At 47.8% G+C, this 71732-nt stretch overlaps 3 protein-coding genes and 1 pseudogene across 4 annotated transcripts; 3 read left to right on the forward strand and 1 right to left on the reverse strand.

The window, feature by feature from the left end:
* Positions 1–33567: 33567 nt before the first annotated feature.
* Positions 33568–36619, forward strand: LOC123443544. 2 transcript variants are annotated; one of them, XR_006630711.1, is made up of 3 exons: positions 33568–34454; positions 35193–35255; positions 36580–36619. XR_006630711.1 is itself a non-coding variant. In XM_045119960.1 (1 exon), the coding sequence occupies exon 1, from the start codon at positions 33678–33680 to the stop codon at positions 34290–34292; it is 615 nt and encodes a 204-aa protein (XP_044975895.1). In that variant the 5' UTR covers positions 33568–33677; the 3' UTR covers positions 34293–34847. The 2 variants fall into 2 exon arrangements, 1 of the variants encoding a protein (XP_044975895.1); XM_045119960.1 differs by lacking the exons at positions 35193–35255; positions 36580–36619 and having other exon boundaries at positions 33568–34847.
* Positions 36620–41248: 4629 nt separating this feature from the next.
* On the forward strand, positions 41249–41864 carry LOC123443545 (annotated as a pseudogene).
* A 9467-nt stretch (positions 41865–51331) lies between these two features.
* Positions 51332–56388, reverse strand: LOC123443546 (coatomer subunit beta-2). Its single transcript, XM_045119962.1, has 4 exons — positions 54172–56388; positions 52644–53153; positions 51971–52056; positions 51332–51875 (listed from the first exon to the last, which is right to left on the reverse strand). The coding sequence occupies exons 1-4, from the start codon at positions 56221–56223 to the stop codon at positions 51671–51673; spliced, it is 2853 nt and encodes a 950-aa protein (XP_044975897.1). The 5' UTR covers positions 56224–56388; the 3' UTR covers positions 51332–51670.
* Positions 56389–57046: 658 nt separating this feature from the next.
* Positions 57047–66822, forward strand: LOC123439815 (protein MAIN-LIKE 2-like). The gene is made up of 3 exons (XM_045116478.1): positions 57047–57175; positions 57257–57561; positions 66501–66822. Exons 1-3 carry the CDS (start codon positions 57047–57049, stop codon positions 66820–66822), a joined length of 756 nt encoding a protein of 251 aa, XP_044972413.1.
* Positions 66823–71732: the final 4910 nt, after the last annotated feature.

Consider the following 71732-nt stretch of genomic DNA (forward strand, 5'->3'; position numbering starts at 1 on the left):
GCTTTTGACGAAATGTTGGAACCTCACTTTCGACGTTGCTATCGGCGTTGTTGCACCTCCTCAATCCAATGGAACTTTTCACTGTCGTCCGATTCCCTGTGGCTATGCTGTTGTGATGGTGGATGAAGTAAAGGAGGAATTTGAGCAACTCGAGCTTGACCACCCTACAGGTGAAGATGAGAATAAGATGGTTCATGCTTTGAGGAGTACATGTCTATGTGTCGGTGTTTACTCATAACATATGCCATGGGTAGGCTAAATATGGTGGGAACCGAAGTGACATTGGTGGGCGCTGGGGACGAGGTTGGTACTAGCATGGAACGCACGATGTACCCAGGTTCAGGGCTCTCCATAGAGATAACACCCCTAGTCCTGTCGGAGTTTATAATGCAAAGAGGTTACAATGTGCTCCTGGAACTGTTCTACGGAGGAGGAAGAAGGAGCAGTCGGCTCGCGTCTACCTCTCATGTATGAGTGTGTGTGTGAAGGATTGACTGACCTCCTGCATGGAGGGGGGTCGGGGGGTTTTATAGGCGAACCCACCGACCTACAATAAGGATAAAAGTACATGAGTAGGGCCCGGCTGGCAGCCTCGCCGGTTGGCCAAGGGGACCATGGGGGTCTTATCTTGTCGCTAGAGGGGCCCGCCGGCTGCGAGGTCCCATCTGGCTATGAGACCCGCCGGCTAGCCAGTAAGGCTCTCGCGTAAGGCCGACGCAGGACACATGTGGTATGTCCGGCATCGTCATGCGAGATTCGTCATGGGGTGCGAGTACGACCGTCTCCACTATTCCCACGCCGAGTGTAGTAATGGAGTGTGAGTTTGACGGGCCGACACTGTGCAGGATGATGGATCGGAGCCGGAGTAGGTTAGTGGCATGGCCGCCGACGTTGTACCTCCCGTGCGCTCCAATCCAGTACCTTGGCTAACGCGTAGCCACCTTTAACCGTAGGGTCTCGTTATGACCTACGGCCTGATGTGACTTGAGCTCCCTAGCCGGCTAGTCGCTTGACTAGCCGGCCTGGGAATGGTCGTCTCGCCTCTAGCCGGCCTGCGCGGCTTAATCGGACAGAGGGAGGTAGCCATCTTGCTCCTAGCTGGCAGGAGCTTCCTAGCCGGCCAGAGAGATTCGACCGTCTCGCCCCTAGCCGGTAGGAGCTTCCTAGCCGGCCAGGGGGATTGGGCTTCGTAGAATGAGTTGTATTGTTCCTTCAAGGTAGAAGGCAAAGGAGTAGGCTCAATGAGCCTACCCCGGGGTTATCCCCCCATCAGTAGTTCCCGGAGCAGGGGAGGCTCGAGGCCTCAGAGCAGAAGGCCTCGCCGGCTTGAGTTGTTTGTTGTTGATCTTCCTTTGCCACCGCCTGCAGCAAGAGACGCCTCGGCTTCGTTGTAAGTTGTGCAGATTGCGCCACGTGCCAGGCCCTGGCCTGTCGTGATGATGATTTTCTCAGATGACGGGGCTGGGCCTGAGCCTTGGGTCTCGCCACGACGCCCCCTCAGCCCCCGCGCGGAGGGTCCTTTGCGGATTTACTCCGCGCCGGTTGGGTTTTGGGAGTCGTTAATGTGCCCGTAATAATCGGGGGAGGTGGGCCCTGTGCGCACCGGATCCCCTCCCCACCATCCATCGTGGGCGTTTAAATGGGGTGCGGGGGTACCGAGGAGGCCATTCGCCACCTTCTCGCCCCGCACTTGCGCCCCTTCCTTCCTTGAGCCCAGAGAAAGAAAGAGCTTTGCTTCATCTTCGCCGTTGCGCAGACCGTCGCCGCCGAACACCTCGAGCTTTCGCCGTCCACCGTCATGTCGAGCAGCGCCCCCCAAGAGGACACAGCACAATGGTGGTTGGCTCGGCAGCGTCATCTGCGACGGCCATATTGAGGCACTCCGCCAACGCCGCATGTTGCCTCCCGCATCTGTTGTGGCGGCGCAGGTGCCAGGAGCTGAAAACTCCCCAACGCCGAGGGAGGGAGAGGTACTCGTGTTCGATGTACACTTCTACCACGGCTTCGGGCTCCCGGCGAGCAACTTCTTCGCCAACTACCTCATCTTCTTCGGCTTGCAGCCGCACCATCTGGTGCTAAACGCCATTCTTCAACTTGCTTCGTACGTCATCCTGTGCGAGGGCTTTCTGGGCATTGAGCCTCGCCTCAACCTCTGGCAAAAGTTGTTCTTCTTCAAGCAGCATTCCATAAAATGGACAAGGCCGAGGAGGAGAAGCTCAAGGGCCCCCGCCTGATGACCCCATGCGGCGCGGCACTGGTGCATCAGTGGACGTCGTGCGGCTCCCCCTGATACCGCTCGAGGACTCCATCAAACTGTGGCAGAGGGGATTCTTCTATGTGAAGAATGTCGACCCCTCCCACGATGGCCTCAACTTGCCGCCCTTCATCTTCGCTCCTCCGATGGCGAGGAGGAACTGGAAGGCTTCGTATCCAAAGCCGATCGCCGAGGTAGAGCAGATATGTACCTACCTCGAGACCATGAAGACTCGCGGCCTCCTAGGCCACGACCTGCTCACCACCATGATGACTCGTCAGATCCTGCCTCTGCAGAGGCGGCCCCATCTGATCTGTCACATGGGTGGCCGGCATGATCCCTACCGGCTCTCCACCAAGAACTTCCGAGCCAGCACAGTGGCTCAGAATGTGAACCTGATCTCCTCCGCCAATATGGACGAAGGTGGAGATTGGGAATGGGGGTGACCCCTTATGACCAAGCCCATCCGGCCCCAGTGGTAAGTACCTTCCCAAATCTTGCTTTGTTTTTCTTTGAACTTTTTGTTCTCTCTTTTGAGCTGGCTCCAACTCCCTTGCTTAGCTGTTCGAGAGCCTGCAAGTGCTCAACCCGCCTGCTGCCAACGTGGATACGTCGGACCCCTCGGAAATTGAGGACGAGGGGGTGATAGAGCCGTGAGCCTTCGTCCCCGATGGTTCGGAGGAAGCGCTCGAGTCGGAGGGCTCCGAGCCGCCTGGTGAGCACCTAAAGCCCTCCCTTCTTGACTGGATGGATGATGACGAGACGCCACCCACTCCGCCTGATGCAGCCTTCGGGGACGATCCAGGGGATCTAGAGGAAGTCACCAGCCCTCCCCTGACACGGGGCCGCCGCAAGGCTCGTGAGATGGTAGTGCCTGGCGAGACGGCCAGGAACAAGGTAAAGGGGGCAGCCACGTGCAAGCCGGCCCCCAAGCATGCCGCAACGGGACCTCCAGCCAGAGGTCGAGGAGGCGGCGCCAAGAAGCAATGCGCCGGCGCCGGCAGGAAGCGGGTGCCCGTCATGGCGGGGTAAGAGTCCTTTGTTGTCTCTTTTTGATTTGTTGCGTGAGGATAGATTCCTCAAATAGTACTTGGCAACGAGGCAGAAGACGTGGAGGAAGAAACCGCCTCCGCCGCTGAGCGGGCCGGCTGGGCAGCTACCGACGCTGCCAAGAAGGCATTGGACGACGAGTCCGCCCTTCGTTGGGAGACGATGGCAAACAAGATGGTCGCGGGCCAATTCAAGCCCAGCCGGACCGAGAAGACACCCGCCAAGGAGAAACGGTCGAAGACCAAGCACGAGCGCGCCCACGGGGCCGAACCAGCCAAGGCCGTCGACCTGGCTGCCTCCACGCCAGTGGACCTCCAAGTGATCCCCGACACACTGGAAGCAGGTGTAGACGGCACGTCGGAGATGACCATGGAGGCGCCAAAGGTGACCATGGATGCGTCGGAGACGGCTGATCCACCCCGGCTGCGGAGACGGTGCCGGCCAGGACGTCAAGGGAGCCGGCCACCAACCCACCACCTAGAGACGACCCCATCGTCGTGGCCAGCCGCCACCCAGCCGTCCCATGAGGACTTGGCGCGTGGCCAATGCTGAGCGTCCAGCGTTGCCTCCAGGCACCGAGCTCAGCGGCGTCCCGGTGATGGTGGCCTTGTTTGCCAGCAGTCGTGACAAGGTGAAGCAGGCGGCCCTGTTGGCCAAGTGCGACCTGGAACGCCTTGAAGAATGGACCAGGGTGAGTCTTCTATCTTATGCCTTGGTTTGGCTTTTTTCTTTTTCTGCTCTTGAATCAGTGGGGGCGCGCCGGCGCACCCACTGGGTGTAGCCCCCGAGAATTGGGCCGGCCAAGCATTGGCTGGGCCGAATCTCCTTGTGCTATGCTCATCTTTTCTTTTTAGTGGGGGCGCGCTAGCGCACCCACTAGGTGTACCCCCCGAGAATCGGGCCGGCTAAAAGTTAGACGGGCCGAATCTTACTTCTTGCTTTCTTTGACTTGCTCGTAGGAGCTTCATCATGCCCAAGTGCAGGTGTACAACATGCTGCGGGCCCAGACCCAGGCGGTTGATGGACAAGTCGTTGATCTTCAGGGCCGGCTGGACGTTGGCATCTCGGAGCGAGACGCCTTGCGCGAGGCAGACCAGCAGCTCCAGCATCAGTTGACTCTTCTCCAGATAGAGAAGAGGGATCGCGAGGCGGCCCTTAAGGCCGAACAGGGGTAGTTGCGCGCCACCCTTCAGGAGAAGGACACCTCCCATGCTGCCGACAAGGAGCACCTTAAGACGGCTCATCTCGAGGAGATGAAGCTCAAGGACGCTAGCTTGAAGGAGACGGAGGATGCCCAGATCCAAAGGCAGGCGCAGCTGTCTAAGACGATTGAGGCGGCCGAGGCCCTCCGAAACGAGCTCTCCCGCGTGACTCGAGAGAGCATGGTGCGGGAGCGCTAGGCCTTGGAGGAAGCTCGCGAGACCGAGATCCATTTCAACCGTAAGCCTTTCTTTATCTTGTCTTGATCTTCCTTTTTTGTTGGTGACCTTCTCTCTTATTCCTCTTCGCACCACTTCCCATACCCCAGGAATCTTTCCTGGGACATGGGAAGAGGCTGAAACGGCTGTAGAGACCAGCCGCGAGGAGCGCCGCGTTGCTGGTGAGGAGGTGGATACCGATGCCAGCTGGTCTATGGAGGAGATTGTCGTTGACATCAGGGCCCGTCTGCTCGTCCTGGTAGACTCCCTGGAGCGGCTCCAGAGCGCAAGCTCATCGACGATAAAGGCGTTGTGGCCCGAGGCCATGGAGCCGGCGTCAATGAGCCGGATGTCCCGCTGGCTTGAAGCCGGCAGCGCCCGCCTCGACGCCTGGCGCGCCTCAGCCGCGCGCGCTGGTGCGTACCTGGCGCTTCGCTTGCCCAAGTCCTGGTATCGAAACCTGGACTTGGGCAAGCTCACCGCGCAGCGCGCCGGCTCGGAGGGGGAGCTGCAGGCTCTGGAGGACCAGCTGCAGATGAGAGCCGGTGGAATTGCTTATTTCGCTGCCTGGGACGAGCTCAAATTGGAGCGGGATGAAGATGGCAGCGTGGTCCCAGAGGACTTGCACCATCTTCAGCCTTATGACGTCGATGGCAGCTCAGTCGAGGCGGCCCTTGAGGAGGAGGCTGCCGACTCCAGCAGCGAGGCTTATGCGGACTCGACCGCGAAGGACGGAGCCGGAGGCTCTCATGGTGGAGACGGCGGATCTGCCTCGATCGTAGCCGGCGATGGTGAAGCCACCACTTCAGGAGCGGCAGCCGGGGCCGCAGACGGAGCCTTCGCCCCTTAGCTGGTCCTTTTTGTTTTTTCGTTGTCTGCATTGTATCGTCAGTCCAACAGTTCCACCCACTGGGGGTGTTTATTGTAATGAACTTCGGCCGTGGGCCTTTTGAATGCTTTCGAATGTAACATATGTTATGTCATTCTGCATTGAATTAGTAAACACCATGCTTGCTGACTCGTATTTTCATCTTTTGATTCCTGTTTGACTTCTTTTTCTCCAACCCCTTTATTCTCTCTAACATCCGCCTCGCCAGCCCGACAGACGGAGCCGGTCTGTGACTGGGACGAGGCTTCTGCCTTTGAGAATATCAGACTTAGATTTTTCGAAGCCATCAAGACTTTAAGATTCAAAAACGAGCCAGCAGAGGCCGGCTAGAATAATAAGATGGAAATATGATCAAACCAACCCGACCCGGCAACCCTTTTTGTAGTTGAAATTTTCATGCAACCAGCCTTCCCTGCCACCGCCTCGTTAGTCGGACAGCCGGGAGCCGGTCTGTAGTTGTTCCGAGACGGCAAGGGTTCGACCCGGCATACACTATACGCTCATCTACAAGTAAGGAAATTGTTTGGGCCAGCTAGCGAGCCCCCGAGCCCGTGGAGCCGGACCAGGAGACTCACAACTGAGTGAAAGACTCTTGCCATGAATCCAAAAGAGGCGTGTCACAAGCATCGGCTTGGAACACCCCTTGCATTCATTGAAGATCCCGTAAAGGGAGGAAGATACATACGTACATGTTCTTTTCTTTTTTCTCTTTTGCATTCTAGCAATAGAACGGGCGAAGCAATGTCGCGTTCCCTGGACGCTCCGTCTCCTGGCCGGAGTCGTCTCTCTTGCGCTTCCTTGGCTTCTGGGCATCAATCAGGTAGTATGGATTGTTATGAAGTGCCTGGCTGATGATGAAAGGTCCCTCCCACGATGAAGAGAGCTTGTGCTGGCCGGCTATTCGCTCGATTCTTCTAAGTACCAAGTCCCCCTCCCTGAAGGAGAGAGGCTTGATCTTCTTGCTGTGGTAGTACCTCAGCTTCTGCTGGTATATGGCCGTCCGGCTCAAGGCTAGATCCCGTGCCTCCTCGAGTACATCCACGTTGTCTTATCTTGCCTACTTTGCTTCTGTCTCTATGTATAAGGTGACCGAGGCGAGTCAAACTCCACATCCTTGGGGATGATTGCCTCGGACCCGTATACCAGAAAGAATGGTGTGAAGCTGGTTGACCGGTTCGGCATGGTGCGGAGGCTCCACAACACAGCCGGCAGCTCTTCAATCCAGCAGCCGGCTGACCTCACGAGTGGCGCCACAAGCATTGGCTTGATGCCGGCCAGGATCAGGACGTTGGCCCTCTCCACCTGACCATTGGATTGCGGGTGCGCCACCGAAGCCAAGTCAAGCCGGATGCCTCCCTTGGAGTAGTAGAGTGCCAAAGCACCCTTGGCGAAGTTGGTGTAGTTGCCGGTGATGATGTTGTGGGGGACGCCATAGCGTTCAGCGGTGTCCTTGATGAACCTGGTGGACATGGGGCCGTCAAGCTTCTTTATGGGCCTAGCCTCGATCCACTTGGTGAATTTATAAACAGACACCAAGAGGTGTGTCATGCCGCCTCGAGCGGTCTTGAATGGACCCACCATATCCAGCTCCCAGACGGCAAACGGACATGCCAGGAGGATGGTTTTGAGAGCTGAAGCTGACATGTGGTTGTGCGTGCTGAAGCATTGACAGCCTTCACATTTGTTGACCATGTCCACGGCCTCCTCGAGGGTCGTGGGCCAGTAGAATCTATGGCGGAACGCCTTGGGCACCAGGGTTCTCGAGGAGGCATGATGCCCACACTCACCTTGGTATATGTCTCTGAGGATCTCTTACCCCTTTTCTGACTCGACGCAGCGCTGGAATACACTAGTCACGCTACGTCGAACCAGCTCACGATTGATGATGGCGTAGGCTGCTGATCGACGCTGAATCTGCCTTGCCTCCGCCTCATCTTGAGGAAGTTCGTCGCGCAGAAGGAAGGCCAAGATGGGTTGAGCCCACGACGGAGCCGACACAAGGGTTGGCTCCGTCTCGACCTGAGTATTGGGGGCTTCTGCAACCCCCGCGCTTGTTGAAGCAGTCGCAGGCTCGAGACTTTTTGTCTCTGTTGCCGTTGTGGCAACCGGCACGCCGTCTACCTCCATGACGGCCACCCACTGGGTGTCGAGCCGACAGGATTCGAGGCTTGGCATAGCCGGTATTGTTGTTGTAGCCGGCGAAGCAGTCGTAGCCGGCACAGCAGTTGGAGTCGGCAGAGCCAGTGTAGCCGGCACAGTAGTTGTAGCCGGCGAAACTGGCATAGCCAATGTCATTGGTACTGAGGGGTTTGTCAGCACAAAAATCAATGCCTATTCCGGAGATGGCTTGATGGAGTGCTTGTGCAACTGCTCGAGGGAGACGCCGCTGGAATCGCGTGCCTTGTAGAGCCGATCTTGGCTAAGGTACCAGCCGCCTCGTTGTCCACCCTGGGAACATGATGAAAGTCACAGCTCTCGAAAGGGCCGCTGAGTTGTTGGATGAGGAAGCGATAGCTCGCCATGTTGGCGTCCCTGACGTCCCATTCGCCAGAGACTTGTTGCACCACGAGATCTGAGTCGCCGAAGAAGAGGATCCACCAGATGCCAATCTCTCTGGCAAGCCAGAGGCCATGAGCGAGCGCTTCGTACTCGGCGACATTGTTGGAGGCGGCGAAGTGTATCTGGAGAGCATACTTGAGCTGGTCTCCTTTCGGTGATGCCAAAACGATGCCGGCTCCCAGACCAGTTCGCATCTTCGAGCCGTCGAAGTGCATCCGCCAATGAGTGGAGTCGGGAGGTGATGGCATGAATTGGGTTTCGGCCCAATCGACGAGGAAGTCAGCCACCACCTGGGACTTGATGGCAGTGCGTGGCTCGTAGTGGATGTCATGGTCAGCCATGGAGATGGACCACTTGGCAATCCGGCCATTAGCATCACAGTTGTCCATGATTTCTGAAAGTGGAGCAGTGCTCACCACAGTGATGGCATGCTCTTGGAAGTATTGCTTCAACTTCTTTAAGTCAAGGTAAACACCATAACACATTTTTTGTAGTGGGGGTAGTTTGGCTTGGAGGCGGACAAGACCTCGCTGAGGTAATAGATAGGGCGTTGCACTAACACTACCTTGCCCTCCTCCTTGCGTTCTACTACGAAGACCACACTAACCACGCGAGTGGTCGCTGCAATGTATATGAGAATGGGTTCCCTTTCAGCCGGCGCCGCCAAGATTGGCAGGCTTGAGATTACGCGCTTGAGGTCACGGAAGGCTTCATCTGCCTAGTCGTTTCACTCTAAATTGGTTGTTTTCTTCATCAGCTGATAGAGTGGAAGCGCCATCTCGCAGAGCCGGCTGACGAACCGGCTAAGGGACGCCAGGCAGCCGACGAACTTCTGGACGTCAAGGATTTGAGACGGCTTCACCATCTGCTCGATGGTTCCGATCTTCTCAGGGTTCCCTTCGATGCCACGAGCGGGCATGAAGAACCCCAAGAGCTTGCCGCCTCGAACCCTGAAGATGCATTTCTCCGGGTTGAGCCGGATCTTGTACTCGTGCAGATTGGCGAACGTCTCCCGCAAGTCGTCAAGGAGACTGAAGTGCTTCTTGGTCTTGACGATGATGTCATCCACATAGACGTGGATGTTTCTGCCAATCTATGGCAGGAGGCACTGCTGCATGCAGCGCTGAAATGTGGCACCAACATTCTTCAGACCGAACATCATGGTAGTGTAGCAGTAGGCCCCGAAGGGCGTGATGAAGGAGGTCTTCAGGCGATCAGCTGGATCAAGCTTGATTTGATGGTAGCCTGAATAGGCATCCAGAAAGGACAGCAGTTCGCAGCCGGTTGTGGAGTCCATCACTTGATCTATCCTGGGCAGAGCAAAAGGGTCTTTCGGGCACGCCTTATTCAGGCTCGTGTAGTCGATACACATTTGCCATGTGTTGTTCTTCTTCAGCACCAGGACTGGATTGGCTAACCAGTCCGGGTGGAAAACCTCCATTATGAAGCTGGCTACGAGCAGCCGGGCGATCTCTTCTCCAATTGTGCGCCGCTTCGCCGGTTGTTTCACCGGCTTTGCATCCGGTCGCAGATGAAGTTTGTGCTCGGCGTACTTCCTCGGAACCCCTGGCATGTCTTTTAGATACCATGCAAAGATGTCCCGATTCTCACAGAGGAAGTCAACAAGCTCGCCTTCCTATTTGGGGATGAGGTTAACCCCGATGGTTACGCACTTCTTGGGGTTTGCAGGGTCGAGTGGCACCTTCTTGGTTTCTTTGGTGGCTTGAATGATCCTTCGACGGTCGACTGGGCTGGTGGAGTAGGGATCGCCGGCTACTCGGTAGCCTGAGCCACGACCCGGTCGATCTTTCGTTTCTCCTCAACAATCACCATGGCGTCGGCCAGACGCATGCTGTCTTGTGCACACTCGAGCGACTTCTTGTAGTCGCCAGCAACAGTGATGATGCCCTTTGGACCCAGCATCTTCATCTTGAGGTAGGCGTAGTGGGGGATAGCCATGAATTTGGCGAGAGCCGGTGTGCCCAACAACGCGTGATACGGGCTATTGAGATCCACCACCTCGAACCATATTGGCTCTCTACGGAAGTGCGCCTTGTCACCGAAAAGGACGTCCAGCTGGATTTTGCCGATCGGCGAGCAGGACTGTCCCGGCACAATGTCGTGGAAGACAGTGCTGCTCGGCTGGAGGTCCTTCTCCTTTAGCCCAAGCTTGAGAATGGGTGTCGAGGTAGAGGATGTTGATGTTGTTGCCACCGTCGACGAACACCCGGGAGAACCGGCAGGTGAGCCTCTTGGAGGCGAAAGTGGGGTCGAGGACGAGTGTGTATGAGCCACGATTTCGCATCACCGCAGGATGGTCAACCCGGCTCAATGTAGTTGGCTTTTCAGACCAATGCATGAATTGGAGAACCGGGGGGACCGTGGCGTTCACCTCACGCCGGCGTTCTCGCTGGCCGTGCTTGTCGTCACCCTCGCTGGTAAAGACGACATAAGCTCTGTCTTGATGGGGGTAGTCATCGTTGAGACGACCGACGTTGGTGAGACGGCGGTGGTGGAGCCGGAGCCGTCCCAGGAGACGGAGCACGAGGTGCCGCAACTGCACCTGGGGGAGGCGGCAGGCCCTCTCCTCGCGACAGTCGCTGTGCAAAGCTGCACTCTAGAAGGGAATGGGTAGCGGGCTTCACCCCAGTGTGCATCTTGTATGGCGCATCGAGCATTTGCTCGAAGGTGAGATTGGGCTGATAGTCGTTCTTGCCGGTCCACTGTCGTTGAGAGCCGGCTTGAGTAGTCGGCGCGTCTTACTCCACGCTAGCCACCTGCTTGCTATTGGAGCGTGAATCAAGTTGATCCGCCTTGTGCTTGTTGTTCTGGCCGCCTCGGTTATCGCCAGCCGGCTTGGGAATAGTCAGCGTGGGGACAATCTTGTCCGAAGCAGTGACCTTGACGCGCATCGCAGAGTCGGCGCGTGTCGTACTTGTCCTCCTTGGCCATGAGCACCGCGAGAGAGGTGGGATCGAAGCACATGAGCTTGTGCTTGAAGAGAGTGTCGTCCCGACAGCCATCAATGAAGTATTGAATGGCTTGTACCTCAGCTCGGTACAACGCATGACATAGTCGCGAAGGGGTTCGTCGCGCCTCTAGACGCACATGGCCAGCTCGCGAGGCCGGCCAGGGCGCTTATAGGCGCCAGTGGACCTTGAGGTGATCCCCGACACACCGGAAGCTGGTGCAGATGGCGCGCCGGAGGTGACCATGGATGCGCCGGAGACGGCTGATCCACCCCCGACTGTGGAGGCGGTGCCGGCCGGGACATCAATGGAGCCGGACACCAACCCACCACCTGGAGACGGCACCATCGTCGTGGCAAGCCGCCGCCCAGCTGCCCAGGAGCCGGCCCCATCGCTCGGAGCCGGCCCATGAGGATTGGCGCGTAGCCAATGCTGAGCACGCAGCGTTGCCTCCAGGTACCGAGCTCAGTAGCGTCTCGGAGCTGGTGGCCTTGTTTGCCAACAGCTGTGACAAGTTGAAGCAGGCGGCCCTGGTGGCGATGTGCGACTTGGAACGCCTTGAAGAGCGGACCAGGGTGAGTCTTCTATCTTCTGCCTTGGTTTGGCTTTTTTCTTTTTTAGCTCTTCAATCAGTGGGGGGGCGCCAGCGCACCCACTGGGTGTAGCCCCCGAGAATTGGGCCGGCCAAGAATTGGCCGGGCCAAATCTCCTTGTGCTATGCTCATGTTTGCTTTTTAGTGGGGGCGCGCTAGCGCACCCACTAGGTGTAGCCCCCGAGAATCGGACCGGCTAAAAGTTAGTCGGGCCGAATCTTACTTCTTGCATTCTTTGTCTTGCTCGTAGGAGCTTCATGATGCCCAAGTGCACGCGTACAACATGTTGCGGGCCCAGACCCAAGCGGCTGATGGCCAAGTCATTGATCTTCAGGGCCGGCTGGACGCTGCCGTCTCGGAGCGAGACGCCTTGCGCGAGGCAGACCAGCAGCTCCAGCAGCAGCTGAGTCTTCTCCATACGGAGAAGAGGGATCGCAAGGCGGCCCTTCAGGCCGAACTGGGGCAGCTGCAGGCCACCCTTCAGGAGAAGGACACCTCCCACGCTACCGACAAGGAGCACCTTAAGACGGCTCATCTCGAGGAGATGAAGCTCAAGGACGCTGCCTTGAAGGAGAAGGAGGATGCCCTGATCCAAAGGCATGCGTAGCTGCCTAAGGTGATGGAGGCGGCCGAGGCCCTCCGAGATGAGCTCTCCCGCGTGACTCGATAGAGCACGGTGCGGGAGCGCGAGGCCTTGGAGGAAGCTCGCGAGACCGACATCCATTTCAACCGTAAGCCTTTCTTTATCTTGTCTTGATCTTCCTTTTTTGTTGGTTACCTCCTCTCTTATTCCTCTTCGCACCACTTCCCATACCCCAGGAATCTTTCCTAGGACACGGGAAGCGGCTGAAACGGCTTTGGAGACTAGCCGCGAGGAGCGCCGCGCTGCTGGTCAGAGGTGGATGCCGACGCCGGCTAGTCTGTGGAGGAGATTGTCGTTGGCATCAGGGCCCGCCTTCTCGTCCTGGCCAACTCCCTGGAGAGGCTCCAGAGTGCAAGCTCGTCGATGATAAGGGCAATCTGGCCCGAGGCCGTGGAGCCGGCGTCAATGAGCTGGATGTCCCGCTGGCTTGAAGCCGGCAGCGCCCGCCTCGACGCCTGGCACGCCTCAGTCGCGCGCGTTGGTGCGTACCTCACGCTTCGCTTGGCCAAGTCGTGGTATCGTAACCTGGACTTGGGCAAGCTCGCCGCGCAGACCGCCGGCTTGGAGGGGGAGCTGCAGGCCCTGGAGGACCAGCTGGAAATGAGGGCCAACGGCATTGCTTCTTTCGCCGCCTGGGACGAGCTCAACTTGGAGCGGGATGAAGATGGCAACGTGGTCCCTGAGGACTTGCACCATCTTCAGCCTTATGACGCCGATGGCAGCTCAGCCGAGGCGGCCCTTGAGGAGGAGGCTGCTGACTCCAGCAGCGAGGCTTATGTGGACTCGACCGCGAAGGACGGAGCCGGAGCCTCTCGTGGTGGAGACGGTGCATCCGCCACGGGCGTAGCCGGCGATGGTGAAGCCACCACTTCAGGAGCTGCAGCCAGGGCCAGAGACGGAGCCGCTGCGCCTTAGCTGGTTCTTTTTTTTTTTTTGTCTGCATTGTATCGTCAGTCCAACAGTTCCACCCACTCGGGGTGTTTATTGTAATGAACTTCGGCTGTGGGCCTTTTGAATGCTTTCAAATGTAACATATGTTATGTCATTCTGCATTGAATTCGTAAACACCATGCTTGCTAACTCGTATTTTCATCTTTTGATTCCTATTTAAATTCTTTTTCTCCAACCCCTTTATTCTCTCTAACATCCACCTCGCCAGCCCGACAGCCGGGAGCCGGTTCGTGACTGGGATGAGACTTTTGCCTTTGAGAATATCAGACTTAGATTTTTCGAAGCCATCAAGACTTTAAGATTCAAAAACAAGCCAGCAGAAGCCGGCTAGAATAATAAGATCGAAAGATGATCAAACCAACCCGAGCCGGCAACCCTTTTTGTAGTTGAACTTTTCATGCAACCAGCCTTCCCTACCAACGCCTCGTTAGCCGGACAGCCGGGAGCCGGTCTGTAGCTGTTGTGAGACGGCAAGGTTTCGGTCCGGCGTACACTATACGCTCATCTACAACTAAGGAAATTGTTCAAGCCGGCTAGCGAGCCCCCGAGCCCGTGGAGCCGGACTAGGAGACTCACAACTGAGTGAAAGACTCTTGCCATGAATCCAAAAGAGGCGTGTGCCAAGCATCGGCTTGGAACACCCCTTGCATTCATTGAAGATCCCGAAAATGGAGGAAGATACATACGTACATGATCTTTTCTTTTTCCTCTTTTGCATTCTAGCAATAGAACACGCGAAGCAATGCCGTGTTCCATGGACGCTCCCTCTCCTGCCCGGAGTCGTCTCTCTTGCGCTTCCTTGTCTTCTGGGCATCAATCACGTAGTATGCATTCTTATGCATTGCCCGGCTGATGATGAAAGGTCCCTCCCATGGGGAAGAGAGCTTGTGCTGGCCGGCTGTTCGCTGGATTCTTCTGAGTACCAAGTACCCCCTCCCTAAAGGAGAGAGGCTTGATCTTCTTCCTGTGGTAGTACCTCAGCTTCTGCTGGTATATGGCCGTCAGGCTCAAGGCTAGATCTCGTGCCTCCTCGAGCAGATCGACGCCGTCTTCTCTTGCCTCCTTCGCTTCTGTCTCTGTGTATAAGGTGACCTGAGGCGAGTCGAACTCGACATCCGTGGGGATGATTGCCTCGGACCCGTATACCAGAAAGAATGGTGTGAAGCCGGTTGACCGGTTCGGCGTGGTGTGGAGGCTCCACAACACAGCCGACAGCTCTTCAATCTAGCAGCCGGCTGACCTCATGAGTGGCGCCAACAGCCTTGGCTTGATGCCAGCCAGGATGAGGCCGTTGGCCCTCTCCACCTGACCATTGGATTGCGGGTGTGCCACCAAAGCCAAGTCAAGTTGGATGCCTTCCTTGGAGCAGTAGAGTGCCAAAGCACCCTTGGCGAAGTTGGTGTCGCTGTCGGTGATGATGTTGTGGGGGGACGTCGTAGCGGACAACGATGTCCTTGATGAACCTGACGGTCGTGGGGCCGTCAAGCTTCTTAATGGGCCTAGCCTCGATCCACTTGGTGAATTTATCAATAGCCACCAAGAGGAGTGTCATGCTGCCTCGAGCGGTCTTGAATGGCCCCACCATATCAGCCCCTAGACGGCAAACAGCCATGCCAGGGGGATGGTTTTGAGAGCTGAAGCCGGCATGTGGCTCTGCGTGTTGAAGCGTTGACAGCCTTCACATTTGTTGACCATGTCCACGGCCTCCTCGAGGGTCGTGGGCCAGTAGAATCGGTGGCAGAACGCCTTGGCCACCAGGGTTTTGGAGGAGCCATGATGCCCACACTCACCTTGGTGTATGTCTCTGAGGATCTCTTACCCCTTTTCTGACTCGACGCAGCGCTGGAATACACTAGTCACGCTACGTCGAACCAGCTCGCGATTGATGATGGCGTAGGCTGCTGATCGACGCTGAATCTACCTTGCCTCCGCCTGATCTTGAGGAAGTTCGTCGCGCAGAAGGAAGGCCAAGATGGGTTGAGCCCACGATGGAGCCGACACAAGGGCTGGCTCCGTCTCGACCTAAGTATAGGGGGCTTCTGCAGCCCCCGCGCTTGTTGAAGCAGTCGCAGGCTCGAGACTTTCTGTCTGTGTTGCCGTTGTGGCAACCGGCACACCGTCCACCTCCATGACGGCCACCCATTGGGTGTCAAGCCGAAAGGATTCAAGGCTTGGCGTAGCCGGAATTGTTGTTGTAGCCGGCGAAGCAGCCGTAGCCGGCAAAGTAGCTGTAGCCGGCGAAACTGGCGTAGCTGACCTCATTGGTACTGAGGGGTGTCGGCACAAAAATCAACGCCGATTCCGGAGACGGCTTGATAGAGGGCTTGTGCAGCTGCTCGAGGAAGACGCCGGCTGGAATGGCCTGCCTTGTAGAGCCGACCTTGGCTAAGGTACCAGCCACCTCGTTGTCCGCCCTGGGGACATGTTGAAACTCACAATCCATGAAAGGGTCGCTGAGCTGTTGGATGAGGAAGCGGTTGCTTGCCATGTTGGTGTCCCTGGCATCCCATTCGCCAGAGACTTGCTGCACCACGAGATCCGAGTTGCCGAAGCAGAGGGTCCGCCGGATGCCTATCTTTGTGGCAAGCCGGAGGCCATGAGCGAGCACTTCGTACTCGGCGATGTTGTTGGAGGCGGCGAAGTGTATCTCGAGAGCATACTTGAGTTGGTCCCCTTTCGGAAACGTCAAGACGATGTCGGCTCCAGTCCAGTTCGCATCTTCGAGCCGTCGAAGTGCATCTACCAATGAGTGGAGTCACGAGGTGGTGGCATGAATTGGGTTTCGGCCCAATCGATGAGGAAGTCGGCCACCACCTAGGACTTGATGGCAGTGCATGGCTCGTAGCGGATGTCGCGGTTGGCCATGGAGATAGACAACTTGGCAATCCGGCCCAAACCATCACGGTTGCCCATGATTTCTTAAAGTGGAGCAGTGCTCACCACAGTGATGGGATGCGCTTGGAAGTATTGCTTCAAATTCTTTGCGGCAAGGTAAACAACATAACACATTTTTGGTAGTGGGATTAGTTTTGCTTGGAGGCGGACAAACCTCGTTGAGGTAATAGATAGGGCGTTGCACTAACAGTAAATTGCCCTCCTCCTTGCGTTCTACTAAGAAGATCACACTAACCACGCGAGTTGTCGCTTCAATGTATATGAGAATGGGTTCCTTTCAGCCGGCGCCACCAAGATTAGCAGGCTTGAGATGACGCGCTTGAGGTCGCGGAAGGCTTCGCCTGCCTGGTCGTTCCACTCGAACTTGGTTGTTTTCTTCATCAACTGATAGAGTGGAAGTGCCTTCTCGCCGAGCGGGCTGACGAGCCGGCTAAGGGACGCCAGGCAGCCATGAACTTCTGGACGTCAAAGATTCGAGCCGGCTTCACCATCCACTCGATGGTTCCGATCTTCTGAGGGTTCGCTTCGTTGCCACGAGCGGACACGAAGAACCCCAAGAGCTTGCCGCCTGGAACCCCTAAGACGCATGTCTCCGGGTTGAGCCGGATCTTGTACTCGCACAGATTGGCGAACGTCTCCCGCAATTCGTCATGGAGACTGAAGTGTTGCTTGGTCTTGATGATGATGTCATCCACATAGACGTGGATGTTTCTGCCAATCTATGGCAGGAGGCACTAATGCATGCAGCGCTGAAATGTGGCACCAGCGTTCTTCAGACCGAACGTCGGGGCGTGATAAAGGAGGTCTTCAGGCGATCAGCTGGATCTAGCTTCATTTGATGGTAGCCTGAATAGGCGTCCAGAAAGTACAGCAGTTCGCAGCCCGACCACGGCAGAAGAAAGAGAAAGGACGAAGGTCGTCCCCTATGCCTTAGCTGTAGACACTAAAGTATGCCATGCTGAGTACCGCACGTAATGTGTGCCTTGCCTCAAGTCTATTGAGCGGTACAAAGAGTGATCCATGATTGAATCACTAAGAGCGGTCAAATTTATCCTTAGTAACTAATGGACTAAGGAATTTTTCTTGATTATGGAGGTGGTTAAAGAGTTCGTCGTAAAGGGTTGCGTCGATGCAAGCTTTGACACTAATCCGAATAACTATAAGTAGTGAAACGGATTCATATAAATAGAGTAGATATTTGGAGTATTCTCTGAATAGCACGTAGTAGCAGCATCTATAAGATGACATAAGGATTTGTAAAGAACACACGGATCTGAAAGTTTCAGAACCGTTGACTAAAACCTCTCTCACGAGCAAGACGTGCTCAGACCCCAGAACTATATGAGTGTTGGATTCGTTAGAATCACATGGTGATGTGAACTAGATTATTGACTCTAGTGCAAGTGGGAGACTATTGGAAATATGCCCTAGAGGCAATAATAAATTAGTTATATTATATTTCTTTGTTCATGATAATCGTTTATTATCCATGCTATAATTCTATTGATTGGAAACACAATACTTGTGTGGATACATAGACAAAACACTGACCCTAGTAAGCCTCTAGTTGACTAGCTCGTTGATCAAAGATGGTCAAGGTTTCCTAACCATAGGCAAGTGTTGTCACTTGATAACGGGATCACATCATTAGGAGAATCATGTGATGGACTAGACCCAAACTAATAAACGTAGCATGTTGATCGTGTCATTTTGTTGCTACTGTTTTCTTCGTGTCAAGTATTTGTTCCTATGACCATGAGATCATATAACTCACTGGCACCGGAGGAATGCCTTGTGTGTATAAAACATCGCAACGTAACTGGGTGACTATAAAGATGCTCTACAGGTATCTCCGAAGGTGTCCTTTGAGTTAGTATGGATCAAGGCTGGGATTTGTCACTCCGTGTGACAGAGAGGTATCTCGGGGCCCACTCGGTAATACAACATCACACACAAGCCTTGCAAGCAATGTGACTTAGTGTAAGTTGCGGGATCTTGTATTACGGAACGAGTAAAGAGACTTGCCGGTAAACGAGATTGAAATAGGTATGCGGATAATGACGATCAAATCTCGGGCAAGTAACATACCGAAGGACAAAGGGAATGACATACGGGATTATATGAATCCTTGGCACTGAGGTTCAAACAATAAGATCTTCGTAGAATATGTAGGATCCAATATGGGCATCCAGGTCCCTCTATTGGATGTTGACCGAGGAGCCCCTCGGGTCATGTCTACATAGTTCTCAAACCCGCACGGTCTGCACACTTAAGGTTCGACGTTGTTTTATGCGTATTTGAGTTATATGGTTGGTTACCGAATGTTGTTCGGAGTCCCGGATGAGATCATGAACGTCACGAGGGTTTCCAGAATGGTCCGAAGACGAAGATTGATACATAGGATGACCTCATTTGATTACCGGAAAGTTTTCAGCATTACCGGGAATGTATCGGGAGTGACGAATGGGTTCCGGATGTTCACTGGGAGGGGCCAATCCACCCGGGAGAAGCCCATAGGCCTTAGGGGTGCCACACGAGCCCTTAGTGGGATGGTGGGACAGCCCAAGAGGCCCTATGTGTAGGAGAAAGAAAAATCAAGGAGAAAAGAAAAAAAAAGGAAGTGGGAAGTAGAGAAGGACTCCACCTTCCAATCCTAGTTGGACTAGGATTGAAAGGGGAGGACTTCCCCCCTTGGTTCGGCCGAACCCCTTGGGGCTCCTTGAGACCCAAGACAAGGCCCCTCCCCTCCCACCTATATATACGGAGGTTTTAGGGATGATTTGAGACAACTTTGCCACGGCAGCCCGACCACATACCTCCACGGTTTTCCCTCTAGATCGCGTTTCTGCGGAGCTCGGGCGGAGCCCTGCTGAGATTAGATCACCACCAACCTCCGGAGCGTCGTCATGCTGTCGGAGAACTCATCTACCTCTCCGTCTCTCTTGCTGGATCAAGAAGGCCGAGATCATCATCGAGTTGTACGTGTGCTGAACGCGGAGGTGCCGTCCGTTCGGCACTAGATCGGAGCGGATCGTGGGACGGATCGTGGGACGGTTCGTGGGACGGTTCGCGGGGCGGATCGAGGGACGTGAGGACGTTCCACTACATCAACCGCGTTTATTAACGCTTCTGTTGTGCGATCTACAAGGGTATGTAGATCGGAAATCCCCTCTCGTAGATGGACAACACCATGATAGGTCTTCGTGCGCGTAGGAAAATTTTTGTTTCCCATGCGACGTTCCCCAACAGTGGCATCATGAGCTAGGTACATGCGTAATTGTTATCTTGAGTAGAACACAAAAGTTTTTGTGGGCGGTGATGTGCGATTTGCTGCCCTCCTTAGTCTTTTCTTGATTCCGCGGTATTTTTGGATCGAAGCGGCTCGGACCGACATTACTCGTACGGTTACGAGAGACTGGTTTCATCGCTACGAGCAACCCCGTTGCTCAAAGATGACTCGCAAGTGTCGGTTTCTCCAACTTTAGTTGAATCGGATTTGACCGAGGAGGTCCTTGGAGAGAGGTTAAATAGAAATTCATACATCTCCATTGTGGTGTTTGCGTAAGTAAGATGCGATCCTACTAGATACCCATGGCAACCACGTAAAACATGCAACAACAATTAGAGGACGTCTAACTTGTTTTTGCAGGGTATACTTGTGATGTGATATGGCCAACGACGTGATGAGATATATTGTATTTATGAGATGATCATGTTGTAATAGTTAATGTCAACTTGCACGTCGATGGTACCGCAACCGGCAGGAGCCATAGGGTTGTCTTTAAACTAACGTTTGTGCTTGCAGATGTGTTTACTATATTGCTAGGATGTAGCTTTAGTAGTAATAGCATGAGTAGCACGACAACCCCGATGGTGACACGTTGATGGAGATCATGATGATGGAGATCATGGTGTGGCGCCGGTGACAAGAAGATCGTGCCGGTGCTTTGGTGATGGAGATCAAGAAGCACATGATGATGGCCATATCATGTCACTTATGAATTGCATGTGATGTTAATCCTTTATGCACCTTATCTTGCTTAGAACGACGGTAGCATTATGAGGTGATCTCTCACTAAAATTTCAAGGCGAAATTGTGTTCTCCCCGACTGTGCACCGTTGCGACAGTTCATCGTTTCGAGACACCACGTCATGATCGGGTGTGATAGACTCAACGTTCACATACAACTGGTGCAAAACAGTTGCACACGCGGAACACTCGGGTTAAGCTTGATGAGCCTAGCATGTGCAAACATGGCCTCGGAACACATGAGACCGAAAGGTCGAGCATGAATAGTATAGGAGATATGATTAGCATAGAGATGCTTACCACTGAAACTATTCTCGACTCACGTGATGATCGGACTTGAGATAGTGGATTTGGATCATGTACCACTCAAATGACTAGAGAGATGTACTTTTTGAGTGGGAGTTCTTAAGTAATATGATTAATTGAACTAATTGTCATGAACATAGTCTAATGGTCTTTGCGAATTACGATGTATCTTGCGCTATAGCTCTACTATTTTTTATTTGTTCCTAGAGAAAATTTAGTTGAAAACTGATAGTAGCAAACTTTGCGGACTGAGTCTGTAAAACTAAGGGTTGTCCTCATTGCTACGCAGAAGGTTTATGTCCTTAATGCACCACTCGGTGTGCTGCACCTCGAGCGTCGTCTGTGGATGCTGTGAACATCCGACATACACGTTTCTGATGACTACGCAATAGTTCAGTGCAAAATACTTGATGGCTTAGAAGCAAGGTGCCGAAGACGTTTTGAAACGTCACGGAACATAAGAGATGTTCTAAAGAGATGAAATTGTGATTTCATGCTTGTGCCCTTGTTAAGAGGTATGAGACCTCCGACAAGATTCTTTGTCCATGAAGTAAAGGAGAAAAAGCTCAATCGTTGAGCGTATACTCAGATTGTCTGAGTACGACAATCGCTTGAATCAAGTGGGAGTTAATCTTCCAGATGAGATGGTGATGGTTCTCCAAAGTCACTGCCACCAAGCTGTGGGAGCTTCGTGATGAACTATAACATATCAAGGATAGATACAATGATCCTTGACCGATTCGCGATGTTTGACACTACGAAAGTAGAAATCAAAAAGGAGCATCAATAGTTGATGGTTAGTAAAACCACTAAGTTTCGAGAAAGGCAAGGGCCAGAAGGGATACTTCGTGAAATGGCAAAACAGTTGTTGCACAATGAAGAGCCCCAAGATTAAACCCAAGCCCGAGACTAAGTGCTTCTGTTATGAGGGGAACGGTCACTGAGGCGGAGCAACTCTAGATACTTGGTAGATAAGAAGGTTGGCAAAGTCGAAAGAAGTATATTTGATATACATGATGTTGGTGTGTACTTTACTAGTACTCCTAGTAGCGCGAGGTTATTGGATATTGGTTCGGTTGCTAAGTGACTAGTAACACGAAATGAAAGCTATGGTATAAACGGAGACTAGCTAAAGGCGAGGTGACGATAAGTGTTGGAAGTGTTTCCAAGGTTAATGTGATCAAACGCCGCACGCTCCCTCTATCATCGAGATTGGTAGTAAAACCTAAATAATTGTTATTTGGTGTTTGTGTTGAGCATGAACATGATTGGATCGTGTTTATTGCAATACGATTATTCATTTAAAGAGAATAATAGTTGTTCTATTTGCTTGAATAATTACCCTCAATGGTTTATTGAGTCTCGATCGTAGTGTTACACATGTTCATAATATTAGTGCCAAAAGATACAAAGTAATAATGATAGTACCACTTAGTTGTGGCACTGCCACTTGAGTCATGTTGGTATAAAATATATGTAGAAGCTCCATGCTGATGGATCTTTGTACTCACTCATTTTTGAAATGTTTGAGACATGCAAACCATACCTGTTGGTATAAATGCATGAAGAAACTCCATGAGAGATGGATCGTTTGGACTCGCTTGATTTTGAATCACTTGAGACATGCAAAACATGCCACATGAAACAAAAGAATAACTTGTTGGGAGTAATGCATTTTTGATGTGTGCAGTCCAATGAGTGATAAGGCACGCAGTGGATATCGTTATGTTCTTACTTCGCTGACGATTTGAGTAGATACAGGAGTATTTACTTGATGAATCACAAGTCTGAAATATTGAAAAGTTCAAGGCAATTTCAGAGTGAAGATCGTCGTGACAAGAGGATAAACTGACTACGATATGATCATAGAGATGAATATCTGAGTTACGAGTTTTGGTATGCAGTTAAGACAATGTGGAAATTGTTTCGCAGTTCATGCCACCTGGAACACCATAGTGTGATGATGTGTCTAAACGTCATAGCCGCGCACTATTTGATATGGTGCATACTATGATGTCTCTTATTGAATTACCACTATCGTTTATGGGTTATGCATAAGAGACAACCACATTCACTTTAAATAGGGCACCGCGTATTTCCGTTGAGATGACACGGTATAGACTGAGGTTTAGAGAAATCTAAGTTGTTGGTTCTTGAAAGTTTGGGGTTGCGATGCTTATGTGAAAAAGTTTTAGTCTGATAAGCTCGAACCCAAAGCGGATAAAAGCATCTTCATAGGATATCCAAAACAGTTGGATACATCTCCTATCTCAGATCCGGGAGAAAAATGTTTGTTTCTAGAAACGGATACTTTCTCGAGGAAAGGTTTCTCTCGAAAGAATTGAGTGGGAGAGTGGTGGAACTTGATGAGGTTATTGAACCGTCACTTCAACCAGTGTATAGCAAGGCGCAGGAAGTTGTTCTTGTGGCGCCTACACCAATTGAAGTGGAAGCTGATGATGGTGATCATTAAGCATTGGATCAAGTTACTACAAACCTCGTGGGTCGATAAGGTCGCATACTACTACAGAGTGGTACGGTGACCCTGTCTTGGAGGTCATGTTGTTGAACAACAATGAACCTGCGAGCTATGAAGAAGCAATGGTGGGCCCGGATTCCGTCAAATGGCTGGAGGCCATGAAATCCGAGAGAGAATCCATATGTGAGAACAAAGTATAGACCTTGGAAGAACTACTTGATGGTCGTAGGACTATTAAGTAAAGATGGATCTTTAAAAGGAAGACAAACGATGATGGTGAAACGTCACCATTGAGAAAAGCTCGACTTGTCGCAGAGATGTTTCCGACAAGATCAAACAGTTGACTATGATGAGACTTTCTCACTCGTAGCGATGCTAAAAAGTCTATTAGAATTATGTTAGTAGTTGCTGCATTATTTATGAAATATTACACATAGGATGTCAAAACATTATTTCCTCGACGGTTTCCTTGAGGAAAAATTGTATGTGAAACAACTAGATGGTTTTGTCGATCCTAAAGATACTAACAAGTATGCAAGCTCCAGCGATCCTTCAATGGACTGGTGAAAGCATCTCGGAGTTGGAATATACACTTTGATGAGATGATCAAAGATTTTGGGTGTGTACAAGGTTTATGAGAAACTTGTATTTCCAAAGAAGTGAGTGGGAGCACTATAGAATTTCTAATAAGTATATGTGGTTGACATATTGTTGATCGGAAGTAATGTAGAATTTCTGTGAAGCATAAAAGGGTTGTTTGAAAAGAGTTTTTCAAAGGAATACCTGGAGTGAGCTACTTGAACGTTGAGCATCAACATCTATGGAGATAGATTGAAATGCTTGATGGAAGTTTCAACAAGATGCATGCCTTGACAAGTTTTTGAAGGAGTTCAAAATAGATCAGCGAAGAAGGAGTTCTTGACTGTGTTGTAAGGTGTGAATATGAGTAAGACTCAAAAGCCTGACCACGGCAGAAGAAAGAGAAAGGACGAAGGCCGTCCCCTATGCCTTAGTTGTAGACTCTAAAGTATGCCATGCTGAGTACCGCACGTAATGTGTGCCTTGCCTCAAGTCTATTGAGAGGTACGGAGAGTGATCCATGATTGAATCACTAACAGCGGTCAAAGTTATCCTTAGTAACTAATGGACTAAGGAATTTTTCTCGATTATGGAGGTGGTTAAAGATTTCGTCGTAAAGGGTTGCATCGATGCAAGCTTTGACACTAATCCGAATAACTATAAGTAGTGAAACGGATTCGTATAAGTAGAGTAGATATTTGGAGTATTCTCTGAATAGCACGTAGTAGCACCATCTATAAGATGACATAAGGATTTGTAAAGAACACACGGATCTGAAAGTTTCAAAACCGTTGACTAAAACCTCTCTCACGAGCAAGACGTGATCAGACCCCAAAACTATATGAGTGTTGGATTCGTTAGAATCACATGGTGATGTGAACTAGATTATTGACTCTAGTGCAAATGGGAGACTGTTGGAAATATACCCTATAGGCAATAATAAATTAGTTATTATTATATTTCTTTGTTCATGATAACCGTTTATTATCCATGCTATAATTGTATTGATTGGAAACACAATACTTGTGTGGATACATAGACAAAACACTGTCCCTAGTAAGCCTCTAGTTGACTAGCTCGTTGATCAAAGATGGTCAAGGTTTCCTGACCATAGGCAAGTGTTGTCACTTGATAACGGGATCACATCATTAGGAGAATCATGTGATGGACTAGACCCAAACTAATAAACTGTCACGCCCAAGATGCGACCCTATCCTCAATTTGGCATGAGGGCCTCGTCAGGGATAGAAGCGCATCTCATCGTGTCGCAAGAATGGATATCGTTACAAGTACATGTACTTAAAAGAAGAGATATATATAAAGAATTGGCTTACACTCGCCACAAGCTACATCAGAGACACAACAGTACATTACATAAACATCATGAAGAAGAGCAGGGTCCGACTACGGACGAAAACAAACGAGAAAATGACACGACGTCCATCCTTGCTATCCCAGGCTGCCGGCCTGGAACCCATCCTAGATCGATGAAGAAGAAGAAGAAGAAGCAACTCTAAATGAACAATCAATGCCCTCGCGTCAAGTAACCTTTACCTGTACCTGCAACTGGTGTTGTAGGAATCTGTGAGCCACAGGGGACTCAGCAATCTCATTTCCAAAGGTATCAAGACTAGCAAAGCTTAATGGGTGAGGTATGGTTAAGTGGTGAGGTTGCAGCAGCGGCTAAGCATATATTTGGTGGCTAAACTTACGAGTACAAGAATAAAGAGGGGGATGATCTACGCATAACGAACGTGACTACTGATGATCAAATGAATGATCCTGAACACCTACCTACGTCAGACATAACCCCACCGTGTCCTCGATCAGAGTAAGAACTCACGAAGGAGACAGTCACGGTTACGCACACAGTTCGCAAGTTTTAATTAAGTTAACTTCAAGTTATCTAGAACCAGTGTTAAACAAAGTTTCCACGTTGCCACATAACCGCGGGCACGGCTTTCCGAAAAGATTTAACCCTGCAGGGGTGCTCCAACTAGTCCATCACAAATTACCACAAGCCGCATAGAAATCCTCAATCACGAAGCTCGCGATCTCGTCGGATTCCCTAGTGGAAAACCTCCACTCTCAGATTACCCAAAGCATCACCGGAATCCCGATGCACAAGATATTTCGTCAAAGGTAAAACTAATCCAGCAAGGCCGCCCGACGTGTCGACGATCCCGATAGGAGTCGCGTACCTCGTTCTCAGGACACGGCGGATGAGCTAGACGTCGGGATCACTAAACCTCCGGGTGACCAGAGGGGAGACGGACATCGCTCAGGTGGGACCAACACTCATGAGGAGCACTGGCCCGGGGGTTGATTAAATTAGTCCGCGGGTGCCGGCGGGTCCCTATGCATTATTATTAGGTTATTAGGCAAATGTAGTACCAAAGTTGGGCCTTGCCAGACTAGTCTTAATCTAAAACGAATTATCAAGGGGGTCCCCATAACAACCCCGATCGTGTTAGGAGCGCTCAATTATGGAACATAACACCGGTAGCCGAAACTAAGGGGGCAAAGGTGGAACAAAACACCAGGCTAGAAAGGCCGAGCCTTCCACCATTTACCAAGTGTATAGGTGCATTAAGTTTAAATAGCAATTAATATGATGATATAACAAGGAACCCATGCTTTCACATGGAAGCAATGCACCTGCAACTAGCAACGCTAACACAGGGTTAAGCAAGCGGTAACATGGCCAATCAGTGGTTTGCTGGTCGAACAGGTTGAAGGTTAACATGGCATTGTTGAGAGGCTGATATTTAACAGGTGGTAGGCAACGAGACATAATCGATAGAAGCGATAAAACTAGCATGGCAATGATAGTAATGGTATCTGGGGAAATGATCATCTTGCTTGAGATCCCTCTTGGAAGAAGAATGCCTCCGTGAAGCAGATGAACTGACGTAGTCGAACGGGTCCTCACAATCCGACACGCTTGCGGAACTCTATCGAGACGAAGCAAACTGGAAACACAAATCAACACACGAAATTCACCACACGATGCAACAACACAAATGATGCATGAGCAGCTGAAAACATGCAAGACACGGCATGACAATTCACACAATCAAACACTACACATTTAGTGAAGTTCAATATGCAACGAGTTGCATATTGACGAAACTCCACGTTAATTATTTAGTTCTATCTCGATTAGGTACACGTCGATATTAAATATGGTTAAACATGGCAAGAGGTGAAGCGCAATTAATCTACCTATCTAGGCATTTTAAATGAGGTCGGAAATGACATATAGCACCTCCGAAACAACCCCACATGTTAATTAACAATTCTATCCAGATCTGAACTAACACAATTAAATAGTTGTTAAACAGCAAAACAAATAGGTTCACGTGATTCTACCCGTCATGGCAAGCAATTTACACATAAAGAGCATCTCCAACGGGGCTACGGAACAAAAGATACAAGCACCGCAAGATATGATGGCATGAATGCAATATGTGTGCAACGACGGTCACGAGCACTACAAAACATACAACCAGCAAGATAAAATGAAACTACACGAGATTCTAAGCAAGTTTCATGTAGGACACGATCAAATCGGAGCTACGGTTCAACAACTACGAGCAAAACAAGAAATGACTACAAGCTGACAAAATCAGCCACATAGCATTTTCTACACCCCACAACTACGGGCTACACAACTTCGATATACTCAAGCAAGGCATGGCACGAAAGAGGGCAAGAAGTACTACTACAAACAACTAACAACAACTAGCATGGCAGCAAGGAGCACTAGGAAAAGAAGACACAAAATGGCTTCCCACACACTATTTCAGACTTAGTGAAAATTACACCTCATGAAGTGCAGTTTTCGATCTGAAGCAATATTGACAGCAGCAAAACCTATAGCTACAGGACTCCAAATGGCATGAAAATTTACAGCATGCTAGAGAAACACAAGGGGTACAACTAACTCCATTGGACCAACCTCAAAAGAGCTACAGATCACAAGATACAAGCAAGACAAGACAGCAACAAAATATAACAGATTTCAGACTTCGAATTATTTCAGGTCCTCCAAAACAGCACTATTTCTAGCAACTTGAGAGCAAGCAAACCACACCTAAACATGCATTTCTATTCCAACCAAAAATACCAGGGGCTAGACTAAACACCCAAGAACAACTCTCTAGTTGACAACTCTGTCAAACGAAGAACGGAATAAATCCTACGAAATAAACAAAAGGGCATCACGGCAAAATATCGCTCGAACTAACTTACTCGAAAGCTAAAACTAATTGCACAGAAAAATCCATGGGATTTTTCTACCCCGGAAACGTATAAAACATGTGGGGTTTGCAACACAAAATAATGCCGCACATAAATGCGAGAAAAATAACCTATACGCGGGAAAATAAGTTACCGGCAAATCCCTACACATAACATTACAATTGACCGCTCTAAAATACATGCAAAAATTATTCCGAAAACATGGACATTTAATCTACGGTATACGGGCAATCCGGACACGCACAGAAATTATACGGGTCGGGAACATAATAGGACAGCACATAAATCTAAGCATTTGGCACGGCCAACTCCGTCAAACAAATATGCAAGTCATAAAATCATAATCTACGCGAAATTCTACACAAGTTACATATATATTGCGTCGCGATCCATCGCACAGTTTAATATCTACGGACGTTTGAAAAAAATGCAATTTCTGAAATATGCATGAAAGGAGGGGACTTTCCTGTAAAACAGAAATTCCTTGATAAAAGCTAAATTCATAGGCAAAGTGAAAAAAAAATGTTGGGCTGAATCTGCGGCCCGAAATGGAGCAGCGCCCTGGGCGAACTATACTATCACGCGCTCCTCAAAACAGATCAAACAACACAATAAAAGGGGCTCCCAGGATTCTATCCTTGGTCGCCTAGGTGGAAGCTGGTGGGCTGTGAAGAGTGGTTATACGGAGACGAGAGGGAAAACGGGCGGCGTCGCAACGTGATTTAAAACACCGGGACACATCCGACGATAGACCGAATATGGTGCCGCTACGGTCGACCGTTCGGGTACCAGACGGACTCCGATCGCGACGAAATTTGACAGGCGGCCTACCTATATTAAAATAACCCCGCACGTCAAATCTCAACCCAATCAGAGAAAGTTTTCAACACACTTTTAAAACAAGGTTTGACGATGCTGCGGGCGCGTGCGTGTGTGAACGGGCTCAGAACAAACAACTACGAGAACCGGCAACTAACAACGGATGCAACTTTTGAAAACTGACGGCAACGGAGATGTCGATGCAATGCAGATGATGCAAATGATGCGATGATGATGCAACAAATAAAAACAACCACACGACGAAAACGGAAATAAAGGGGAATCTTCTCGAACGCCGGCATCGGGCTGTCACATAAACGTAGCATGTTGATTGTGTCATTTTGTTGTTACTGTTTTCTGCGTGTCAAGTATTTGTTCCTATGACCATGAGATCATATAACTCACTGGCACCGGAGTAATGCCTTGTGTGTATCAAATGTTGCAACGTAAGTGGGAGACTATAAAGATGCTCTACAGGTATCTCCGAAGGTGTCCATTGAGTTAGTATGGATCAAGACTGGGATTTGTCACTCCGTGTGACGGAGAGGTATCTCGGGGCCCACTCGGTAATACAACATCGCACACAAGCCTTGCAAGCAATGTGACTTAGTGTAAGTTGCGGGATCTTGTATTACGAAATGAGTAAAGAGACTTGCCGGTGAACGAGATTGAAATAGGTATGCGGATACTGACGATCAAATCTCAGGCAAGTAACATACCAAAGGACAAAGGGAATGACATACGGGATTATATGAATCCTTGGCACTGAGGTTCAAACAATAAGATCTTCGTGGAATATGTAGGATCCAATATGGGCATCCAGCTCCCGCTATTGGATATTGACCGAGGAGTCCCTCGGGTCATGTCTACATAGTTCTCGAACCCGCAAGGTCTGCACACTTAAGGTTCGACGTTGTTTTATGCCTATTTGAGTTATATGGTTGGTTACCGAATGTTGTTCGGAGTCCCAGATAAGATCACGGACGTCACGAGGGTTTCCGGAATGGTCCTGAGACGAAGATTGATACATAGGATGACCTCATTTGATTACCGGAAAGTTTTCGGCATTACCGGGAATGTATCGGGAGTGACGAATGGGTTCCGGATGTTCATCGGGAGGGGCCAATCCACCCGGGAGAAGCCCATAGGCCTTAGGGGTGCCACACCAGCCCTTAATGGGCTGGTGGGACAGCCCAAGAGGCCCTATGCGCAGGAGAAAGAAAAATCAAAGAGAAAAGAAAAAAAAGGGGAGTGGGAAAGTGGAGAAGGACTCCACCTTCCAATCCTGGTTGGACTAGGATTGGAAGGGGAGGACTTCCCCCCTTGGTTCGGCCGAACCCCTTGGGTCTCCTTGAGCCCCAAGGCAAGGCCCCTCCCCTCCCACCTATATATACGGAGGTTTTACGGCTGATTTGAGACAACTTTGCCACGGCAGCCCGAGCACATACCTCCACGGTTTTTCCTCTAGATCGCATTTCTGCGGAGCTCGGGCGGAGCCCTGCTGATATTAGATCACCACCAACCTCCAGAGCGCCGTCACGCTGTCAGAGAACTCATCTACCTCTCCGTCTCTCTTGCTGGATCAAGAAGGCCGAGATCATCGTCGAGTTGTACGTGTGCTGAACGCGGAGGTGCCGTCCGTTCGGCACTAGATCAGAGCGGATCGTGGGACGGATCGTGGGGCAGATCGAGGGACGTGAGGACGTTCCACTACATCAACCGCATTTATTAACGCTTCTGTTGTGCGATCTACAAGGGTACGTAGATCGGAAATCCCCTCTCGTAGATGGACATCACCATGATAGGTCTTCGTGCGCGTAGGAAAAATTTTGTTTCCCATGCGACGTGCCCCAACAGTTGTTCCGTCCCTCGCCCGAACTGGCCACCGCCCCCTTCATTGCCGGTGACGATTACAGCGAGAACCGCTCGCCCCAATGCCCAAAATGGAACGGCGGCGGTGCCACCTTCCCGTAGCTGCTCGTGGCGCTCGAAACGGTGGTCAGAGCTGCATTTCCGTCCACCTCGCCGTTTCTGGTCATCGCCGTTTCTGGTCGTCGCTGGCGCCGGTCGTCGCCGGGGCCGGTCGCCGGCCGGGCTTACCTCGCCTGACTAAGGCCACCCCCTAGTGACCCTGCCCGTGGGCCTGGGCGCCCCATCTACCTCTTGACCAGGTCAACCTAGCTGACTCGGAAGTGCCCAATCACTGACATGTGGGGCCCCACACCCCTGTGTCTATGACATGTGGGCCCCTGCCCCTTTTAGTTAATTAAAACTGTTAATTAATTATTTATTTAATTGAAACACTAATTAGTCACTAACATTTGGGGCCCACCCATTTAATTAACCTGTTCAGTTTAATTTAAACACTGTTTATGCCCACTGTCTATGATAGGTGGGGCCCAACTGTCAGGTTTGACGTGAGACACGTGGGTTGACTGCTGATGTCAGCTTGGCCTCAGGCTAACGTCATAAATGCCTTTTTCGATTTAATAATAATTCTGTAATTTCAGAAAATGTTTAAAATTCCTAAAAACCATAGAGATTAATCTGTAGCTCAGATGAAAATAATTTTTATATGAAAGTTGCTGAGAAAAATCCCACGAATCCGATTACGATGTCCGTTCATCTGTCACATGCTCCTAGCATGATGAACATGGACATTTAGCTTTAGGATCATCTGACCGGTAGTAGCCATAGACCCGGGAAATATCATCCGATATTTTCCCGATCCGTCTATGACGGATGATACTGCGTTAGCTCATGCCTAGCCGTGCATCTTGACATGTCATTCTTAGTGATTGCATTTGTTTTTATGTTTATTGTTTCTTTCCCCCTCTTCTTACCGGTAGACCCCGAGACTGACGATGTTGCCGGGTACGAGTACCCTCCTGACGACCAGCCCTTTGCCGCAGAGCAACAAGGCAAGAAAACCCCCTTGATCATTCCTATATCACCTATTCTTTCTCCCTCATGCTTGCATTAGAATTTTTCTACTGTTGTAGTTAGCTCCTATATCTGATGCATAGCCTAATTTTTTATGAACTGCTACATTATTCTACTTCACCTTAAAACTGTTTAGTATAGGTGGAGCAGTCATCCCGTTCAGCCCTTAGTCCAGTTGCCCCCGCTTTATCATCAAGTCTCGATCCCTGATCGACGAGCCAAGACCCAACACAGCACTTAAACCCCCCTTAGTTGTACGACACTTCAGAGATACTATTGGGTACCAAGGGTGACACCTCGCGAAGTACTCATGATGCTATCTCTATAGTGCAGCTAGTCGGTCATGGTTATCGAGGGTGATTCCTCCTTCACCACTCCCGACGATGACTCTGTCATGCAACCCCTCAAGTGATGAATAAATGTTAGGCAACTGGATTCCCGCGTGGATGTGTCGATGAATTAATTAAAATGTTAATGGATTTGGGTATTTGATCTGGGTTGGTCGGAAACCTTTTTGTACTAACCGGCTACGCGGGAGAAGTTATGGGTACTCGACATCGTGGTATCAGCCGAACCTCTTCACACGTCAGCAATGGAGCAGCACGCGCCCGAGTGGTCGGGATAGGCAACCTCTAACCCTTCCCCTCCTAGCAAATATTGTTTGGCTAAGTTAGTGCTTGCTCAACCATCTTGATAGAATTGCTAGTTGTAGGTGTAAGCTGGTCCATGTGATAACATGCGCAATTTGATTATCATCTTACTTTAAATGCTATTTAATTAATGCACCTATATACTTGGTAAGAGGCGTAAAGCCTACCCTTTTGCTAGGTGATTTGTTCCGCTTTTCCCGCCTTACTTTTGGCTACCGGTGTTTTATTCCATAACTGAGCGCTCCTAACACGTTCGGGGTTGTTATGGGGACTCCCTTGATAATCGTTTAGAGTTAAACCTTGTCTGGCAAGACCCAACTTTGATGTTAAATTCGCTAACAACTTAATAATTAAAGCATAGGGAATAGCTACCCCGAGGAGACTTAATCAACAACCCGGGCCAGTGCTCCTTATGAGTGTTGGTCCAAACTAGAGCATAGTGCGGGGCCAACCCGGGGCAACTCGGGAGATTTCTATCAGGACACCGTATGCTTCGCTTATCCAACGTGTCCTGAGACTGACATAGGCGGCTCTTATCGGGGTCTTCGCCACATCGGGTGGTCTTGCTGGACTTGTCTTACCTGTAACAGCCCGAGACCGACGCTCCAGAAGATTCCCCTTTTGTTCCTTTGTCACCGTGTTAATTAATTGTTTGTCGCATTCATCACCGCGTCATGCGCATCATCCGAATTGCATCGACACTCCTTGGACGTCATTTTTCAAACTTGCATCCGTAATTAGTTGGCAGCTCTCTTCATTTCGTCGTTGACCGTTTTGAGACCAACCACACATGCACGCGCCCGCAGCATCGTTAAAAGGAGTGTTTTTAAAAGTGTGTAAAACATTCTCAGATTGGGTTGAAAGTTGATGTGCGGTCTTAATATAGTGTAGGAAGGCCGCGTGTCAAATTTCATCGCAAATCGAAGTTCATTTGATACCCCAACCGTTAAACCTATAGCAGCACTATAGCCGGTCATTTCATCGGACGTTTTCGGTTTATAAAACTTTGTCGTCGGGTTGCATGTTTTCCCTCTCATCTCCGCCTAGCCCCTCTGCAGAGTGCACCGACCTGCGCGCAACCTAGTCCGAAAACATCACAGTACCCAAAACACACGATCGTGACCGTTGGGTCTGGATCAACCCCGTTATACCACAAACCGTCTTCAGTTTGTCAAGTAGTCATCCTAACCTATTTTTCCCGACTGTCCGATTAAAATAAGAGGATAGAGGTGACCCGAAACCTAACCCACTAACTACATATATAGACCACCTAGACCTAACCTAGACCAATCCTAATAATCCTCCCCTATCCCATCCGCGCGCCGCCACCCACATCGGGATCGCCCGATCCAACTAGAGCAAGCCCTTGTCCCCGTGCCGGCCTCCCATGTTCCGATCCAGAGGAATCAAGAGCAACAGCAGGAGCTCCTCCCGTGCCCGAGCTCCCTGGTACCCCACGTTGTCCCTGCCCTTGGCGTTCGACCGCTCCGGTAACCAGCCGCCGCTTGCTGGAGCACCAAATCAGCAACAGCTCCGCTGCACGTGCTACTTTGTCCTCCAGCGAGACCCTGTTGGCGACCGCCACGAGGCAGACCTCACCGTCGCCTTTCGCCATGCCGCGGCGCACCCACACGGTCCTGCCAAGGCCGTCGTACCTCGCGTCATCCCTAGCTTCCCCAAGCGCCCAATGGGAGGAGCCCCTGGAGTAGTCGGAACTCCCTCCACGTTCGTGTACGGGCAGGAGCTCGTCGCGAGCGGACCGGCCGCCTCCCGTCCAACGCATCCCCGAGGACCTACAGGACCAGCATCGTTCCTCCCGCCTCTCTTTTCTCTGCCCTCTTGCTTCTCTTTTATCTATCTTAGAGCTCCCTATCTCGTCTTCTTTCTTGCAGAAGAACGTCTAGGAACGGCCGCATCAAGCACCACCAGATCGAGTCTCATTGCTCGACCGAGCTACCGCCATGCACACCCGCGCCCCTGTTGTTCATGTGCGTCTTCGTAGGATCTGCGCCATGGCCCGCCTCTGTCACTCCCAAGTCCCATCGCCAGCAGTTGCTCACCATGGTTTGCCTCATCTTCGTCCAGAGAAGAGGAGGAACATGTCACCAGCAACCGCGTTGACCGCCCCTCGCCTTGCCCTGGACCACCATGCCGGCCCAGCAAGGTGAAAATTGCCGCCCACCAGTAGTCTGCACGCCCGTCATAGCTCATCTGCCCATGTCGCCGTTGCATTTGCTCGTCGGATACATCTCTAGTTTTCGTGTTCGATGTGGGGAACAAAGCTCGACTATTTAGTCGCTTTGACAAACCAGTGCCTCAATCAGTGGCATGTACAACGCAGTAGCGCAGTGGCTAGCGCCTCATGTTCCCATCTAGGGTGTCCTTGGTTCAAAACCAGCTCACCCCATATATTTTTGTTTGTTTATTTGTTTTTTCCAGCTCTATGATGTTGCTCTCACATCTATTGGACAAGTAGCAGTAGGTTTCGGCCATGTAGTTTATATTTTTTGTCCCAGCCACATCAATATTATTTTGCAAGCATGTTGCACCCATTGTATCTGTGTTGCTCGTATCTTTTAGACCGTAACTCAGTTGGAGACTAGCTATATATGTAACCAACTAGAATGACGGGCTTCACCTCTTGCCATGTTAAACAACATTTAATCTTGACGGGTCACTAAACGAGAGTGAACTAAGTAATTAAAATGTGGAGTTTCGTCAATATGCAACGAGTTGCATATTGAGCTTCACTTAATGTGTAGTGTTTGATTGTTGTGAATTTCCATGCCATGCCGCGCATAATTAAAATGGACATGCATCATATTAGGGTGTGCATCATGTCATGTATATTGTGGTGTTATCGTGTGTTGATTCTTGTTTCCGGTTTGCTTCATCTCGATAGAGTTCTACAAACATGTCAGAATGTGAGCATCCGTTCGACTACATCGGTTCGTCTACTTCACGGGTTCGTTCTTCTTCCGAGCAGGATCACAGGCAAAATGACCATTTCCCTAGATACCATTACTATCAATGTCATGCTAGTTGTATCATTTCTTTCGTTATGTCTCGTTGCCTACCACATGTTAAATGTGAGCCTCTCAACATTGCCATGAAACCTTCAACCTCCTACAACCTAGCAAACCACTGATTGGCTATGTTACCGCTTGCTTAACCATGTGTTAGCGTTGCTAGTTGCAGGTGTCGTTGATTCCATGTGATAACATCGGTTGCTTGTTATATCACCATATAATTGTTACTTAAATTAATGGACCTATATACTTGGTAAAAGGTGGAAGGCTCAGCTTTCTAGCCTGGTGTTTTGTTCCACCTTTGTCGCCTTAGTTTCGTCTACCGGTGTTGTATTCCATAATTGAGCGCTCCTAACACGATCAGGTTTATTATGGGGACCCCCTGATAATTCTTCTTAGTTAAAGCTTGTCTCGCAAGGCCCAACTTTGGTACTACATTTGCCTAATAACCTAATAAAATTGCATAGGGACTTTTCGGATCCCGTGGATAATTTACCAACCCTCGGGCGAGTGCTCCACATGAGTGTTGATCCGAAAAGGGCAGAGTACGGGGCCGCCATGGGGCAACTCGAGGTTTGGGTTTACTCGTAGTGTGATCCATCCAGTCGTGTCCTGAGAACGAGATATGAGGCTCCTATCGGGTTCATCGACATGTCGGACGGCCTTGCTGGATTTGTTTTAACTTTTATGAAATATCTTGTGCATCGGGATACCAGTGATGCTTGGGGCTATCTCAGAGTTGAGGTTTTCCACTAAGTATTCCGAGAGATCACGAGTTTCATGATCGAGGCTTTCTATGCGGTTTGTGGTAATTTGTGATGGACTAGTTGGAGCACCCCTACAGGGTTAAATCTTTTTAAAGTCGTGCCTGCGGTTATGTGGCAAACTTGGAAACTTTGTTTAACATCCGGTTCTAGATAACTTGAAGTAAGCTTAATTAAAATATGCCAATTGTGTGCATAACCGTGATTGTCTCTTTCGAGAGCTCCTTCTCCTATTGAGGACACGGTGGGGTTACGTCTGACGTAAGTAATTGTTCAGGATCATTCATTTGATCAGTACTAGTTCACGTCCGTTGTGCGTAGATCATCCCCCTCTTTCATTCTTGTACTCGTAAGTTAGCCACCTCAAACAAATGCTTAGTCACTTGTTGCAGCCTCACCACTTAACCATACCTCACCCATTAAGCTTTGCTAGTATTGATACCTTTGGAAATGAGATTGTTGAGTCCATGTGGCTCACAGATTACTACAACAACAGTTGCAGGTACAGGTAAAGCGATACTTTGACGTGGGCGCGATGATTGTTCTGTTTGGAGTTTCTTCTTCTTATTCTTCATCGATCTATGATGGGTTCCAGGACGGCAGCCTGGGATAGCAAGGATGGACGTCAATCTTTTATCGTTTGTTTTCGTTCGTAGTCGGACCCTTCTCTTCTTCATGATGGATGTATATTGCTGTTTTGATGTGAACTTGATGTAGCTTGTGGTGAATGTAAGTCAATTCCATATACTTATCTATTCTATACATGTACTTGTAACGATATCCATTCTTGCAAAACGACGAGATGCGCTTCTATCCCTGTCGAGGTCCTCGCGCCAAATAAGGATAGAGTCGTATCTTGGGCGTTACAAGTTGGTATCAGAGCAATACCGACCTAGGAGCCCCCTTGTTGATCGAACTTGGCCGAGTCTAGTCTAGTGAAAAACTGCTTTGAGTCTAGTTATATATCAAAGAGTAGGATTCTTTTTTCTCCCTTCTCCCCTTCTATGCTCTGGTGAGGAATCTTGACGTAATAATTTTAATTCTACTCCTCTTCTCACTAAAAAAATTGGATCACGCGGATATTTTTGAATCTATATCATGTTGATGTGACGGAGTTCTGACTTGGTGCCTCATGTCTAACTTGATTTCTTCCGGCGAGTTGAGCTCTAGGGGATTCTTGAGCCCATCGTTATCATTCATGTTTCTTAGTATCTCAGGACGGAGGATGTTCGAAATTGCTTCAATACTAGTAGTGGCGAGATACGCCCAGCATCCCGAGTACTGGTGCACAGAGTTCGGGGGTACCGCCATACTTAGTATCGTTGTGATTACGAGGGTCTGAGATAGATGAGTTTCTGAGATCTCTGGTTATGTGTTGACGGATGTGATACACTGGACGGGTTAGTGTTATTGTTAGGAGTTCAGTGATGGATTTCACTCCCTGTATCCGTGGACCCGATTGCACGGCCAGAAATTTCGAGATTTCTTAGGTGGGAATTCAAGTAGTTACTTATAGGACAATCTTCCAACAGATGCATTATGTCAGGTTGGGGTTCAACAATGAGTGTATTCATTCGTTCACGATCGTTTTTACAAAGTACATTCTCTATATATGTCATCCATATGCTTTGACAAGCCTTGTAGTTTGCTACGTCTAAGGAGTATATTCATGCGTCATTTCAATATGAAAATCCAATGTACGATCGAGCCCGTGCGATCCAACCCATGAAAATATCGAGTGGAATCTTTGTCATATGTTTGTTATGGCTAATTCGCAAGCCTCATCCTTTGTTTTGTTGGAGTATGATAATTCTAGTTGCTTCGATGTCAAGGGGTGAATTCATATATTTCCTAGCAGTTTTCTCATATTTCTATGGGAATGCTAATTAATTATTTTTGCTCAATCAATTTGTCTTATCAATTCTTGTCAATTGGAGTCGTCATGTCAATTTTTTTTCAACCGGTGTGCTTCTCTTCAAGTAATTCAATCCTCTCCAACATTTGCAAGATCAATCTCTCATTTCTTTCTGGAGTTCATCTCATCTGTCCCAAGTTATCTTTGTTTTTTCCCACCCTCCCACCCTTTTGCTTCAGTTATTAAATTGTCATCAAAGTGTCTTTCTTTTCATTATTGCTTCGCTATCTTTTCTTTTCTTTTGTTCCCGGTAATACATTGTGAAGATTCTCAGGAATTTCATGTTCATCATTCTTCATTTTTGTTTTCTTCTCCGGTGGATTCAATTCAACCTTTGATGTTCATCATATCGTTTTCATCCTTTAAATTGTTTCCCATGTTGGAAATTCTATCAAGTCTTTCTTGTTTTCATCTCTCTATATTCTATCTGAAGTGTTGTAGATATCTCAGAAGTTTCTTGTTTTCAATCCTTTCAATTAATTTGAGGTGCTAACCTCATCAAGTTTTCATTTGTACCGTGCAATCCATTCAACAGTATTTTCTTTTGAGTGGGCCCATAATCCATAGGGTTCCCAGGATCTTTCCTGGCTCTTGTAATCTTTCCCGGATATCTTTAATTCTTTTCAAGTGTAACATAAGTATGAATTCCATCAGTCATATTTCCTCTCCAAGATCGCCAAATGAATTTTATTTGTTGTCTCAACCTTTCTTTCTTCATTATTCCGGAGTGTCTCAGTAATTCTCGATGGTGATTCTTGCCATCATTCTCAGCCAGGTATTCGAAGGAGTGTTTGTCTTAAATCTTATCCATTCTTTTGAAGATTGTCATCTCAGCTTTGTTCTCTAGTCTCATATTGTTTTCAATCATGGGTAATCCCTTTCTTGTTATCCGGTTCATTTCAATGTTGTTTCATTGCTCAATCCTCCGAAGGCCATCATTTCAGAAGATTTCTTCATTCTCAGCTTTCAGCTTTCATTCTCAAATTCTTCTCGATTGTTGTCTGTTCGTATATTAATTATTCCGATCTCTTGTTCAAGTGTTCTCTCAGGTGGATTATGATATCTTCATTCTCATGCATCTCCATTCACTCTTGGTATCCTCATTCATTCGTGTATTCTTACCGGTGGTTGTTCAAGACTTCTTCAGTTTGTGCTCCATCTCTCTCTCCCCAATATTTTCCAAGAAGAATAAGTGCTATACTAAATCCATTGGTTTTCATCAATTTAAATTTGATGAAGGATAAGCATAACATAATTTTTATTCTTGTTCATCAAGATTATATCAATTCTTCTCCCGGAGTGGTTCATGATATCAAATATTTATCCCAAGTGCTTCATATTTTCCTTCTAGAGTTCCAAGTTTGTCTCTGTTATCTCTTCGCGAAGCTTAATCTAAATCTTTGCAAGGATTCAATCTTATTTTTTTCAGCATTCAACTCTTTATGCCATCCTTTCATCCAAGTGTTCTCCAAGTGGTTCTTCATGGTGATTCATCAAGGTTTGAATTCTTTCTCGAAGTGTTCTTCAACATTCTTGTTGGAGAGGCTCAAATATCATGTGTTTTGCATTCCAACTAGAATTGTCCCCCCTTTATCCTTTGAGGCGGTGTTATAACATTCTTGTTAGTGGAGGAGTCTTGAAGAGAATTGTTTCAAGAATGGGATATTTAAACCCATCAATTCCTTGGTCATGGATAATTTCAACCCATGGTTTCTTCATCGAAGTTGTCTTGGGTTGGATTTCACCTAAAGCCTTGTCTAAGGATTGTTGCTATCATGGTGCTTGTCGTGATCCAAGTTCTCAATGTTTCCTCTTGGTGTAAGAAGTTGTGCATATCATGTTGCTCGCAGTCAATCATTGTTTCTGTTAGTGGCTGGTTGTCACCTTATTATTTGAGATGGTTACCATAAGCCCACAATAAGCTTGTTCTTTTTGTTGTTGGTCTTCCAACAACTCCGTTCAATTCTTATTGCAAGGATGCTTGCCAAATTCAATTGTGGTAGTAGTTGTCATTTTCTTCTACATTATTTCTTCCCGATGATCTAGTTCCTATTCTCTTGTTCCGAAATTGTTGTGATGTTGCTCCCTTTGAATCAATCATCTCGTTGTGTCAAGATCGTGTTCTTTCCTTTCTTATTCATTTGACTGGAGTGTTTTGTCTTCTTTCATATTGTTTCCTTGCATATCAATTTAGTTGGTTTGTTGTAAATCTTGTCAAGATCTTTCCATCTATCAATTTTTTTGCCTCAATTTCCTACCGAAGTGTTGCCGAAATTTTGTTTGAATTCTCGATTGTTCCTCATGTCATTCTTCTTCTCTTTGAAACCTTCAAGATTCATTGGTTTCACTCGTTTTTCAAACAAGCAACAAAGTTTTACCTCTTGCTTTCTCATCCTATTTCCCTCTTCATTCTTAGATCTTGGGTCGAGATCTCTTGTTAGTGTAGGAGAGTTGTAACAGACCTAGTTCGACGCTCCAGAAGATTCCCCTTTTATTCCGTTGTCACTGTGTTAATTAATTGTTTGCCCCATTCATTATCGCATCATGTGCATCATCCGCATTGCATCGACACTCCGAGGCCGTCATTTTCAAACTTCCATCCGTAATTAGTTGTCGGCTCTCTTCGTTTTTTCGTTGATTTTGAGACCAACCACACATACACGCGCCCGCACCATCATTAAAAGAGTGTTTTTAAAAGTGTGTAAAACTTTCTCAGATTGGGTTGAAAGTTGGTGTGTGGTCTTAAATAGTGTAGGAAGGCCGCGTGCCAAACTTCAACGCAATCGGAGTTTGTTTGATACCCCAACCGTTAAACCTATAGCGGCACTATAGCCGGTCATTTCGTCGGATGTTTTTGTTTTATAAAACTCTGTCGCCAGGTTGCCTGTTTTCCCTCTCATCTCCGCCTAGCCCCTCTACACAGGGCACCGACCTGCGCGGAACCTAGTCCAAAAACCTCCCGGTACACAAAACACACGGTCGTTATCGTTGGGTCTGAATCAACCCCGTTATACCGCAAACCGTCTTCGGTTTGTCAATTACTCATCCTAACATATTTTCCCGACCGTCCGATTAAAATCAGAGGATCGAGGTGATCCGAAACCTAGCCCACTAGCTATATATATAGACCACCTAGACCTAACCTAGACCAATCCCAATAATCCTCCCCCTATCCCATCCGCGCGCTGCCACCCACATCGGGATCCCCCGATCTAATCAGAGCAAGCCCTTGTCCCCACCCCGGCCTCCCATGTTTCGATCCAGAGGAATCAAGAGCCGTAGCAGGAGCTCCTCTCGTGCCCGAGCTCCCTAGTACCCCGCGTCGTCCCTGCCCTTCGCGTTCGGCCGCACCGGTAACCAACCGCCACTCGCCGGAGCACCGAATCAGCAACACCTTCCGCAGCACCCTGCTACTTCGGCCTCCAGTGCGACCTCGCCGGTGACCGCCGCCAGGCCGACCTCGCCATCGCCTTCTGCCATGCTGCGGCACACCCCTGCAGTCCTGCCAAGGCCGTTGTGCCTCGCATCATCTCCAGCTTCCCCAAGCACCCAATGGGAGGATCCCCTGGAGTAGCCGCACCTCCCTTCGCGTTCGTGTACGGCAGGAGCTCGTCGCGAGCGGACCGGCCACCTCCCGTCCGACGCATCCCCGAGGACCCGTAGGACCAGCATCATTCCTCCCGCCTCTCTTTTCTCCGCCCTCTTGCTTCTCTTTTCTCTATCTTAGAGCTCCCTCTCTCTTCTTCTTTCTTGCAGAGGAACGTCGAGGAACGGCCGCATCAAGCACCACCATATCGAGTCCCATTGCTCGACTGAGCCGCAGCCGTGCAGACCCGCGCCCTTGTTGTTCGTGTGTGTCTTCGTAGGATCCGCGCCCAGGCCCACCTCTGTCACTCCTAAGTCCCGTCGCCAGCAACCGCTCGCCGTGGCTTGCCTCCTCTTCATCCAGAGAAGAGCAGGAACACGTCGCCAGCAACCGCGTTGACCGCCCCTCCCCTCGCCCTGGACCACTACGCCGGCCCAGCAAGGTGAAAACTACCCCCTCACACACACACCAGTTGTGTGCACGCCCGTCATATCTCATCCGCCCATGTCGTCGTTGTGTTTGCTCGCCGGAGACATCTCCAGTTTTCTCGTTCGACGTGGGGAACAAAGCTCGACTATTTCGTCGCTTAGATAAACCAGTGCCTCAATCGGTGGCACGTACAAGTAGTAGCGTAGTGGCTAGCGCCTCATGTTCCCATCTAGGGGGTCCTGGGTTCAAAACCAGCACAACCAATTTATTTTTTGTTTGTTCATTTGTTTTTTCCAGCTCTATGATGTTGCTCTCACATCTATTGGACAAGTAGCAGTAGGTTTCGGCCATGTATTTTATATTTTTTTGTCCGAGCCACATCAATATTCTTTTGCATGCATGTTGCACCCATGTCATACGATCTGTGTTGCTCGTATCTTCTAGGTCGTAATTCTATTGGAGACGATCTATATATGTAACCGACTAGAATGACGGGCTTCACCTCTTGCCATGTTAAACAACATTTAATCTTGTCATGTCAATAAACGAGAGTGAACTAAGTAATTAAAATGTGGAGTTACGTCAATAGGCAACGAGTTGCATATTGAGCTTCACTTAATGTGTAGTGTTTGATTGTTGTGAATTGCCATGCCATGCCGCGCATAATTAAAATGGACATGCATTATATTAGGGTGTGCATCATGTCGTGCATATGTGTGGTGTTATCGTGTGTTGATTCTTGTTTCTGGTTTGCTTCTTCTCGATAGAGTTCCGCAAGCATTTCGGAATGTGAGGATTCGTTCGACTACGTCGGTTCGTCTGCTTCACGGGTTCGTTCTTCTTCCAAGAAGGATAACGGGCAAGATGACAATTTCCCTAGATACCATTACTATCAATGCCATGCTAGTTGTCTCATTTCTTTCGTTATGTCTCGTTGCCTACCACCTGTTAAATGTCAGCCTCTCAACATTGCCATGAGACCTTCAACCTCCTACAACCTAGCAAACCACTGATTCGCTATGTTACCGCTTGCTTAACCATGTATTAGCGTTGCTAGTTGCATGTGTTGTTGCTTCCATGTGATAACATGGGTTCCTTGTTATATCACCATATAATTTCTACTTAAATTAATGGACATATATACTTGGTAAAAGGTGGCAGGCTCGGCTTTCTAGCCTGGTGTTTTGTTCCACCTTTGTCGCCTTAGTTTTGGCTACCGGTGTTGTATTCTATAGTTGAGTGCTCCTAACATGATCAGGGTTGTTGTGGGGACCCCCTTGATAATTTGTCCTAGTTAAAGCTTGTCTGGCAAGGCCTAATTTGGTACTACATTTGCCTAATAACCTAATAAAATAGCATAGGGACTTTTCGAACCCCGTGGATAATTAACCAACCCCTGAGCTAGTGCTACTCATGAGTGTTGGTCCAAAAAGGGTAGATTGCGGGGCCACCACGAGGAAATTCGAGGTTTGGTTTTACTCGTAGTGTGACCCATCCGGCTGTGTCCTGAGAACGAGATACGTGGCTCTTATCGGGTTTGTCAACACGTCGGGCGGCCTTGCTGGATTTGTTTTACCTTTTACGAAATATTTTGTGCATCATGATTCCGGTGATACTTTGGGATATCTCAGAGTAGAGGTTTTCTACTGAGGAATCCGAGGAGATCACGAGTTTCGTGATCGAGGCTTTCTATGCGGCTTGTGTTAATTTGTGACGGGCTAATTGGAGCACCCGTGCAGGGTTAAATCTTTCGGAAAGCCGTGCCGCGGTTATGTGCTAAACTTTGAAACTTTGTTTAACATTCGGTTCTAGATAACTTGAAGTAAGCTTAATTAAAATATGCCAACTGGGTGTGTCATTCTAGCCGGTTTACATATATAGCTCATCTCCAACGGAGGTACGGTTAACTAGTTACAAATTAAACCGTTTATATCACATCGACACACAAACCAATGCAAATAGCACGCTAAAAAGCTTCAAATATGCACGAAATTTGGAAAATATTAATTTATGCAAAATTCTACATGTTTTACATATATAAACTATTTCAATCGGACGCACAGTTTAAAAGTTACAAACGTTTTAAAAATATGCAATTTTCTGAAATTCGTCATAATTAGATAAAATTGCACGACCTAAAAAAACCTATTCGGGGCAAAAACTGCTACTACTGGCCCAACGGAGCATGGGCCAACATACATGCACAATATACTACAATGCGTCGGGGCAGGGGATAGGCACAAGTGGGGGTGCTCACCTCGCGACCTGCGGCCCAGATCGGCGGTGGCTGAGGAGGTCGGCCTGGTGGAGCGCTGGCTGGGCCAGCTGGCCTAGCTGCTGGGCCGAGGGGTGACCATCCCACTCGGGTGGTGGCGGTCAATGAGGAGCGCTCTCCCCGATCTCGATCTCGATCTAGATCGAGAGCGAGGCGGCGTTGGATGCACTTGGCGGCGGGAGGCGCTGCTCCGGTGGCTGGGGGTGCCAGGATCCGGTGAGGCTGCTCCGGGTGGCGGGATCCGGCGACGACCGGCGGGGTGGCGGCCCCCGTCGAGCTCGCTGGCGGGGCGGCGGAGATCCGGTGGCGCGGGGTGCTGCCTTCCGGTGGTTGCGGCTACGCGGGAGGAGACGGGAGGAGCTGGCGAGGTTGGCTTTGTGGGCCTAACCCGGGCTCGGGCGGGCCCGGTGGCTGAGGAGAGAGGAGGTGGGAGAGAGGGGCTATGTAGGCTAGGGTTTGCCCAAATTTGGCATGGGGAGGTTGTTAAATAGGGAAAGGAGGGTTATGGTTAGGGGAATTAGCCTGGTTTTTGAGCCGTACGATCTCGATCGGGCGGCTCCGGGCATGGGGATGGTGTTAATGGGCTAGGTGGGCTGTGTAACCATGATGGATGAGATAAGAGAGGGGCTTAGCGGCCCGGAATGAGATTTTTAATCACCAAAAAACATCCAATGATAAACCGATGACGGTGCCGCTACGGTCAACACGTGTATCAAACGGATTCCGATTGCGACGAAATTTGGCAGGCCACCTACCTACACTATAATAAGATAGCATGCCAAGTTTCGACCCAATCCGAGAATATTTTATACACACTTTTAAAAACAAGATTTTATCGATGCCGTGGGTGCGGCCGTGTGTGGTTGGTCTCGAAACTGTCAATGACGAACACGGCGAGAACCAACAACTAATAATGGATGCAAGTTTTGAAAACTGACGGCAACGGAGTGCCGATGCAGTGCAGATGATGCGCATGATGAGATGATGACTGTGGCAACCAACAAATCACACGACGAGAACGAAATAAAAGGGGAATCTTCTGGAGCGTCGGTCTCGGGCTGTCACAACTCTTCTACACTAACAAGAGATCTCGCCCCGAGATCTAAGAATGAAGAGTGGAAGAGGAATAGAAAGAGAAAGAGGTAAAACTTAGTCGCTTCTTTAGCAAATGAGTGAAACCAATGAATCTTGAAGGTTGGAAGAGATGAAGAATGACATGAGAAACAAGACAGAATTCAATAGGATTTTCGGCAGCACTACGGTAGGAAATTGAGGACAAAATTTGATAAGATGGAAAGAAATTGAAAAGAAAACACAACAAACCAACCAAATTGATAAGCAAGGAAAGAATACGAACTTGGCAAGACGACATGATTGATTAAGGAGCAAAACCACAACAACTCCGGAACCAGAGAATAGAAACTAGATCATAGAAAAGAAGAGAACAGAGAACAAAATGGCATCTTCCACCAAAATTTTATTGAGAAGCACACTACAAAGGAGGGTTGAATGGAGTTGTTGGAAAAACAACACCGAAAGAAGAAGCTTGTAGTGGGCTTACGGAAACCATTCAAAATTATGAGGTGACAACCAGCCACTAACGAAAACAAAGATTGATTGGGAGCAACAAGATATGCACCACTTCTTTCACCAAGAGGATACATTAAAAACTTGGATCAACAATAATCACCATGATAGCCACAATCCTTAGAAAAATCTTTAGGTGAAATCCAATCCAAGATAGCTCAATGGAAGAAAAGGTGGATTGAAAAATATCTCATGATCGTAGAATTGGTGGGTTTAAATATCTCATTCTTTAAATAAATTCTCTTCGAGACTCCTCCACTAACAAGAACGATATAACACCACCTCAAAGGAAAAGGAGGAAGAATTGCACTTTGAAATGCAAGAGAAAGAATACTTGAGGTTCTCCAACAAGAATCTTGAATAACACCTGAGAAAGAATTGAACCCTTGACGAACCACCATGAAAACGACTTATAGAACACTGGAATGAAAGGATGATGAAACGAAATGAAGGATGGAAGAATAAAATTAAAGGCCTTGCAAGGATTTTGATGAAGCATCACGAAGAGATACTTAAGAAAAACTTGGAACTCCGTAAGAAGAAGATGAACAACATAGAATCAGAAATTGATATCATGAGCCACTCTAGAAGAAGAACTGAAATCACCTTGATGAACAAGAATAAGAATTATGTTATGCTTATCTTTCATCAAGTTAAATTAATGACAAGCAACGGATTAAGCATATCACTTATCTTTTTGAAAAAAAAGAATGAAGAGAGAGATAGGGCACAAACTTGAATAATCCTTGGAAGATCCACCGGTAAGGAATTGGAACGAATGAGACAACCATTGAGAAGAAATTGAGAAGAAATTGAGAGTGAAAGCTGAAAGTTGAGAACGAAGAAATCTTCTGAATTTATGGCCTTCGGAGGATCAAGAAATGAACACAACACTGAAATGCACCGGATAGATATGAAAAGAATTACTGATGATCGAAAAAAAAAATGAGAGAATAACATGAAGCTGAGATGACAATTTTCAAAAGAATGGACAAGGATTTAAGAGAAACTCTCCTTCGATCTTCCAAGCTGAGAATGATGAGAAGGGACACCACCAAAATTACTGAGACACTCCGGAATAATGAAGAAAGAAAGGTTGATCCAACAAATAAAATTGATTTGGCGATCTTGAAGAGGAAATGTATTGATGTGAACTTGATATAGCTTGTGGCGAGTGTAAGCCAATAACATATACTCATCTATTCTGTACATGTACTTGTAACGATATCCATTCTTTCAAAATGATGAGATGCGCTTCTATCCCTGTCGAGATCCTCGCGCCAAATAAGGATAAAGTCGCGTCTTGGGTGTTACATTACCTTAAAGATATATCTCACGTCATTAAAACTACCCATACGAATATAGACAAAAATCATTTGGAGATAATTGAATGCCACTCGGTAACCAGCAGCATGGAAAATTCGGAAAGCACTATTTTAAAACAGATCTACCACACTGATTACATCAGGTGCAATAGACTCACATGCCCAACTGCACTGCCCTCATACATATTTGAGCTTGGTCTTCAAGCAGCTTGAGGGTGCCCAGAGATTTACATCAATTTCATATGTTCATCAATCTCTCAAGCGACTGAACTATTCTTATCCATGGCCTGGAAGCAACATAGTATCCTAAGAATAGTACTGAAGCCTTTAGGTTCACCTCTCTTCTCAGCAATCCTAAATTTGGCTACTGATTATATTGGTAAAAAAAGATCTAAATTTTGAATCAAACATTACTTGTACCCACCATACACTAAGATATGAAGACGTGTTCCAGAAAACTCATTCCTCTCTATCCCTCATACATTTTCCATCATCCACTTGAATAAAGACCTGAAAAGACATAATATGTTTAGTTCTGAGAAGCATACCAACAAACAGGTAGAGACCATCAACAAACAAGAACATATCAGACTTGAAGGTAGACTGAGATTTTACTACCATAAGCTGGAAAAAACACAAGCGAAGTTTTGATGTAGCAGATTCAAGAGAATCACATGAACACACTAGCGACAGGTATGAATCAATAGTAAATAGAGAAAAGAGACAGAGAGGCCAAGCTGTGTAACTATGATTTCAATGCAACCTTAAACATGTCTTGTACCAAAATGTGCGAGATAAAATTAGGTAAGTATGACATAAGATAGATAAAGATTAAAAGTTGTCCACGCACCATCTCATGAATATATATTATGTAGCATCAAAACATAAATACCTTTAAAAGCAGGCTGCCACATATGTAAACATGCTGAGGAGCACTTAACAATAATTCACAAAATGAGTAAATTGTGTAGAAGTGCATGCTCTAGCCAATGCAACCAAAAGACCGATCTGATGAAAGAGACTAGGCAGCACACTATACGTCAACACTCCCCCTCACGTGTGGCTCCCTCAGGCCTAAACGTGGACCGATAGTGGGCTGCAATTTAATTGCGCCAGCCGGGTCTTGAACTCGAGACCTCTTGGCTCTGATACCATGTAGAAGTGCATGCTCTAGCCAATGCAACCAAAAGACCGATCTGATGAAAGAGACTAGGCAACACATTATACGTCAACAAATTGGAGCACAACCAGGATGACAGAAAAGTCTTGCTACAGCAGAAAAATTGATCGACTAAAATAAATGCATGTCTCTATTCTAGTGATACAGTAAACACGGGATAGAATATATTAACCATATTTGAATGGATGGCTCTGCAAGATAGGAAAATAGGTCAAATGTGAACAAAGTCAAAGTCTTACAGTATATATAGGAATTACAAACAAAAATAATGGTCTGGATCTTTTTTACAGTATCCATGGCTACGAAATAAACTAAATTGATGGATCCTAGCTAGAATCGCATGATTACTCACCAAAAATAGCACATCCCCATATGGTTTATGCTAGAGAATAAACAAGAAATAACCTGAAAGAAAAATCACATTTCCCTGTTATAAAAGATTACTCTTGTATTGAGAGAAGGTTAAACAAAAATATTAGCGAAGATTGACGGGCTGGATGAGGGTCAGTGTCCACCTCTGACAACTGAAATAAATCTAACTACAATTTGCAACTTCCATGAATATTGAAAGGCTGGGAGCGGGTCAGTGTCCACCACCATAAGGTTTCCAACCAACCACATATGAAAACTAGCATACCGCTCAGAGTCTGCCCACATTCGCCAACCGATGTAAGAAATTTGAGAGATGAGTTAAGAGATGTGGGGCCAACATAAAATAGGAGCATGTACAAATAATACATTTTCCAAACTTGCATGCAACTTAGATTGCATCGCTTCTTTACATCGATGTAAAATAGGAGCACGTCCAGCTATATGGTTGTTCGTTTCGGTGTGTATCAATAGATCAAAACTAGAAATAAATAGGTGCTTAGCCATCCATTGTTCGCCTTAAGCACAGTGTAAAAATATGAGAACCAAACCTGAGAAAGTTTAGTGTACTGCAGGTGTATGCAGTGCTTTCAAGGAGGTGACAAAGAGCAACAAATGTACAATGAATTGGAAAAACAAAAGTTGATCATGCATCTTGCACTTTTCAATAGTTGCTACCATGTCTCACTATTATTCACGTCTGCGCCTACAATGTCTCACTATTGTTTAGGTCTGCGCCTAGAGAAACTTCGTCTTCCACATAGAGACACGAGTGAACAGTCATGTCCCTTACCCTCATACATGGTGGTTAGAGCAAGTACAATAGTATAGCCAGTTACTGCTATAAACCATTGTCAAGTCATCTATAGCTCATCTTATAGCTAACATATAAATAGTACATTGTAAAAATGTATTACTTTTTTATTATATAATCCATCTTTCATATTCACAAACGTTTAGGAGTACGTGCTAGAGCTGGCTCTTAACTAAGAGCACGCTTACCTTCTCTCTCCTCTTCTCTTTCCTTTAACTAAACAAAAATATATTAGTTTGTTCCTTATAGCCAGCTCACTCAGCTCTACTATACTTGTCCTTAGAGATAGTGGAGATTCTTCATAATTAAGAGCAACTCCAACGGGTCGACTCAAACGGACAACGCTATTGTCCTTTTTTTATCTATTTGGGTCGGTCGTCCGTCCCGGCGTCCGCCCTGTTTTAGATTTGAGTCGGCAGTGCGCCGACTCATTTCATGTTCACACATAATTTTTGAAAAAGATTTAGGTCCATAGATCATGCCAATGGTCATGTCTCATGCCGGCAACGATGCCAGCGCCGGCATACAATCACCATACAGTTCATGCTGACGCACTCGCCAGCGGCCGGCACACATGGCAGCACACAAAAAAGCGGTGGGACTTGAGTTCGACCACGCCATCGCGGCCCCGTGGTCATGCCAGCACACCTACCGGCATACAAAAAAGGCCCGCGGCCATAGATCACTCCTCGTTGAACTTGAGCATGTTGGCCTGCATCTTCTCGAACCACGACCTCTTCCTTGACGACACGGTGTTGTGATCCATCTTCATGATCTCCATCCCGGTCATCATGCTCGCGAGAGCTACTTCTTTCGCCTTGGTCTTGGCGTTGGCGGCCTCGATCTCTAGCATCTTGGCTTGTTTCTCCGCCTCAATCTCAATCATCTTGACTTGCTTCTCCGCCTCCCTCGATGTCACCACGACGCAGGCATTGGTGACCTCCTGCTACGCGGCGGTGACGACGACGACCGGCGCGATGGCTTCATCCCTCGTGTCTGTCGCGTGCCTGCAGCCCTTCCTCTTGGCCGACTCCCTTGCGCGTTGTTCGGGCGTCAGCGTCTTCTTCGGCTTGGGCGCGATGGTGGTCTTGCGCTTGCCTTTGCCGGAGAGGGCGGTCGTCATGCCGGACGAGGCCAGCGGCGGCGTCAAGGTAGTCGTCCATGACGAGGGTGGGGCGAGAGGGTTTTGGGAGGAAATGGAAGAAAATGATGGAGGCTGCAACCGACCAACGGGCCCGAGGGGAGGAGAAGGCGCACGCACGTCCGTCTCGTGTTCGTGTCCATGCAAATCCGTATCAAAAAAAGCCGGAAATGGGTCGGCAGACGGACACCAAACGAACGCGGATCGGCACATTGAACCGATTTTTGTATCCGTACCGACCCAATCGGACGAAATGGATCGCCCCGTTAAGATTGCTCTAACACGTGGGTAATTAAACTCAACAGTTACCACGTCGGACCTGTGACCGTCATCTGGGTATTTCGGAGTCGTGACCAAGGTGAACTTTGGAGATGAATCCAGTGACCACGAGTGAATTTATCTCCTCGTCGACCAGACCATTGAGGGCCTTTTATTTGCAGCTTTAATAAAACACAAAAGTAGTGTGTCATGGCATTTGGAATCCTACACGGATATAAAAATACATCAATCCGGAATAGAAATTGTTTGGCCTGGCCACCACAGAGCGAAAGGAGGATACAACATGTAAAGCTGAAAGACAAGTAACGAGCGAGACCGGTAACACGCCAACGCTAGAACATGCAAGGCTGAAAGACAAAAGCATGAGACATTAAAAGGGACCCGAAATACAGTATCTCAATCCAACGCCAACACAAACTTCACATCTATTCTTACACCACCGTTTTTTGTCAAAAAAGGCCTCATCATGGAAGGGAGTTGGGAGAGATCATTGCATCTCCCGAGGACACTAGTTGAAGATCCATCTTCAGTCTCAAGACTGACTTCCTTGCGATCTTCCTCTTCTCATCCCTCTCTTTAATCTTTTGTACATTATAAAAACATCTTTACTAGCCCACTGTACCGGTAGTATGAAACTGGCAAAGTGGACCTCCTACATGACACAATTGCAACAGATTGCGTCACAGCTTAACTGCCTCCCTTCTGCTTGAGGGTAATCTTGTCTCCCAAGCTGAGTGCAATTCCTTGGGTCTTGCTCCTTATTCTGATGTAACCGCTGAGCTTGCCATCAACTTGCTTCTCAATGCTAATGTTCACCAAAGCATCTTCTCCAAACACGCTCTTTGCATAAAGATTTGCGGCAAGGAAACCACATTCGCCATCAAGCGCGGACCTGATATCAGGTTATCATTTCAGAAGTAGGTAACTCCATCAGTAATCAGATAAGCAAGAGAATGAATGGAATAGGAAGGAAGTACCATAACTTACGGTGGTGTTAGACACTTCATGTTTGTTGACTTGATAACATGATTCAAGAATTCCTTCTCATCTTGAATTACTGTATTAACTGCAACCTGGACAAAAAGGAAATAGTTATTACAAAATGAAATAAGGAGCAACAACAAATTCATCAACACAATAAAAGGAGTGACAAGACAACTGAATAAACTAGAGACGATACCACATGCATTGCAGTGAGAATTGGTTGCAATTGTTTCAATAAGATTTGTTTGAATGAAACATTAACATTTAGATTAACAATATGAAAACTGAATCTAAAATACATACAAGTTAGCTGTCGAATACTTATTTAACATGAGTGGCATGCATGGTGTATGTTAAATGTGGGTCTTTTACCATGTATGGTGGCATGGTGAGTTCGCATAGTTGCATGGTGAGAAAACTAGAGTTAGTGTGGATCAACTATTTAGGTATATAGAATTCCATGTCAACCAGATGCAAAGACAACAGTACACTCCAAATAGTTTTCAAAGCAAAACTAGATAAACATCATGAAGTCAACCAAACTGATAAGTAAGAAATCTGAATGAGCATACGTTTAAAAGATTTAACAGCTTCAGCTAGAGATTTTACAATTGGTAAGGAGAATATCTTGTTAAGAGGTTTTGCAATGACTGAATTACAGAAAGAAGCTTATTACCTTGTTTTCCCACTCAAATTCTGCCCACATGTTCCGGAAAGTAACATCTGCGCATGTAGCAGGTGAGATATAATCCATGATGTCAATGTGAATATCATTTAGGACAACCACTGATCTTTCCATCACATTGGAAGTCTCGTAGACTATGTTCCCAAATATGACTCCAGTCTCTGTAGAAGAAACCTTGATATTAGCACGAATTTGCTTGCTTGACTCAGGAGCCAACGTATAGTTCTGAGGGCGGTCAACAAGCTTGAGGTCTCCCATTGTAGCTAATTCCAAACACAGGTTCTGAAGGGTCTCCTTTGTACGGTTTATGACAGTAACATCAAGTACAATATCATAATGATGAACTGTCACAAACGCTTCAGCATATACAGGATCACTGAACCCAGTCAACTGAAGAATGCGGTTAAGTCTGTTTGCATCATCTGTTTCCTTACTGAATCCACCAGTTGCAGCCTTCAAATCATCTTGGACCTCATCTTCCAACTCAAGCTGGCTCATGCCCTAGGAAACAAAAATCCACAATTTAAAAACAGAGGGAACAGATATAGAAGAGCATTTTACTAAATCATACTCCCTCCGTCCCAAAATAAGTGACTCAAAAATGACTCAATTTATACTAACTTCAGTGCAAAGTTGAGTCATTTTTGAGTCACTTATTTTGGGACGGAGGAAGTATTTTTTTTGCGGTTACTAAATCATACGTATTCTTGAAGCAACAATTTGGTTCACGTATCACTATTACACATGCTCATAGTGCTGTTGAAATAAAAACCAGCATTTCCTCTGCCCAAATAAAAAATAACTTTCTAGCCAAGGATACAAACTTCTGAAGGATCTAACTAATTTTACACATCTACCAGAAATCAAATCCAACAAACATGCCAAGACCTTTCATGTTATAACCAAGGCTGCAAACAACTGCACAACGGCACAAAACTCAAATATAGACTAGGCAAGTACCGTTAACAATATTGTGGTGTATACTTGTACAAAAAGGAGAATAAGAAAACATTATCAAGATTGCTACAAAAAATAAATACACAATGAGATTCAAGTGGAAATATAAAAAAAAAACTAAGAACTGGTTCCACAAAACTGGGAAAACCCCAATTTGTAGTAAGACTGAAGGACAGGGAAAATCATGACAGCTATTATTTAGAACTTCAGATATTAATGAAGGTCATGAGAGAAGCCACAGAATGTAACAGTTTGTTGCAAGATAATATAAAGGATCACACACCGTCAGTGTGAGTTGATTGACAACTGAATAACAAACATATGGTATTTAAAGAAAATTAGTTCCATAAGCAGTTCAAAATCCTATTGCATGTAATATGCAGTAACTTGAGAATATATGGCAATAGATTTGTAAAGTAAGCACCAGTTAATGAATTTATTGTTCATTTCAGAACAGAATGATTGAACACTTGTGGGCTAGCTTGCCAACATGCATTTGACAAAGATAATGTTGCAATTTGCATAGTGCAAAAGCAACAACTAGGAAGCAAGTTTTTCTTACCCTTCTGCTCTTCAGGTGGTAGAAATCAATAAGATCATCTGGCTGGGCATGAGAGATCTGTGATTTGGCTTTCATCTCTTCTGTCTCCCTGAATTGCTTCTCAGCAAGCATCTTTGCAAAACTCTGCCTACATGACTGCAGCCAGATCTTTCTGACATCATCACCGGTATTGCAAAGCAACCGCACACAAAGCACGATCCTGTCATATGAATCATTATCAATCGGTTGGGGAAGGTACGAGGATAGCCCCAGCTGCAGAATGGACGTCATGACCAGCAAGGCCCCAGTACAAGCCTTGTTTGCTTCAATCTTTGATGACTGCACCTCCTCTAGCCTCAATACCAATTTGGTAAGCGTACAGGCAACAACCGCAGCCAAGAAGAAATCACCTGACAGAATGAGTGATCTGAGATTCAGGGTCGATGCCGATGATCCAGCAGTAACTGGTGGAGTCGAAATGGCCTCAGTAGCAGCACTCTGTGTGGCATAAGTGCCATCTGCAAGAACAACAGGCCGCCTGGAAGACACAGTGACAGAGTTCACCATGGGCTGAGTTGGCTTGGAGGAATCAGCTGTCTCGCCTTCCTCTGAGAGAGTGAACAATGGTAGATCCCCAAGGCAATGCTTGATGGTAGTAATGGCACTCTCGACTTCCGATAACGACAGGGAGTACTCCCCGAGGATCCAGAGAGCGATTGAACAGACACGGGATGCCCGGATCTGATAAAAGGTATCACTGAGTCTCTGGATCATGGAAACACGCAGCTTGGGATTAGTCTCAATGATTTCACGCACAAATAGCACAACATCAACTGCTGCCGCGACATTAGTGTCACCAAGGAAGTCCATGAGGAGGTGCACCACCGACCCGGCTACCTCTGGGTACTCTACAGCACATGCATGGATCGCTTGCACCAGCATCTGGCGGTACTCGCCACCCTTCTCAAGTTCCCCTGATTGTGTCTTGACCACTTCCTTCTTGAGGTAAAGCACCACCTCCTCCACATTACGAGGAGTGAGCAGATCAAGCACTAAATCCAGCACTTTCCTCTTGACATCTAGGTTCGGGCTGGAAAGTGCTCGCAGCACATCCATCACAACATCCACCATCACATCCCGGTGTGCCGTGCGCAGCTCATTCAGACGGTCCAGGAGAATGAGCCTCACATTGTTGTCACTCTGCGATGTGAGGAGCTGGCAGTAATTGTTGGCGGCAGCACGCACAGCAGTGGGCGCCGAGGAGAGGGACACCAGCGCCCCAGCACACTCATAAACAACAGCTGTGCTGGGAGAAGAAAGAAGGGATATTATGATCTTGATATACCTGCCCTTGTCGGCACGGTTTGGAGAGCGGCAGACCTTGCGGATGAGGTCTACCGCCGCCATCTGCAGGAGATCGGGCCACTCGGTAACACGTTCGGAGTTGGAGAATAGGTACGCAACAGCACGTTCCTGCCCACATAGGCAGAGCATGAGGAAAGCGTTCCGCCGCGCGGAGGCGTCCTGCTCAGAAGCAAGCGCGCGCTCAACGAGCTCGGGAGCGTCAGGGATGAGCTGGTCGCCGTGTGGGAGGCGGTAGATCGCCGAGATGGCGGAGAGCGCGTGGCGGCGGATGAAGTGGTGGCGGTGCTCGAGATTCTCGAGAATGGAAGGAACGAGCGGCTCAAGCACCTCCGGCTCGGAGAGGCGGCAGAGGAACCGCAGCGTGACGCCGCGGATGTACTCATTGGGGTGCTGCAGGTTGTTGCGGAGATTCTGGCAGATGAGGATCATCTCCGGGAGGACGCGGCCAGCGGCATCGCGCTTGTCAATGATCTCGAGGTAGAGGAGCAACAACTTCTGGATGGTGTGGTCCTCGGAGGGGAGGACGTAGCGGACGACGGTGATGAAGAGCGTCGGCAGGGTCTCGCCATTGAGGAGGAGCATGACGGCGCGCTTCATGGCCTCGACCTTGGCGGCGACGTCGCTGCCCTCCAGATCCGCCTTGATCTCATTCGCCATGGCGGCGGAGCCCTTGTCGAAGTGGACTAGCAGCGTGCACGGCTTGTCCATGGCGCCGGATCTGCCGTGCACCCGCGCCGGAGGGCGACGGCGTGTGGGGTATCGGTGGTTGGATCTGCGGCGGAGGTGGATCGAGATCTGGGAGCCGGAAGAGGGGGGGAGTGGTTGACAGGAGCGAAGAGGCGAGATGCCAACTGAAAAATAGTTGTATGAGACCGGGTCCAAATCTCGAGCGGGCTAAGCAGAAAATTACGGCAAAATTGACGAAAATGACCCTCGGACGAAAGAACTCACGAAGTGAACCCTCACGCGAAAGATTTCACTCGCCTTACCCTTTTGTGTGACGTCTGACACCTACGCGTCATACTACACTGTGTGACGTCTAAGCCGTCGGTGCCACACGTCCCGACCACCTAGCAGAGAGGGCACATCTCCCAGGCAGTGTGAAGCCTAAGCCTCAGGCGTCGCACATTGTAATGTGTGGCGCCGAAGCTTAGGCGCCACACATTGACTTATACAGTCACGGGTCAGCCCCCTTCCCCACCCCTCCTCATTCCCCTCCCTCATTCAAACCGGCGGCGGCTGGCTCTACTCCAAGTCCGAATCCCCTCCCCCACCCCCTTCAGATCTGGTGATTTTTTCCGTGGATTGATCCCCCAAGCTTGGCTATGAGGTAATCTCTTCCGTTTCCCATCTCTCTATCCAAATGGAATTGGTTTTTGTTTGAAGATGAGTAGATGAGTAGATTGATATGAGTAGATGAGTAGATTCATATGAGTAGTTAGGATATGAGTAGATTCATATGAGTAGTTAGTATGAGTAGTTAGGATATGAGTAGATTCATATGAGTAGTTAGGATATGAGTAATATGTAGATGAGTGGATTAGTAGATGAGTATTTTTTTAAATATGAGCATTTTTTTGTGATTTGTAGGATGGTGTGGCTTTTGAATGATGTTTACGACGTTGAACACCGGGCCTATTTGATGTCGGAGAAGAAAATGGTAAGTAGATCATATGATAAAAAATCATGTATTTAGTAAGATGAAAATGTAATGATATCACTCACTCCTATCTGTTTGCAGGAGCTTATGCCCTTGAAGATCCGGTCTCACGGGGAATCGCCTGTAATGCAGTACAATGAGCGGTACACACCATACATCGAGATGACAGGACTCCTTCCATTCATTCAGCTTGTGAGTCGGTCAACGCCCAATCTGAACGATGCGGCAGTCACTGCACTTATTGATTGGTGGAGGCCGAAGACACATAGTTTTCACCTCCGGACCGGAGAGATGACAGTGACTCTTCAAGATGTTTTCATGATCACCGCACTTCCGATCGAGGGGAAGCTTCTTTGTATGAGCATCGATTCCGAGGAATGGCGGCAACAAATTATTGGGGAACGTCGCATGGGAAACAAAAAATTTCCTACGCGCACGAAGACCTATCATGGTGATGTCCATCTACGAGAGGGGATGAGTGATCTACGTACCCTTGTAGACCGTACAGCAGAAGCGTTAGTGAACGCGGTTGATGTAGTGGAACGTCATCACGTCCCTCGATCTGCCCCGCGAACTATCCCGCGATCAGTCCCACGATCTAGTGCCGAACGGACGGCACCTCCGCATTTAGCACACGTACAGCTCGACGATGATCTCGGCCTTCTTGATCCAGCAAGAGAGACGGAGAGGTAGAAGAGTTCTCCGGCAGCGTGACGGCGCTCCGGAGGTTGGTGATGATCTCGTCTCAGCACGGCTCCGCCCGAGCTCCGCAGAAACGCGATCTAGAGGAAAAACCGTGGAGGTATGTGGTCGGGCTGCCGTAGAAAAGTCGTCTCAAATCAGCCCTAAAACCTCCGTATATATAGGTGGGAGAGGGGGGACCTTGCCTTGGGGCTCAAGGAGCCCCAAGGGGGTCGGCCTAGCCAAAGGGGGAGTCCCCAAACCGAGTCCTACTTGGTTTCGTGGGTGGAGTCCTTCTTTCCTTTCCCACCTCCTCCTTTTTTTTCTTTTCTCTTTGATTTTTCTTTCAATGCGCATAGGGTCCTTTTGGGCAATCCCACCGGCCCACTAAGGGCTGGTGAGCCACCCTTAAGGCCTATGGGCTTCCCCGGGGTGGGTTGCCCCCCCCCGGTGAACTCCCGGAACCCATTCGTCATTCCCGATACATTCCCGGTAACTCCGAAAACCTTCCGGTAATCAAATGAGGTCATCATATATATCAATCTTCGTTTCCGGACCATTCCGGAAACCCTCGTGACGTCCGTGATCTCATCCGGGACTCCAAACAACATTCGGTAACCAACCGTATAACTCAAATAAGCATAAAACAACGTTGAACCTTAAGTGTGCAGACCCTGCGGGTTCGAGAACTATGTAGACATGACCCGAGAGACTCCTCGGTCAATATCCAATAGCGGGACCTGGATGTCCATATTGGATCCTACATATTCTACGAAAATCTTATCGTTTGAACCTCAGTGCCAAGGATTCATATAATCCCGTATGTCATTCGCTTTGTCCTTCGGTATGTTACTTGCCCGAGATTCGATCGTGAGTATCCGCATACCTATTTCAATCTCGTTTACCGGCAAGTCTCTTTACTCGTTCCGTAATACAAGATCCCGCAACTTACACTAAGTTACATTGCTTGCAAGGCTTGTGTGTGATGTTGTATTATCGAGTGGGCCCCGAGATACCTCTCCGTCACACAGAGTGACAAATCCTAGTCTTGATCCATACTAACTCAACGAACACCTTCGGAGATACCTGTAGAGCATCTTTATAGTCACCCAGTTACGTTGCGACGTTTGATACACACAAAGTATTCCTCCGGTGTTAGTGAGTTATATGATCTCATGGTCATAGGAACAAATACTTGACACGCAGAAAACAGTAGCAACAAAATGACACGATCAACATGCTACGTCTATTAGTTTGGGTCTGGTCCATCACGTGATTCTCCTAATGACGTGATCCAGTTATCAAGTAACAACACCTTGTTCATAATCAGAAGACACTGACTATCTTTGATCAACTGGCTAGCCAACTAGAGGCTTGCTAGGGACAGTGTTTTGTCTATGTATCCACACATGTAAATGAGTCTTCATTCAATACAATTATAGCATGGATAATAAACGATTATCTTGATACAGGAATTATAATAATAACTATATTTATTATTGCCTCTAGGGCATAATTCCAACAGTCTCCCACTTGCACTAGAGTCAATAATCTAGCCCTCACATCATCATGCGAATTACATTGTAATAAATCTAACACCCATACAGTTCTGGTGTTGATCATGCTTTGGCCGTGGAAGAGGTTTAGTCAGCGGGTCTGCTACATTCAGATCCGTGTGCACTTTGAATATATTTACGTCCTCTCCTTCGACGTAGTCGCGGATGAGGTTGAAGCGTCGTTTGATGTGTCTGGACTTCTTGTGAAACCGTGGTTCCTTTGCTAAGGCAATGGCACCCGTGTTGTCACAGAACAAGGTTATTGGATTCAGTGCGCTTGGCACCACTCCAAGATCCGTCATGAACTGCTTCATCCAGACACCCTCCTTAGCCGCCTCCGAGGCAGCCATGTACTCCGCTTCACATGTAGAATCTGCTACGACGCTTTGCTTGGAACTGCACCAGCTTACCGCACCCCCATTAAGAATAAATACGTATCCGGTTTGCGACTTAGAGTCGTCCGGATCTGTGTCAAAGCTTGCATCGACGTAACCTTTTACGGCAAGCTCTTCGTCACCTCCATACACGAGAAACATCTCCTTAGTCCTTTTCAGGTACTTCAGGATATTCTTGACCGCTGTCCAGTGATCCACTCCTGGATTACTCTGGAACCTACCTGCCATACTTATGGCCAGGCTAACGTCCGGTCTAGTGCACAGCATTGCATACATGATAGAACCTATGGCTGAAGCATAGGGGACGGAGCGCATATGCTCTCTATCTTCATCAGTTGCTGGGCACTGAGTCTTACTCAATCTCGTACCTTGTAAAACTGGCAAAAACCCCTTCTTGGACTGTTCCATTTTGAACCTCTTCAAAACTTTATCAAGGTATGTGCTTTGTGAAAGTCCTATCAGGCGTTTTGATCTATCCCTATAGATCTTAATGCCTAGAATGTAAGCAGCTTCTCCTAGGTCCTTCATAGAGAAACTTTTATTCAAGTAATCCTTTATGCTCTCCAAAAACTCTACATTGTTTCCAATCAGCAATATGTCATCCACATATAATATTAGAAACGCCACAGAGCTCCCACTCACTTTCTTGTAAATACAAGATTCTCCAACCACTTGTATAAACCCAAATGCTTTGATCACCTCATCAAAGCGTTTGTTCCAACTCCGAGATGCTTGCACCAGTCCATAAATGGATCGCTGGAGTTTGCACACCTTGTTAGCATTCTTAGGATCGACAAAACCTTCGGGTTGCATCATATACAATTCTTCCTTAAGGAAACCGTTAAGGAACGCCGTTTTGACATCCATCTGCCAGATTTCATAATCGAAAAATGCAGCTATTGCTAACATGATTCTGACGGACTTAAGCATCGCTACGGGTGAGAATGTCTCATCGTAGTCAACTCCTTGAACTTGTGAAAAACCCTTTGCCACAAGTCGAGCTTTATAAACGGTCACATTGCCGTCAGCGTCCGTCTTCCTCTTAAAGATCCATTTGTTCTGAATAGCCTTGCGGCCCTCAGGCAGTACCTCCAAAGTCCACACTTTGTTCTCATACATGGATCCTATCTCAGAGTTCATGGCTTCTAGCCATTTGTTGGAATCTGGGCCCACCATTGCTTCTTCATAATTTGCAGGTTCATTGTTGTCCAACAACATGATTGATAAGACGGGATTACCGTACCACTCTGGAACAACACGTGGTCTCGTCAACCTGCGTGGTTCGACAGAAACTTGAACCGGAGTTTCATGATCATCATCATTAACTTCCTCCTCAACCAGCGTCGCAACGACAGAGGTTTCCCCTTGCCCTGCGCCACCATCCAGAGGGATGAGAGGTTCGACAACCTCGTCAAGTTCTATCTTCCTCCCACTCAATTCTCTCGAGATAAACTCCTTCTCGAGAAAAGCTCCGTTTTTAGCAACAAACACTTTGCCCTCGGATTTGAGATAGAAGGTGTACCCAACTGTCTCTTTTGGGTAACCTATGAAGATGCACTTTTCCGCTTTGGGTTCCAGCTTTTCAGGCTGAAGCTTTTTGACATAAGCATCACATCCCCAAACTTTAAGAAACGACAACTTTGGCCTTTTGCCATACCACAGTTCGTATGGTGTCGTCTCAACGGATTTTGATGGTGCCCTATTTAAAGTGAATGCAGCTGTTTCTAATGCATAACCCCAAAACAATAACGACAAATTGGTAAGAGACATCATAGATCGCACCATCTCTAATAAAGTACGATTACGACGTTCGGACACACCATTACGCTGTGGTGTTCCAGGCGGTGTCAACTGTGAAACAATTCCACATTGTCTTAAGTGAGCACCAAACTCGAAACTCAGATATTCACCCCCACGATGAGACCGTAGGAACTTGATCTTCTTGTTACGATGATTTTCAACTTCACTCTGAAATTGCTTGAACTTTTCAAATGTTTCAGACTTGTGCTTCATTAAGGAGACATAACCATATCTACTCAAATCGTCAGTGAAGGTGAGAAAATAATGATATCCGCCGCGTGCCTCTACGCTCATCGGACCACACACATCGGTATGTATGATTTCCAACAAGTCACTTGCACGCTCCATTGTTCCGAAGAACAGAGTTTTAGTCATCTTGCCCATGAGGCATGGTTCACACGTGTCAAGTGAATCAAAGTCAAGTGACTCCAAAAGTCCATCGGCATGGAGTTTCTTCATGCGCTTTACACCAATATGACCTAAGTGGCAGTGCCACAAAAATATGGCGCTATCATTGTTAACTCTAACTCTTTTGGTCTCAATGTTATGTATGTGTGTATCGCTATCAAGATTCAATATGAACAATCCTCTCACATTGGGTGCATGACCATAAAAGATGTTACTCATAGAAATAGAACAACCATTATTCTCTGACTTAAAAGAGTAACCGTCTCGCAATAAACAAGATCCAGATATAATGTTCATGCTCAACGCAGGCACTAAATAACAATGATTCAAGTTCATAACTAATCCTGATGGTAACTGAAGTGAAACTGTGCCGACGGCGATTGCATCAACCTTGGAACCATTTCCTACGCGCATCGTCACTTCATCTTTCGCCAGCCTTCGTCTATTCCGCAGTTCCTGTTTTGAGTTGCAAATATGAGCAACAGAACAGGTATCGAATACCCAGGCACTACTACGAGAGTCGGGTAAGTACACATCAATAACATGTATATCAAATATACCTGATTTTTCTTTGGCCGTCTTCTTATCTGCCAGATACTTGGGGCAATTGCGCTTCCAGTGACCCATACCCTTGCAATAGTAACACTCTGTTTCAGGCTTAGGTCCATCTTTGGGTTTCTTCGTCGGATTGGCAACAGGCTTGCCGCTCTTCTTTGAATTTCCCTTCTTGCCTTTGTCGTTTCTCTTGAAACTAGTGGTCTTATTCACCATCAACACTTGATGCTCTTTACGGAGTTCAGACTCTGCGACTTTCAGCATCGCAAACAACTCGCCGGGTGACTTGTTCATCCGTTGCATGTTGTAGTTCAACACAAAGCCTTTATAGCTTGGCGGCAGTGATTGAAGGATTCTGTCAGTGATAGCCTCTTGCGGGAGTTCAATCCCCAGCTCAGCTAGATGGTTTGAGTACCCAGACATTTTGAGCACATGTTCACTGATAGACGAGTTCTTCTCCATCTTGCAAGCATAGAATTTATCGGAGGTCTCATACCTCTCGATTCGGGCATTCTTCTGAAAGATAAACTTCAACTCCTGGAACATCTCAAATGCTCCATGACGCTCAAAGCGACGTTGAAGTCCCGGTTCTAAGCCATACAAGACTGCACATTAAACTACTGAGTAGTCCTCCTTACGTGCTAACCAAGCGTTCTTAACATCCTGATCAGCCGTAGCGGGTGGTTCATCTCCTAGCGCAGCATTAAGGACATAATCCTTCTTCCCAGCTTGTAAGATTAGCTTAAGATTACGAGCCCAGTCTACAAAGTTGCTTCCATCATCTTTCAACTTAGCTTTCTCTAGGAACGTATTAAAATTCAGGGTGACTGTCGTGTGAGCCATGATCTACAACACAAATATATTCAAAGTGGACTTAGACTATGTTCAAGATAATTAGAGTTTAACTTAATCAAATTATTCGCTAAACTCCCACTCAAAAAGTACATCTCTCTAGTCATTTGAGTGGTTCATGATCCACTTACACTAGCTCAAGTCCGATCATCACGTGAGTTGAGTATAGTTTCAGTGGTAAGCATCCCTATGCTAATCATATCATCTATATGATTCATGATCGACCTTTCGGTCTCATGTGTTCCGAGGCCATGTCTGCACATGCTAGGCTCGTCAAGCTTAACCCGAATGTTCCGCGTGCGCAACTGTTTTGCACCCGTTGTATGTGAACGTTGAGTCTATCACACCCGATCATCACGTGGTGTCTCGAAACGATGAACTGTAGCAACGGTGCACAGTCGGGGAGAACACAATTTTGTCTTGAAATTTTAGTGAGAGATCACCTCATAATGATACCGTCGTTCTAAGCAAGATAAGGTGCATAAAAGGATTAACATCACATGCAATTCATAAGTGACATGATATGGCCATCATCACGTGCTTCTTGATCTCCATCACCAAAGCACCGGCACGATCTTCTTGTCACCGGCGCCACACCATGATCTCCATCATCATGATCTCCATCAACGTGTCGCCATCGGGGTTGTCGTGCTACTCATGCTATTACTACTAAAGCTACATCCTAGCAAAATAGTAAACGCATCTGCAAGCACAAACATTAGTATAAAGACAACCCTATGGCTCCTGCCGGTTGCCGTACCATCGACGTGCAAGTCGATATTATCTATTACAACATGATCATCTCATACATCCAATATATCACATCACATCGTTGGCCATATCACATCACAAGCATACCCTGCAAAAACAAGTTAGACGTCCTCTAATTTTGTTGTTGCATGTTTTACGTGGTGACCATGGGTATCTAGTAGGATCGCATCTTACTTACGCAAACACCACAACAGAGATATATGAGTTGCTATTTAACCTCATCCAAGGACCTCCTCGGTCAAATCCGATTCAACTAAAGTTGGAGAAACCGACACTTGCGAGTCATCTTTGAGCAACGGGGTTACTCGTAGCGATGAAACCAGTCTCTCGTAAGCGTACGAGTAATGTCGGTACAAGCCGCTTCAATCCAACAATACCGCGGAATCAAGAAAAGACTAAGGAGGGTAGCAAAACGCACATCACCGTCCACAAAAACTTTTGTGTTCTACTCGAGAAGACATCTACGCATGAACCTAGCTCATGATGCCACTATTGGGGAACGTCGCATGGGAAACAAAAATTTTCCTACGCGCACGAAGACCTATCATGGTGATGTCCATCTACGAGAGGGGATGCGTGATCTATGTACCCTTGTAGACCATACAGCAGAAGCGTTAGTGAACGCGGTTGATGTAGTGGAACGTCCTCACGTCCCTTGATCCGCCCCGCGAACTATCCCGCGATCAGTCCCACGATCTACTGCCGAACGGACGGCACCTCCGCGTTCAACACACGTACAGCTCGACGATGATCTCGGCCTTCTTGATCCAGCAAGAGAGACGGAGAGGTAGAAGAGTTCTCCGGCAGCGTGACGGCGCTCCGGAGGTTGGTGATGATCTCGTCTCAGCAGGGCTCCGCCCGAGCTCCGCAGAAACGCGATCTAGAGGAAAAACCGTGGAGGTATGTGGTCGGCTGCCGTGGAAAAGTCGTCTCAAATCAGCCCTAAAACCTCCGTATATATAGGTGGGAGAGGGGGGACCTTGCCTTGGGGCTAAAGGATCCCCAAGGGGGTCGGACGAGCCAAAGGGGGGAAGGACTCCCCCCCAAACCGAGTCCTACTTGGTTTGGTGGGTGGAGTCCTTCTTTCCTTTCCCACCTCCTCCTTTTTTTTCCTTTCTCTTTGATTTTTCTTCCAATGCGCATAGGGTCCTTTTGGGCTGTCCCACCAGCCCACTAAGGGCTGGTGCGCCACCCTTAAGGCCTATGGGCTTCCCCGGGGTGGGTTGCCCCCCCGGTGAACTCCCGGAACCCATTCGTCATTCCCGGTACATTCCCGGTAACTCCGAAAACCTTCCGGTAATCAAATGAGGTCATCCTATATATCAATCTTCGTTTCCGGACCATTCCGAAAACCCTTGTGACGTCCGTGATCTCATCCGGGACTCCGAACAACATTCGGTAACCAACCATATAACTCAAATACACATAAAACAACGTCGAACCTTAAGTGTGCAGACCCTGCGGGTTCGAGAACTATGTAGACATGACCCGAGAGACTCCTCGGTCAATATCCGATAGCGGGACCTGGATGTCCATATTGGATCCTACATATTCTACGAAAATCTTATCGTTTGAACCTCAGTGCCAAGGATTCATATAATCCCGTATGTCATTCCCTTTGTCCTTCGGTATGTTACTTGCCCGAGATTCGATCGTCAGTATCCGCATACCTATTTCAATCTCGTTTACCGACAAGTCTCTTTACTCGTTCCGTAATACAAGATCCCGCAACTTACACTAAGTTACATTGCTTGCAAGGCTTGTGTGTGATGTTGTATTACCGAGTGGGCCCCGAGATACCTCTCCGTCACACGGAGTGACAAATCCCAGTCTTGATCCATACTAACTCAACGAACACCTTTGGAGATACCTGTAGAGCATCTTTATAGTCACCTAGTTACGTTGCGACGTTTGATACACACAAAGTATTCCTCCGGTGTTAGTGAGTTATATGATCTCATGGTCATAGGAACAAATACTTGACACGAAGAAAACAGTAGCAACAAAATGACACGATCAACATGCTACGTCTATTAGTTTGGGTCTAGTCCATCACGTGATTCTCCTAATGACGTGATCCAGTTATCAAGTAACAACACCTTGTTCATAATCAGAAGACACTGACTATCTTTGATCAACTGGCTAGCCAACTAGAGGCTTGCTAGGAACAGTGTTTTGTCTATGTATCCACACATGTAAATGAGTCTTCATTCAATACAATTATAGCATGGATAATAAACGATTATCTTGATACAGGAATTATAATAATAACTATATTTATTATTGCCTCTAGGGCATAATTCCAACACAAATGGAGGCCCTTATTGGTATGTCGCCTCCAGAGCCGGAGGTAGAAGATGGAGGGAAGAAAGATAGAGTCCCGGCTGGCGCTCCTTTCACTTGGATTACCGCCAACTTTGCTCATTGTCCTCAGGGCGCAAATGATGAGGTGATCCAGACGTATGCTCGCGTGTACATGTGGTATGTCATCTCTAGGACTATCTTCGCTGACGGCACTGGCAAGAATGCTCCATGGATGTGGCTGAAGGCATCGACTGTTTTCGACAACAAGTTCAGTTGGGGCTCGGCCGCACTGGCTTACTTGTATGGGCAGGTAATAAATTGTTAATAGTAAGTACTCTCTGTTATACTTTTCTGCTAAACTGATGCATGTTTGTTGTTACTTGTAGTTGGACGATGCTTGTCGCAGGTCCACAAAGGACGGTGGAGTTGGTGGTTGTATGCTCCTACTTTCGATATGGAGCTGCGAACGCCTTCTTGTTGGACGCCCTAAAACCTTAAAGTGGAATACCTGGGATGACCACGGCAACCCTTTACGGCTTCCTACCTGGGCTTACAAGTGGGACGTGGTATCGGAGGTGCCAAGCAAAGTGAATCTATTGTACAAGCAATACACGAACGAGATGGATTCGCTTACCGCCGAGCAGGTAAGATGGTTTTAGAGTTGACTTCCAGCTTTTGTTGTGAGTAAAATGAATTGTGCCTTTTATGTTGTGTTGTAGGCGGAATGGCAGCCATATGATGCCAGGCCAAACTTTGGTGATTCACACACGTTCGAGCTCAATCCAATATGCCTGCAGGAAAAACATCTTTGGCTAATGCGTTGTCCCCTTATATGCCAATTGGGCGGTTGAGTTTCATATCCCGCATCGTGTGATGCATCAATTTGGGTTGTTTCAGCCACACCCGCCGGAGTGGGTGGACACCGACACACAGCTTCACAGGTAACAAAATCATGCACAATAAAGAACTACTGATGGGTTTTGTTTTTAGTGTTGAGCGAGCTACTGATGGGTTTTGTAAAAAGCAGGTTGGATAGGAGGAGGCAGCGAAAGATCAAGGATTGACATAAGCATCATAAGAACTATGCCATCATGTTCGAGCAAAGTGTGCAGGCAGCTACGAGTACGCAAGGAACCCAACACCGCGAGCATTGTCTGCTTGCGTTCAACAACTTCGTAAGATGGTTTCAGGAGAGTACTCGTGTCGAGATTTGTCCGTCGGCTTACGAGGACGACATATTGGAACAACCCACTGAGTACGATGCACTTGCCCATGGCGAATACAACAAGCTAATTCGCGAAGGGTACCAAACTTCCTTCGCCCATGTCCTGAACTTTTTGGTAAGTGTTCTCATCTATGTTAAGTATGAAGGCTAGTACACATATTCACTTGCATGTCATTGTCTTGTGATCATAGCACAAAGTGGTCAAGAAACAAGCTGATGAGTCCGAAGCTATTCTAGACAAGACACCTGGAGGAAAAAAGGAAGAATCTGCACTTCGTCTTTTCATAAAGGTGTTGTGTCATTATTAATATTTTGCCAACGAATGCAACATACGGTACCTTATATATGTCATTTATATTTGAATCTAACAGGAACAGGGCAAGAAGTTGCCGCGCCTATCCAACATTTTAGGTTGCCGTGACCCTGAATATGTTTCACCTTCGAGATCTGGTTCATCCCAAAGAAATACTCTAGACGATTCAACTTCTTCGGGAGCTCGTATGGACGATGGTGACATTACCTCGGCAGCTCATACCCAAAGAAATACTCTAGAGGATGATGTTGACACTCCAGAGGTATGCCATAGCCATCATACATTGTGCACTTTCAACCTTCATATGTATGACGATATTGTTTTCCCATCATAGGTTGCGGACGAAATGACTTTGAAGGCTTTCCAACGCTCCGCTTACATGTTGAAGCCTAGGAAGGAATTTAGGCGTTACTCACTGGATGATTATGTGAAAGGAAAGAACCCGGTCGCCGGGGGCTCTCGTTTGTCAAGGATGAGAAGCATGGACGATGAGGATGACGATGAGTTGGATGAACCAGAGCAATTTATAGTTGCGAGAAGAAATAAGCTAGCTTCTAAGAGGGGACGAGGCCCCAAGATGTGAACCGGAGCCATTTGGAGTTGTGAAGCATTTGCACTTCTGGGTGTTGCACTTGTGTTGTGAACCATTTGCTTACCGAGGGTGTTGTGAACCATTTGCTTCAAAAATGCTATGAATTGTGGGTGTTGCACTTTGTAAGAGGGTTTAATGCTATTAGTTGTGAACCATTTGCTTATGATGATTTATATGTTGTCAAAATATATGCTGTCAATTGCTGTTAAAATGCTGTGAAAGTATATGCTGTGAATTTCTGTCAAAATGCAGATTCCAGTAGGTTTTCACATGTGTGGCGCCCAAGGCTTAGGCGCCACACATGTGCAACGCCCAAGGCTTAGGCGCCACACATGTGAAAACCTACTGCCACCTTTCCCTCCACACGGTGTATTAACCCTTTGAGCAAACCCTTTCCCGCCACCTTTCCCTCCTCCGTTCCCGCCAAATTTTGAGCACACCCTTTCGTGCCACCTTTCCCTCCTCCGTTCCCGCCAAATTTTCCACGTCTTCTTTCCCGCCAATATTTCCACGTCTTCTTTCCTGCCACCTTTCCCTCCTCCGTTCCCGCCAAATTTTCCACGTCTCCTTTCCCGCCAGAATTTTCCCGCCAATATTTCTCGCCATCTTCCTGGTCATCTGAGTCTATAAAAGGAGGCATTGGACTGCCTTCCTCCGTCATCCAGCCTCACTTGAGAACACTACCATCGGTTTAGTCAATATGAGTTTGCCTTGCTCGGATCAAAGCATCAGGCCTAAGAAAATGAAGAGTGCGAGTTTGCCTCGGGGGGTGGAAGCAGTTCGATGTTGGTGCGGTGATCACTACAAGGTGAAGGAGGTGACGGATTTTTCAGATTGGTTGGGCATGAAGTTTTTCATGTGCGCCAATTATGAATCTGATCCACCCGAATCTATTTCTGTGTACATCAGGCCTCCGGTATGCTAAAGTCATCCAGATTATTGTTTACTTGATATTATTGTTTACTTGAATCTGATCCATCCGGTAGTCTCCTCCTCCTCTCTGCATGTTCTATCGTTGGATTGACACAGAAATGCCGGACTGGGCGGTGACCGAGATTCGTGAAAGAGGTCGCCGTGCATAGGCTAGCTTGGACTTGGAAGAGCGTCGTGAGAAGGTTGAAGCAGAGGAGAAAGCAACGCAGAAGAAAGAGTGGGACGAGTACTGTGTGGAGAATAGGGCTTTTCTTGATGAGATGATAAGGAAAAACCAAGAAGAGAAACTTCGGCTGGAGGAGGTTTACAAACAGCGGGAACAGGCCCGTCAAGCTGAGAGGGAGAGAAAGAGAGAAAGAGCTCGTGCGGCCAAGGCAGCAGAAGAAGCCAGTGATGGAAAAGGAAAATATCCACATTGGACTCAGTAGATTTTAGCAAGTTGTATGAGCAAGTTGTATCTTAATTTCAACAAGTTGTATCTTAATTTCAGCAAGTTGTATCTTAATTTCAGCTAGTTGTATCAGCATGTTGTATCTTAATTCCGGTAAGGTGTATCTTACTTTGTTTGTAATCTAAAGTTCTTGGTACTATTTGTGTTAACATTGTTCTCTGCCTCAACCAAAGCAAAAGCCAAAGGCATCAACCGGTTATTGGCATCACTTGCTATTGCAACCAACAAAGTGCCCTTGAATTGTTCGGTCAAAAATGTGCCATCGATGGAGATGACAGGACGACAATGCTGAAAAGCCCTCACACATTGCTCAAATGCCCAAAATGAACGATCAAATACGCGGGCCCTATTTCCATTGAGAATCCTTGTTTTTGTTGGAAATATGCCCTAGAGGCAATAATAAAATGGTTATTATCATATTTCCTTGTTCATGATAATCATCTATTGTTCATGATATAATTGTATTAACAGGAAACAGTAATACATGTGTGAATAAATAGATCACAATGTGTCCCTAGCAAGCCTCTAGTTGGCTAGCTCATTAGTCAATAGATGATCATGGTTTCCTGGTCATGGGCATTAGATGTCATTGATAACGGGATCACGTCATTGGGAGAATGATGTGATGGACAAGACCCAATCCTAAACATAGCACTAGATCGTATTGTTCGTATGCTAAAGCTTTTCTAATGTCAAGTGTCTTTTCCTTCGACTGTGAGATTGTGCAACTCCCGGATACCGTAGGAGTTCTTTGGGTGTATCAAACGTCACAACGTAACTGGGTGACTATAAAGGTGCACTACGGGTACCTCTGAAAGTGTCTGTTGGGTTGGTACGAATCGAGATCGGGATTTGTCACCCCGCATGACGAAGAGGTATCTCTGGGCCCACTCGGTAGAACATCATCATGAGCTCAATGTGACTAAGGAGTTAGTCACACGACGACGTGCTACCGAACGAGTAAAGAGACTTATCGCTAACGAGATTGAACAAGGTATAGGTATACCGACGATCGAATCTCGGGCAAGTTCTATACCGACAGACAAAGGGAATTGTATACGGGATTGATTGGATCCTTGACATCGTGGTTCATCCGATGAGATCATCGTGGAGAAAGTGGGAGCCAACATGGGTATCCAGACCCCGCTAATGGTTATTGGCCGGAGAGGTGTCTCGGTCATGTCTGCTTGTCTCCCGAACCCGTAGGGTCTATACACTTAAGGTTCGATGACGCTAGGGTTATAGGGAATTGCTATACAAGGTTACCGAAAGTTGTTCGGAGTCCCAGATGAGATCTCGGACGTCACGAGGAGCTCCGGAATGGTCCGGAGGTAAAGATTGATATATAGGATGGATGGTTTTGGACACCGGAAATGTTTCGGGCGTCACCGGTAATGTACCGGGACCACCGGAAATGGTCCCGGGGGTCTACCGGGAGGGCCCACCAGCCCCAAGAGGTAGCATGGGTCAAAAGAGGGAGGGCAACCAGCCCAAAGTGGGCTGGTGCGCCTCCCACAAGGAGGCCCAAGGCGCAGGAGGTGGAGAGGGGGGAAACCCTAGGCGCTGGTGGGCTTAAGGCCCACCTAGGGGTGCGCCACCCCTCCCCCTGCCTTGGCCGCCGCACCTCCCATCTGGGGGGCTGCCGCACCACCTAGGGTGGGAACCCTAGGGGTGGCACCTGTTGGGGAACGTCGCATGGGAAACAAAAATTTTCCTACGTG

The sequence above is a fragment of the Hordeum vulgare genome, chromosome 3H, assembly GCF_904849725.1.
Source record: "Hordeum vulgare subsp. vulgare chromosome 3H, MorexV3_pseudomolecules_assembly, whole genome shotgun sequence".
In the NCBI taxonomy this organism is placed as follows: domain Eukaryota; kingdom Viridiplantae; phylum Streptophyta; class Magnoliopsida; order Poales; family Poaceae; genus Hordeum; species Hordeum vulgare.

Excerpts from the sequence above, each read along its gene's own strand:
- LOC123443544 (XM_045119960.1), top strand. The coding sequence starts at position 33,678 with ATGTTCCGATCCAGAGGAATCAAGAGCAACAGCAGGAGCTCCTCCCGT.
- LOC123443546 (XM_045119962.1), bottom strand. The coding sequence starts at position 56,223 with ATGGACAAGCCGTGCACGCTGCTAGTCCACTTCGACAAGGGCTCCGCC. Across the intron at positions 53,154-54,171 it reads ACCACCTGAAGAGCAGAAGG|GGCATGAGCCAGCTTGAGTT; the intron begins GTAAGAAAAACT and ends TTTGTTTCCTAG. Across the intron at positions 52,057-52,643 it reads AATTTGAGTGGGAAAACAAG|GTTGCAGTTAATACAGTAAT; the intron begins GTAATAAGCTTC and ends CTTTTTGTCCAG.
- LOC123439815 (XM_045116478.1), top strand. The coding sequence starts at position 57,047 with ATGAGTGGATTAGTAGATGAGTATTTTTTTAAATATGAGCATTTTTTT. Across the intron at positions 57,176-57,256 it reads TGATGTCGGAGAAGAAAATG|GAGCTTATGCCCTTGAAGAT; the intron begins GTAAGTAGATCA and ends ATCTGTTTGCAG. Across the intron at positions 57,562-66,500 it reads GATTCCGAGGAATGGCGGCA|ACAAATGGAGGCCCTTATTG; the intron begins ACAAATTATTGG and ends CATAATTCCAAC.